Source organism: Rhinatrema bivittatum, chromosome 2, assembly GCF_901001135.1.
Source record: "Rhinatrema bivittatum chromosome 2, aRhiBiv1.1, whole genome shotgun sequence".
NCBI lineage: Eukaryota > Metazoa > Chordata > Amphibia > Gymnophiona > Rhinatrematidae > Rhinatrema > Rhinatrema bivittatum.
The window spans coordinates 466,296,312-466,368,400 of NC_042616.1; the positions used below are offsets into that span (position 1 = coordinate 466,296,312).

Genomic DNA, 72,089 nt, shown 5'->3' on the forward strand with positions numbered 1-72,089 from the left:
GGGAATTACAGACCAGTTAATCTGACCTCTGCGGTGAGAAAATTAATGGAATCATTGTTAAAACAGAGGATTCTAGAAACCAATGGATTACAAGATCCAAAGCAGCATGATTTTATCAGAAGTAGGGCTTGTCAGATGAATCTGATCAATTTATTTGGGTGAACAGAGAGCTGGATTAGGGGAGTGCGCTGGATATAGTGTACTTGGATGGATTTCAGTAAGGCATTTGGCACGGTTCTCTGTAGGTGACTCATACATACAGTAAATTGAGCACCTTTAGCATGGGACCTAAAGTGCTGACTGGGTTAGAATCTGGGTAAGTGGGAACCAACAAAGGGTAGCAGTTAATGGATTTCACTCCAAGGAAAGGGGGTGTTACTATCAGTGTGCCACAGAGCTAAGTTCTTGGATGGTTCTTTCAACATTTTCATAAGCAACTTTGCTGAAGGATTGCTGGGAGAGGTTTTTCATTTTGTGGATGATACCAACATCTACAATTGGCTAGATATCTAGAAAGTGTGGAAACCATGAGGAAGGATGTAGTAAAGCTTGAGGAATGGTCTAGAGTCTGGCAGTTAAGATTAAATGCTAAAAAATGCAGAGTCATGCATTTGAACTGCAAAAGTCCAAGGGAGTGGTACAGTATAGGAAGTGAAAGTCTTCTAGACATCTGGGGGTGATCATATCTGATATTCTTAAGGTGGCCAAACAGGTGATAAGGCAATGTAAATAGCCAGAAATATGCTTAAATACAAAGGGAAAGGAATGGTCAGTGGAAAAAATGAGTAATATTAACCCTGGTGAGATTTCATTTGGAATATACTATATACAATTCTGGAGACAACACCTTCACATTGATATAAATTGGTTGGAGTCAGTCCAGAGGGTGACTACTAAAATGGTCAATGTCTTTATTCTAAGGCATATGGGGATAGACTTTAATATCTAAACATGTATACCCTAGAGGAAAGGTGAAATAGAGGAGATATAATAGAGACATTTAAATAACTCCAGTATTGTTGTTGGGGATGTGGCAGGAGGAAGCAGGATTTGACAGGCCCCAGTGTTATTGTTGGGTACATGGCAGGAGGAAGCAGGATTTGTCAGACTCCAGTGTTGTTGTTGGGTACATGGCAGGAGGCAGCAGGATTTGTCAGGCCCCAGTGTTGTTGTTGGGGACTTGACAGGAGGAAGCAGGAGGAAGCAGGCCCCAGTGTTGTTGCTGGGAACATGGCAGAAGGAAGCAGGAGGCAGCAGGCATAGTCAGGCCCAGTGTTGTTGGAGATGTGACAGGAGGAAGCAGGAGGAATCAGACCTCCGTTGTTGGGGACATGGCAATAGGCAGCAGGAGTAATCAGGCCCCAGTGTTGTTGGGAATATGATAGGATGCCGTAGGATTGTCAAGCCTCAGTGCTGTTGTTAGGGATGTGACAGGAAGAAGCAGGCTGAGTCAGGCCCCAGTGTTGTTTTGAGAGATATGGCAAGATGCAGCAGGATTTGTCAGGCCAAAGTGTTGTTGTGCATATGACAGGAGGAAGCAGGAGGAGACATGCCCCAGTGTTGTTGTTGAGGACATGGCAGGAGAAATCAGGATTTATCAGACCCCAATTATGGTATATAGGGCAAGGCAGGCAGATGAAGTCAGTGAATGTTGGCCCCAATGGTGATATAAAGAACAAGGCAGGCAGATGATATGAGTGCATGTTGGCCACAGTGGTGGTATACAGAGCAAGGCAGGCAGATAGTGTGAGTGCTAGGTATGGGCATTGGGAGAAACAAAATAGGAAATGAGACAAAATATCCTTTTTCATTTTGGTGGTTTTCAAATTGAAATGATTTAAATTCCAACAAAATTTATTTTAAATACCATTTCATTTTGAAAATTTAAAAAACCCAAATGTCATTCATTATGCCAGGGCCTTGCCTAGTGAATAGGCTGAGACCCAAAGCAGGGGCCACGCCCTACTCCCAAGCACGATGCCGGTGCCTCAGCATAGGTCCAGGCCCGAACCTAGAGGCAGCAGATTTATGTTAGCGGTAGTGTGGCTGAACTGATGGGCTAGGCAGATAGAGGAAGTCAGAGGAGTCATTCCCCAGTAGTGGTATCAGTATTTGTGGCAAAGCAAGAAGAGGCATTTAGTGTGCCTTTCTTGCTCCAACCACAACCCATGGGGCCTGACACTTCTAGCTTCTGCATGCTATGCTCCAACTGTAATCACAGTGGCCTGATGTTTCTTGTATCAGCCTTTCTTGCTCCAACCACAACCCTTGGGGCCTGACACTTCCAGCTTTTGCATGCCATGCTGCATCCATAACCAAAGTGGCCTGACGTTTCCTGCATCAGCCTGTCTTGCCTCAACCATAACCCCTGGGGTGTGACACTTCCAGCTTTAGCCTGCCATGTCCCCAAGCATACCACTGGGGCCATATCAATGTTGTCCCCCCCCAGTTCTGAATCATCTCCCCTGCAAAAGGTTTTAAATTGGTATGTCATTCATTCCTTTCCAGGCGTGCATTTTTCATTACCTGCTATTAATTAAGTTGTCTTAGAGAATAGCCACTGCTATTACTAGCATCATTTACGTGTGCCGGCGGCCTATGTAAAATAGGCGCGCCGGCGCGCGAGGGCCCTGCTCGCATAAATCCGGAAGGGCGCGCAGGGCTTTTAAAATCCGCCCCTTAGTGTACTAATGCCACTTTGCTTCTCATGATACCAAATAAGTGTTGATATCACTATTACTAACATCCTCTTTTTGCACCTTGGGTGTTCTTTCTCCTCTGGCTGCTTCTTTGCTCCATACTCGGTGCTTTGGAGAAATCCTGCCAATGCTAGTACCTCTTTACCCCTTTGTGGACTTTTAGGCTGGTATTTCTGTTACCTTTGGTGCCACTTTGCCACAGTCTAAGTAACTTACAGTTCTTTCTCCCTTCTGAAGTTACATGTTTCATTAGAATGGATAAGAAAACCACTATCCTGGAGCCCAGAATAGACTGCAATGCTTCCCTCATGACTTTTAATGGCAAACAAATAAACCAATAAAATGAATAAACAATATATATATATATATATTTGTTTTTCAGATTGGAACTAATGAAATGAATTTGGGTCCCAATGAAATGAATGAGAAAAACAAACCAAATTGTTTTCTTCTGCATATCCCTATCCTCCAGTACATTGACACTTTATTCCATCTCATATCTGACATTGATATAATTATTTATTTAAACAATTTATAACCCACTCTGTCCATTTTTCTAGGTGAGGTAATCTGTTACAGTTACCAGTTCAGTGATCTTCCAAGTGGTTATAGTCCTGTAATCTAGTGCATGCCGTAACTTGCATACTAAGACTTCTATTGTGGCTATTTTGTTTCATTAAATCTGCCATTAAAGCAATGTTAAAGATAAAGTATTCTGTTAAAGTGGCTCAGCAACCCACTTGAAGGGGAAAAGAATACTCTTTTTATCTTGTAGCCTTGTAAGGACAATTTTCAAAGCCATTTCCTCATGTAAATTGAAATGTATGCTGATAAATGCTTTCCCTCAATATGATGTTGTCCCAAAGCAGACAGCTTGAAAAAAACCAGACAACTTCTCTCAAAGGAGGACTCACACAGTACAACTATTTCAAGTTTTATTCTCGAGCTTAACCAGTTCTTGAGCTTTGTGGCATTCAGACTAGAACAGACTTACACATTTCAGTCTAGTATTTCGTTGACTTGGGGCCTATGTATTAAAGGTTTGCTTCCATTTTGTTATCTATGGGAAACATGCAGGGAGGGTAACTTTTAAACAGGCGCACGGGCGCACATAGGCGTGCGATCGTCAGGTCGCACCCAGGGATGTGGCCATTATATTACATATGAGAATATATGTGTGCATGTTATAAAAAAAAAAAGCCTGACTGCACGCACAAGTTCATGCAATTTTAAGTGGACGTGCACTTGTGCGCACAAATCCCACTTAAGTCGTAAGTGGGGTAATTTAAAAAACTCACGTGCCAACGTCATAGCCCATTTTCTCAGTTTGTTCCCAGTTTGCCCAGTCAAGGGGTAGGACTTTCAAACGCCTCTAGTTTAATAGCCCTCCTTGCCCCCTGTTAGCCCCGCCCCTTAAAACTCTGCTGATCTGTTTAGATCTTTTTGTTTTATGACTTACATGCTATCCATAGCAGAAGTAAAGTTACACAGCGGGAGGGGGGGCCCAGTGCGCGCCTGTGTGCGTAAGTATTTATGCGCAAATTTCAAGGTGAAATCCAGGAACACCCAAGCCTCGCCCAGACCATGCTCACAGTTCCCTCCTTTTTCAGAACATTTCATTTTGTGCACATAGTGGGAAGTACGAGCATAAGCCGGCGGCTTTTAAAATCCACTCGGTGTGTGCCGACCCGACTTGTGCGTGCAACTCTTGGCTTTGGCACATGCCAGGCTTTTAAAATTCACCTTTTGGTGCATAGGGCCCAAAGTTATGTCTAGTTAAATAACAGTGAAATTCATTCTGCTACTCAGCAACACATTTTTTTTTTCTGCTAGGGAAAAACTAGTTCTGACATTTGGTGTTGAGAAGTAAAAATTAAAATAAATGGCTGGTAATTTTTTTGCCCACCAGCCTAACTCTGTTTGTGTAGGAGGAAGAGGAATATCATCTGTCAAATATTAACTTTTTTTCTCAACAAGGATTAAAAACAACAATGTAACTATAGGAAGCGTAAGTTAAAGCAAAGTTAATGCTGTCCTGTGCTAACAGGCTGAAGGAATTTAAAAAAAAAAATCATACAAACTGCAAGCAAACATCAAGACCATGGTTTATTAAGACATGAGTTGTCCCAAATGAAAAAAACACGTTGCAAGTATTCACAAACCACAGGAGCAACAATGAATACAAATGACTTAAACAACAGCTAATGTTATCACTGCCATCTGATTTTCTGCAATGGGCATGTGAAGTGTTAGCTCCCTCTTGCCCTCCATGGATATTATCATGGTCTAAACTTCTGCGTGTTTTAGCAGAGCTGGAAACACTAAACAGCAGATATGCAATGAGGAGGATGCTCACATTCTCACACTTTGGCAAGGGAAAAGTCAGCAGTAAAGCTGAGAAAACAAATTTCCAAATGTGGAAAACTTTCTGGGGTTTTTTTTTTTTTTTTTGTCATTCTGCCTCACAATCAAATAAAGGAACCCAGTGCTGACAGCACATGATAAGTCAGCATTCATTTCCCTTGTATGGTCTCAAGAAGAAGGCTGCAGAGCAGAACAGGAATTTTATTTTGTTTTGCTTTGCTTTCTCCCATTTTCCTTTCTAGATTACTTCTCTGTTACTTGATGCAGCATAAGGTAAAGGATGAGGGTCGGAGTGGGGCCACTCTTTAATAGGCTTTAGAACAACCATCCATAAATGATGTATGATTGCCAGGGGAATTATAATAAGAAGCTGGACTTGTGGGTAAAGTCTGATTGGTGGAAGAATATCTCACTGTCAAATCTCCCCCATCAATTGTAGCTTTTTTTTTTTTTTATCACATTCATTTTGAGTAAACTATTGTGCTTCACACGCATATACGACAGAAGTGAAACATGGATACTTCATAATAAAAAATAAAAGAAACCCCATCACATTCACAGCTCTTTGATACCCTTGCCATTTCATGTTGTCATTTTTAATATTTTCTTGCCCTACAGATGTTTCTAACTCTTGCTTACTCTGTTGGTGATCTGGAGGATGTCATAGCAGAAAGGGAACGAGAAATATGAAAGAGAAGAAAAAGTGAATGGCTTATTTTCTCGGAAAAGGTATTTATTCTTTTGTTGCAGGTAGTTTTACGGCTCAGGGGAGGTTTCGGTCTATAACGGTGTTGCATGAACATCAATGTGATAGGTAATTTATTTATTTATTATTAATGTATCCTCTCCTGGACGGGGGCCCACAAAATGTGAGAGGGCCTGGCCACCTGAATGAACCGAGTGGCAGTCTCTCAGGAGAGATGAAAAGAAAGAAGCCGGGTTGTGCAGATGGAATAGTAGATCTGGGCCCAGAGGCAAAGAGCGTATGCAATGTGTCCTAAGCTAGATAGGGATCTCAGCATAGGAGAATCCTCTCTGTGTCTCCCTTCTGCTGCTGTCTCCTCTTTACTCCCAAAAGCACATGGCAACCAGAAAACTGAGGACTCACTCTAAAGACATTTTTCAACCATCAAAACTTTTATTGTCTGGTATTATTGTCAGTCAGAGTAAGTAGCAGGGAATTGGGAGACACTGATAATTATATCAGGTTATATAGGCTTCTGCAACTATGCTGCGATAGTTAAAAATGTTCAGGGAAGGATAATGCACCATATCCTCAACAGCTATATATATCTTCCTCTTGGAGAGAAGAACTACTTACAAACTCTTCTCACTTTTTACTCTATTAGCTCCCAGTACCCACAGAGGAGTACATTTTCAAAGGGGTTTTGCATGTAAAAATGACAGATATGCGCATAAGTAGCATGTACCCATGTATATGCAAGTTATAAGCATTGAGGAGGGAGCGCCGTCTGAAGCTCCAACATCGGAAAACCTACCAGGAGGTTTCTGCAGTTCCCGCCCCCCAACATCATTGGAGGGCTGCCGGGACCCATAAGATGCCAGTGCCTGCGGACTCAATGGGAAGTGCTGTCTGAAGCCAAGACATCGGCACTCTGACTGGGAGGTTTCTGCTGTTTTTGGCCCCCAATGTCATCAGAAGGCTGCCGGGACCCATAAGAAGCCAGTGTCAAGAGCACAACAAAGGGGCACACCCCTTGTCACCAAACTTGGAGCTCTGTAGTTTTTTCTGGAATCCAATCAGTTGAGATGGGAAAGAAGTGAAAAGGTTCTGCTTGTCTGCTCTCGCCTGCATCATTAGTTGCTTTTTCTTCTGCCCAGGCAGTATAAGAGCTGGACTCTTTTTTGTTTCAGATAATTTAGGGTCAAGAGGAACTTGGGGGCTTCTTCCCCCACTCCCAGTGATCCTTCAATCTCACTTAGCCCTAATGTTCCCATTCCTCTAACTTCATGGGATCTGTGCCTGGGATGGAACGGTCTTCTTCTTCATCTTTTCCCTCTCCCATACTAGGTGGCGAGCTCCCATCAGTAGGATTGTTTTCTTCTACTCCTACCGGCTAGGCTATAAAGCCTACCATGGTTTATTCCACGATTATTAAGCCTGCAGTAGTCACAGTAGATTCATCGTGGATGTTTCTTCAAAAAATGAAGCTATGCTGGAAACCTAAGGGGGTCTTTCTGTGAAGGTTGAGAAGCATTCTTAGACATTAGAAGCAGTGAATGGAAGCTTAAAAGAGCTTCAAGGGAAATGTGATTCGCTACAGGAGTGCAAAGCTCTCCACTATTGTGTCACGGCATACTGCTGTGCCACAGCAAGATCCATGATGTGTTGTGGTAATCTCATAAGAACTTGCCATGCTGGGTCAGACCACGGATCCATCAAGCCCAGCATCCTATTTCTAACAGTGGTCAATCCAGGCTACAAGAACCTGGCAAGTAGCCAAACACTAAGAAGATCCTATGCTATTGATGCAATTAATAGCAGTGACTATTCCCTAAGTAAGCTTGATTAATAGCAGGTAATGGAATTCTCCTGCAAGAACTTATCCAAGCACTTTTTAAACCCAGCTACACTACCTGCACTAACCACATCCTCTGGCAACAAATTCCAGAGTTTAATTGTGCATTAAGTGAAAAATAATTTTCTTCGATTAGTCTTAAATGTGCTACTTGCTAACTTCATGGAGTGCCCCCTAGTCCTTCTGATATCTGAAAGTGTAAATAACCGATTCACATATCGTTCAAGACTTCTCATGATTTTAGACCTCTATCATATCCCCCCCTCAGCCATCTCTTCTCCAATTTGAACAGCATTAACCTCTTTAGTCTTTCCATCCCCTTTATCATTTTGGTCGCCCTTCTCTGTACCTTCTCCAGTGCAACTATATCTTTTTTCAGATACGGTGACCGGAACTGTACACAGTACTCAAGGTGCGGTCTCAACATGGAGTGATACAGAGGCATTATCACATTTTCCGTTTTATTCACCATTCCCTTCCTAATAATTCCTAACATTATGTTTGCTTTTTTGACTGATGCAGGACACTGATCCGACAATTTCAATGTATTATCCACTGTGATACCTAGATCTTTTTCCTGTTTGGTAGCTCCTAATATGGAACCTAACATCGTGTAACTAATGCATGGGTTATTTTTCCCTATAAGCAACATCTTGCACTTGTCCACATTAAATTTCATCTCCCATTGGATACCCATTTTTCCAGTCTTGCAAGATTCTCCTGCAATGTATCACAATCTGCTTGTGATTTAACTACTCTGAATAATTTTGTTTCATTTGTTTATTTCTTTAGATATATATCCTTTTGTGACTCCCTCTGATTGTGGTCTAAATTGGCAGCAATTGTTATTGCTGTGTTTTTTCATAAAATCAAGTTTGCTTGATGGTAATTGTTTTGAAAAATTTCAAAGTAAAGAATAAAAATAATAAACATTCAGAGTGCACACATTTTCCGTTTCATGTATACATTTTACCTTGAAAAAAGGGGGAGGCTAGGGCATTCTGGGACAGGATTCAGAAGTACATAATATGGTAGCTATTTTGCTAGAGATATGTGCATATGCATTACCAAACTTATTAGTATACTGGAACAGCAGCTCAGGTGGGTCCTGGGCTGTCGGAGATAATGTGGGCCGCAGGTCTGTCATGAAACACATCACCCTCCTTTCTTATTCAACCCCTCTGCTTCCAGTACTCTTGGCTGGTGGGTCTTATGGGGGGGACATGGATGAAGCTGGACAGTTGAGAAGCCCTTGTGCGTTGTTGGAGCCAACCAACCATAACAGGTTGGGGTTGGCTCGGTGGTATGGGGATGGCTTGAAAAGGATCTTTGCCTTCTGGACTGGGTTTAAACTACTAGGATGGTACTATATAGTGTCTTTGCTGCTTGGAAGTTTGTCTCTGCCCTCTCTTTACTGTTGTATATTGTTGTATTGTTGCATCAAGTTAACTTTGTTATGATATTGCAGCCCGAGCTGAGATGTGAACATTGAATAGATGAGTCAGAGAATCAGGTAGGAAATTTGCATGTCACAGCTTGTACTGAAAAACAGTCCTAGGAAGCAAACAGATTCTTACCCTGACTAACAAGTTGAGTCAGATCCTTGGGTACCCATTTCTCAGACAACAGAAGAAAAAAAGGCCAGGCAGGATGGAAGGGTGTGTACACATTCTCTTCCCATGGTCCTACCTGGGTCTCTTGGCCTTTTGGCTGAAAGAAGGTGACCCATCTAAGCTGGGTAACAGTGAATGACTGGCCTTGAGCTTAGCAGAGCTAAAATCACTAAAAGCTCGGATTGCAGAATCACTGAATGCTAAACAAGCCATGTGCCTATTGGAGCTGTAAATCCAAGCCAGGAAAATCCCTACAACCAAGAGAGAGGCACCGAAGGACAGCAGCAGATTGGGAGGTGACACTGGCTCCCCCTTGAGCAAGGGAACCACAGCAGCAGATCACACAGTCTCACAGGCAGAAGGGGACCCCAGTGGCAGAGCATGAGGTGTTCCTGGGTCCCCCTTCAGCAAGGGGACCCCAGTGGCAGATCAAGCGGCCCCCCCAGGAGGAAGGGGAACCCAGCAGCATTTTGAGCAGTCCCGCAAGAGGAAGGGGACACCAGTGACAGGTTGGGAGGTGATTCTGGGTCCCCTTGAACAAGGAGACCCCAGTGGCAGATCTATAGATCCCTCCAGGAGGTCATAGACCCAGCAGCATTCCAGGAGGTGGAGTCAGGATCCCCCAGGATAGTGTGGACCCCAGCAACAGACATGGAGATGGAGTGAGGTCCCCAGGAGGGCATGGACCCCAGCATTGGCATGGACTTTTCAGCAGAGTGGTAGTGACACCAAGGAGATGGCAGTGGTTTAGATACAACAGACCCCCCAGGCCAACACTGCACACCAGCCCAGTTGCATCTTTTCACATGGTTGAGACTTGGGAAAAAGGGGGAGGATAATAATAATAATAATACTTGATTAAGGGGGAACACAAGATGTCCCTTCTATTCCATATGTCAGTATTCTGTGGGGGCCAACAATCCCAAATTGCCAAATATTACATTTTCTTGCAATCTTGTAGAAATGTATTTAGTCGTATGGCATGAGACTATTAACTACAAGTAGTTAAGTGTGCTGCTTGACATCCTATTAGTAATATACATAGTCATGCAGAAATGTATATACTTTTATAGTCTAATAAACTAGTATATATTTGTACATCCTGCCAGCCTTGTTCACAGTCCCATTAGTTTTTCTACAGTGAAGGGAGGGAAATCCCACCCACTAACATCTTCTTCCCCAGGTGGAGGCACCAGGCACCAAGAACGTGAGGACCAACTGAATCTACCCTAAGGGAGGGTTCCCACCAGGTTGGTCCCAGACCCAAGAATGCCCCATAAGGTAAGCAGTCAAGGGGGGTATTACATGTATTTTTGGATACATTTTTGCACCAAGAAATAAAAGATACAACCTTCACTTCTTTCTTTGTCATGTATAGAGCCTCACATGGGAGCACCTGGAGACTGCCTGACAAAACTAGACATTGCTGCACCAGATAGGACATGCTATTGCATCAGTCATACTGGTGGATTGCAGCCCACTTTGACACAATAGGAAATTTGAGGCTATCAAATTTTAATGTGATGGGTCTCCCAACTTGGAATCCTTCATTATCACTAAAAGACCCCTGGAGAGGATTCTGGGTGGCCTTAGATTTGTTGATGTGGAAATTTAAGGACTGTATGGGAATGCTATAGGACAGTGGTTCCCCACCCTGTCCTGTTTTGGGGACCCCCCAGCCGGTCGGGTTTTCAGGATATCCACAATGAATGTGCATGAGAGAAAACTTGCTTGTTATGGAGGCAGTTCATGCAAATTTTCTCTCATGCATATTCATTATGGATATCCTGAAAACCTGACTGGCTGTAGGGTCCCCAGGACAGGGTTGGGAACCACTGTATAAGAGATAAGAAGCTGTCTGAACCTGCCAATACTTTGTGTGGGAAATGTAGTATCATAAGCAACCAATAGATGACAATTTTTCTGATAAAATTGCACAATGTATTTGCATGGAGTGAAATGTGAGAAGAGTGATTAATAGACCACCCTAATGGGATAGGTTCATCTTTAAGGATGAGGAGAAAAGTCCTGTAGAGAATTCTAAACCCAAAAGTCCTGGGTTTAGAAATTGGTGGGAGAATTTGAAGGTTTCCCCAGCAGATGAGTGATTTCTCCTGGGATGGCCTCTCTTCTGAGAGGGCTCTGCAGGGACTTCTTTTCCTCAAGGCAGAGAGATGTTTTTCCTCAAAAGTAAAGAGCCAGGGGATGCAACCTGAGTCCCAGAGGTGGAGGAGAGTTTGGAGATCCCATACTTGGTGGGGAAAACATGGAGTGAGGAAGCTTCAGAAGTGTGAGAGCACCTTTATAGTAAGGGTCTCACAACCTTATCAATCTCATTCTGTGTTTCCTGGGCTGGCAGCACATGTTGCATACTGCATTGTCCTCTTTTTTTTCTGCTGCAGTTCACTTAAATGGTAGCATGCTCTTTACCCCCTCTCTGTTGGGAGGGGGGTTTCATATTGTACTCATCACAGAAAAATCTAGCAAAGAAAATTATTGCTGGAACTCAAATTAAAAGTTTGTAATCTATCACTGTCTTGGCTCTAGATCCTATGGATAACTCCTGGGCAGTCTTGAGGGCTTGGATAAAGGTCTCTCTTGCCTCTAACCTTTAGTTTTAAAAAGTACCGGTCATGCCTTCCCAGATCCTGGAAATTACAGATCACAGTTCCAACTCATGCAGCACCAGAGCATTCTCAAACATGTAGAGGAAGCATTTACATGCAAGTTAGCATAACTTTTCTACTGTTGCTAAATACCCTCTCCTACTGAACTCTGTCATGCTTCTAGACCCCCAAGCACAGGCAATCTGGCCTTCTTAAACATATATCGCCTACCAGTGAGATGTCTCTCAGTCTGTTCTGGCCTCATCTGCTTGGGTCAATGCCTTCCAAGCAGTCTTTGGACCCTTTAGCTTCCCAACAGTTTCTGGGTCAGGCACCTCTGTGCTCTCTAACACGGCCATTCATCAAAATGCAATGGGCTGTTATCACATAATTATGTTAAAATGTAAATGAGGAAAAGAGGTGGAGTAATGGTGGGGTTTGGGTGGGGTTAATAAAAGTTTGATGCCGGTACGCTGCGGGTGATAATGTTTTACTCATTTTCACTGGCAGTGGCGTTGAAATTATCTACAGCCTTTCTATTGGAGCTATGGGGGCGATAGTGGGCAGCATGATCACAACTGCGGCGGGTGAAAACCTACCGCCACAGTTGTGATACTGAGCCGCCTGCTGCATGAGATGCAGCAGGCGGCTCAGTATCTCCCCCACCCCCTTTTTTTTTTTTTTTGCGACATAGCAGAATGATGAATTCCAGGGTAAGTAAGACTAATTGGTCTTACCTGGTCCTACCCGCTGACAATTTCAAGGTCAGAACCTTCTGGTACTACAATTCTCAAGAACTTCTGTCTTAAAAATCAATCTCAATTTTTTTCTCTTTCACTATACCTTCTAGTGACTAGCTGCCACAATCTCAGGGATGAGATGATTTCATCTTTCTATACTTATCAAAGCCTATTAAAATTTCTTTCTTTGTTCAAACAATTTTTATTGGTATTTACATACCATAATAATACAACACGGAGGCAGGTGGTTCCTGACCCAACCTCGGAACATCAACAGAACAAACAAGTAGCTACTAGCAGTTCAACCCCTCTCCCCCCCAACCCTCCTCTCCCTCCAAACCCTACCCATCCTCCCTCCCCTACCCTAATGTACATGGTGAGATGAGTCCAAGCGACTGAGTGTCCAAGGTGGAGATGTGGTGAAGAACTAGAGTACAGAGAGCTAGTCATTCATTGCAAGGCTGCGTGCACGATGAGGCAGATGCTGAAGATAGGAATTCCATACCGCTAGAAATGTCCTATGCCGACGTGGCACCTCTCGAGATGCCAGATCTTCCATAGTGGAAGATCTGGCATCTCGAGACAGCACAGGCATTTTATCCACAAATGCCTGTGCTGTCTCCGGGGTATCAAAGAAGTGTGGATTATCCACATGCCAAATCTGGTCTGGCTGGAAACAACAAGGAGAATTTAATTCCTCTATTGTGCAGGGTTGTGCAGAGTGCGGCGAATCCGCGCCAGGCCGCCAACACGGCAGAGAAATCCTGGAAAACCCGGATGGGATGGCCCTGATACTGGAGTGCTGATTTGGTGCGGGTAGCCCTCCAGATTTCCGTTTTGTGGGCTGACTTTAGAATCTTTGCAATTACCAGCCACGGCCTACCTGAGCCTGCGCCCTTCGCGCTTCGCCTCCCTGAGCCCGTGCCCTTCGCTCCGAGCCTATGGGCATGCTCCTCCACGAGTTTTCCCTGCAAGTGAGGGAGAGCTAGGGCATCTGGGATCCATTCAGTTAAAAGAGCACACAGGGATCTCTCCTCCACTTCTTCGGGGAAACCCATAAACCTAAGATTGTCCCGCCGAGCTCTGTTTTCAAGCTTGTCAACCTTGCTTAAAATTTCTTTCTTGTCTCCCCTCCCACCCCTTCTTCCCGCCAGTGAGTAAATTTTGAGTGTCTAGAATGGAAGTGTTATCCATAGGGATAGAAAGAGAGGCTGGGGGGAGGGGGGAAGTAGATTCAGGAGAACAGATTAGTAATTTTATTTTAGCCCATGTAAAATCTTTAGATAGGTGGAAAAAGCTGATTAAGATTTGGGACTTGATTCTGGGTGAAACTTCTATTGCAGAGAGATAAATCTGGGAGAGTGATGATCATAAAGCTGGTACTGAAAGTCATGAGAGGAATTCAGAGCCCAAATGACAGGAGTGTGGCAAGAGAAGAAAAGAAGGCCCAAACAGAGCTCGGGGGATATGATAGAGGTAGGGGATATGATAGAGATGTTTAAAATCATGAGAGGTCTAGAATGGGTAGATGTGAATCGGTTATTTACTCTTTCGGATAGTAGAAAGACTAGGGGGCACTCCATGAAGTTAGCATGAGGCACATTTGAAACTAATCGGAGAAAGTTCTTTTTTACTCAACGCACAATTAAACTCTGGAATTTGTTGCCAGAGGATGTGATCAGTGCAGTTAGTATAGCTGTGTTTAAAAAAGGATTGGATAAGTTCTTGGAGGAGAAGTCCATTACCTGCTATTAAGTTCACTTAGAGAATAGCCACTGCCATTAGCAATAGTAACATGGAATAGACTTAGTTTTTGGGTACTTGCCAGGTTCTTATGGCCTGGATTGGCCACTGTTGGAAACAGGATGCTGGCTTGATGGACCCTTGGTCTGACCCAGTATGGCATTTTCTTATGTTCTTATGAGTGAATAGACTAATAATGGAATAGCAGTGGAGGAGTATCACCAGAGAATATAATAAAAGTGTGATTGGAAAGCTAAAAGAAGACATTTAGCTTAAAATATGTGCACTAAAAGTACAATTGCACAGATTATTGGAAAATTGCCTTTTATATCATTAGATGCTCAACAATATTTTAACAATGAATAATATGTAATTTAGATTAATTTCACATTCTTAATAGACACAATGGGATATAATTAAACTTTTATGTCTGATCTTTTATCCAGCAAGACTACTGCAATTAATAATAATTATATTAATTATGTTTGTTATAATTTTTAATTTACTTAGAAGCTTGGGGGTCCTGTAAAAGGACCATAGAGATGCCTCATCTGTAGGGACTTTTGTTTTCAGTTTTTTTTTTTCAAACTTTCTTTATTAGCATTTTACACAGTATGACACAGAAAACACAAAAACACAAATATGAAAATCAACCAGCAACAAATAATATCAGTACATACTGTTCATTTCCATATCCCTCCCCCTTTAGCCCTCGCACACTCTTATACAGCACTGATGTAGACATATATTCTAAGAATCTCTGTTCTATATCTGGTGACACTGTGACCCCATATTATCCACTATTACTTACAACCCATATTAATGGTGATATAGGAGAGTACTTCAATTTAAGTTTACACTTAAAATCTCTATTTGAACCAAATTTACAGTAAAATGCTATCCCCTAAGCCAGTGGTTCCCAACCCTGTTCTGGGGACCCCCAGCCAATCGGGTTTTCAGGATATCCACAATGAATATGCATGAGAGGAACTTTGCATGTTATGGAGGCAGTGCAAGCAAATTTTCTCTCATGCATATTCATTGTGGATATTCTGAAAACCTGACTGGCTGGGGGGTCCCCAGGACAGGGTTAGGAACCACTGCCTTAAGCCAATTTAAGATACATTAATATTCTTGATACTCCATACTCCTCACCTAGCAGCGTATCAGATATATATTATAAATTATAAATTATAGCTCAGATTTCTGATATGAGAAAACATAGAAAACATATAATCTTCCCATATTTCAAGCATGCACTCCAATTTCTTTTGTGAAACTTTCTTCGTCATTAAATACTCAAAAGTTAGCAATTCGAACAAAGCTTGTTTCCACTGAGTAATTTTTGGACTCTCCTGTTTAAGTCAATATATTAATATGATGCTTTGTCCAGAAAACCTTGGCGTCTCTTTTCTAAGCTCAGTGACAGATTCACATAAATGCCAAATAACCATACTTTAGCTTCTAAAAGGGACAGGTCTAGACCACAGCTGCTATACAAACATTTGTAGCTTTACCCAAAACTTTTGTATTAAAGTGCATCCCCAAAAGCTATGGAGAAAATCCCCTATTCAGTCGAACATTTGATACATATATTGGAAGAGATCACTCCCATATGGAAGGCTCTTGCTTGAGAAATGTACACCTGCTACAAAAATTTAAACTGAATTTCGTGCAGTAATATATTTGCAGATATATTCGCGAACATTTCAAAACAATTCAACTCTGTGAAAGATACCCTTATAATCAGAGAGTGCACTCCACTTACCCCAAATAGCTTTGTATTCTCCACCCATCTTAATTGCTTGTAAAGAATTGCTATATTGAGTACAGGAATGCCTTTTACCATCATTGCTTTGAAGCAACTCCTCCAATATTTGAAAAGCATCAAACTCTTTCTCAAAGTTTCATATATATAGGGGAAGATTTTGTAACCTGCGCACATGGGGTACATTTGTGCGTGCTACCCGGTGCGTACAAATGTACACCCGATTTTATAACATGCGCGTGCTGTTGTGTGCATGTTACAAAATCCGGGGTCAGCGTGTGCAAGGGGGTGCACACTTGTGCACCTTGCATGTGCCGAACCCTAGGGGAGCCCCCGATGGCTTTCCCTGTTCCCTTCGAGGCTGTTCCCTCCGAGGCCGCTCTGAAATTGGAGCGCCTCGGAGGGAACATTCCTTCTGCTCCCCCCCAACTTCCCTCCCTTCCCCAATCTAAGCCACCCCCCAGCCCTATCTAAATCCCCCCCCCACCTAGTTTTCAATAGTTACACTTGCTTCTGGCAGGCATAACTTGTGCGCGCCGGCTGTCTGCCGGCATGCCATCTCCCAGCACAGCCGCTGTGCCGGAGGCCTCGGTCTTGCCCCCGGACCGGTGCCCCGTTCACAACCCCATCCCCTTCCCGCACCTTTTTCAAAGCCCCGGGACATATGCGCGTCCCGGGGCTTGCACGCATCGCCAAGCCTATGCAAAATAGGCTTGGCGCGCGCAGGAGCAGGTTTTCGGAGTTACACGCTTAACCCTTTGAAAATCTGCCCCATAATGCCTAATTTGTAAGGATCCATAAAAATCTCTACTTGAGATATTACAAAGCTACCTGAAATTCCTGAAAGCTATGCAACAAACTGTTGTTGGCAATGATTAATTGTGATAACCGCACTAAACCCTGAGCTTTCCATTGAGAGAAAATGGGATTATTAATGCCTGGAACAAAGTACGGATTTCCCTGTATAGACACAAGTGCTATCATTAGGTTTGCCACTTTCTGTATCCTACAGATTATATACCAAGCCTTCCTACAAGCATTTACCATGATATGCTCAGTAAACCTTCCCAGTAAATCATTTTTTTGATTTGCAACAGATTCCCTAGTGTGAAAAGTCTCGCCCAACTTTTTAGAAATGCAAGAGGTGTATAATAGGATGTTTTATATATCCAATCTCTCAAGTGTCTCAATAAATAAGCTATGTCATAATTTTGCAAATTTGGACACCTAGAGGGTCATTTTCCAAAGCGATTGCACGCGAAAAGGGACTTTTCGTGTGCGATCACTAAATGGGGGTGGCATCAAGTCCGTAACAGGAGGAGTCGGGGCGGCACCGGGGTGGATGCCATGAAGACATCGCGGACAGTGAAAAGGTAAGAACCTTTTTCGCTGTCTATTTTGCACCCAATAGCACCTTTTATGATGGCGCTATAGGGTGCGAAAGCCGGCAGCGATTGCACCGCAAAGGTGTGATCGCTGCTGGCTTTCGCAGGCCTGCGGCCCGCCCCCCCGCTTCGCCCCCTCCCCCCTGTACTGCACGATTCAAACAGCCCGGCGGTATTAGTGAATCTAGGCCTTAGTCCTCCCATAATTTGATCTTTCATTAATTCTGATAAAGGGATTCTGGATTTCTGCCCTCTCCATAAAAAAAGCATTAATGCTCCTATTGATAACCCGGACATCATTCTTATGAAGCCATAAAGATAGCATTTGTAAAAAAAAAAAATACGACCACTTTTATAACTCCATCATCTTTAATAATTGTATTCTACCTGTCAACCCCTGTCTACAGTGGCAACCCCATCCAAGACTTCAAAACTTTAATTAGGCATTTTTTTGGTGGTCCTAGATTTTCTTCCTATATTTTCTTTATTTTAGTAGGAATGCAGATACCTTGATACTTCATTTCAGTTTCCACCCACCGTAAAAGGAAATTTCCTCCGCACCTCTCTTTAAGGGCACCTGTAACATCTAAAGCTTCAGATTTATCCTGATTAATTTTTAAGCCAGCAAACGTGCCAAAATCTGTTTGGATTTGTAAACCCCTCTCCAGCGCTTCTCTAAGATTTCTCAGAAACACTAAGTCATCATCCATAAATGTCGCAGTTTTAAAGTTCTCCTTCCCCACCAAGAACTCAAAATGTATTCATTTGCAGCTATTTTTGAATAAGAGGATCTATTGAAAAGATATAAAGGATGGGTGACAAGGGGCATCCTTGTCTAACTCCTCTCTTTATAGGGGGAGGGGGGGACGGGACGGTGCCTTCTCCTCCTCCTTATTTAATGTTTATATAGAGCTGCTCTGTTGTCTTATGGACTGTCAAGGTTTATCCTATAAGATATATGCAGAATATGTAAAGCTGTACTTTCCAGTGTGAAGTAGTATGACAGAAACAGATCAGCTTATGGAGAACAGTTTGGGAGAACTTGAATAGTTGATAATAATTTGTTTCTGAACTCTGTAAAGACTGAAGTCAGTCAAGTGATCTAAGAACCTAAGAACATGCCATACTGGGTCAGACCAAGGGTCCATCAAGCCCAGCATCCTGTTTCCAACAGTGGCCAATCCAGGCCATAAGAACCTGGCAAGTACCCAAAACTAAGTATATCCCATGCTACTGATGCTAGTAATAGCAGTGGCTATTTTCTAAGTCAACTTGATTAATAGCAGGTAATGGACTTCTCCTCCAAGAACTTGTCCAAACCTTTTTTAAACACAGCTACACTAACTGCACTAACCACATCCCCTGGCAACAAATTCCAGAGTTTAATTATGCATTGAGTGAAAAAGAATTTTCTCCGATTAGTTTTAAATGTGCCACATGCTACCTTCAAGGAGTGCCCCCTAGTCCTTCTATTATCCGAAAGAGTAAATAACCAATTCACATTTACCCGTTCTAGACCTCTCATGATCTTAAAGACCTCTATCATATCCCCCCTCAGCCGTCTCTTCTCCAAGCTGAACAGCCCTAACCTCTTCAGCCTTTCCTCATAGGGGAGCTGTTCCATCCCCTTTATCATTTTGGTTGCCCTTCTCTGTACCTTCTCCATCGCAACTATATCTTTTTTGAGATGCAGCGACCAGAATTTAACACAGTACACAGACTTTGAGGGAACCCCATTGAATCCAGTTGATAGTATGAAAGAATTAGAGGTTTTTGGATTGATACCCGTCTAACTCTGAAAGGACAGATTGGGGCCACTCTTAAAGCAGGATTTTTCAGTTGAGATTATCAAGGAAGCTTAGACATTTTTTTTTACAGGAAAGGCCTTTTGGATGGCTGTTCAAGCCTTTGTATTGATTGCATTGGACTATTCTATCTTTATGTGGTCTACCTAATTGCCCTCCGAGATTTTGCAAAATGTGCAACATGTTTCATTGCAGGACCACACAAGAGCATGTGACACCTATGTGGCTGCCAGTCCTTTTATAGGATAAAGTATAGTGTTTCGTGTAATTATTGGGATTGGGCCAAGTTATTTATCTAATGTTTTGATAACATATGTACCTGCACAGAGTCTCTGATCTGAGGTAGTCCCATCAGTAAAAGATGTGCATTTTCAACAGATCAAAGATAGGGCCTGTTTATAGGGTCCATCCTTTGGAATGGCCTGCTATTGGAGCTACAGATAATATCTGACTATGCTTTCTTTTGGAAGAAGCTGAAATTATTGTTATTTTTAGAAGCTTTTTCTTAAAAGTAAGTTGAATGTTTTATTTTCGACACTTTGTGATAGGGTATGTTGGGATTGGAATGATTTAGTACATTGTGATGTATGTTACTGAGATGTTTACATATCTTATAATCCATTGAGAATATCTGGTCCGTATAAATGGAATAACAATCTTTAAATAAATAAATAAATTAAGTAAATGAAAGTATGGGAAAAGAAGTAGGAGTTAATATGACTAAAGGTCAATAGAAGTTGATTTGGACAGGTGTTAACCTTAGTTTCTATCAGAGGTGAATTTCTGACAGGTAATTCCAGGTCACCAACCCAGAACCATTTTGGATGTGCTTCCTTTTTTCCATTGGGAATAAGAGGAAGATAAAAGCTACCACTAGACCATATTTGGCATCTTTATTATTTAGAAAATTACCACTGGTTTCTGTTTTACAATCTTTCTATTTTTTAGTCCATGAAAGCCTGATTCAGAGACAGATTTACTAAGGATTTTCTCCCATTCTCTGGGTCAATAATCAATTTGTGTTAGGGCCTTAATGCATGCGATAATGCCCTAATGCTTTGCAATGCAAATGCGTATGCAAATCTACATTTGAGTATGCAAGTGGGAGGAGAGTGGGAGAGTAAATGCAAAGAGGGTCTCCTACCTCTTGCCACAGCTGATAATGCACAATAATGCGGGATTTAATGTCAGAAATAACTACACCTATTTGTTTTGGCAGAATGGGGGAAAACGTTATTATCGTGCACATTCGGTTGTTACCACAGTTCGCGGCTATTACTGCGCATGATAATTTGGGGCCTTCTTGCAAACACACCTGCCCATACCCTCTTGGGCCAATAAAAACAGCTCTTCCTTACCTGGCCTGCCTTCCTAGACTCATTGGGGGTACATTTTCAAAGGGTTACGCATGTAAGATATGCGCGTACCCCCGAAAACCTACCATTGCATGCGCCAAGCCTATTTTGCATAGGCTCATCGGCGCAAGCCCCGGGATGCACACGTATGTCCGGGGCTTTCAAAAATGGGGCGGTCCGGGTCAGGGCCGGGAGCATGGTTGTGGTCCGGGGGCAGGGCCAGGGGGGGCATGGCGGTGGTCTGGGGGCAGTCCTGGGCAGTCCCAAGTCCTCTGGCACAGTGGCCTGTTGCCGTGGGATGGCATGCCGCAGCCCCGGCCAGCACACGCAAGTTACACCTGCCTCGGGCAGGTGTATCTTCTGCATCAAAGGTAGGGGGATTTAGTTAGGGCTGGGGGGTGGGTTAGATAGGGGAGGAGGGGAAGGTGGGGGGGGAGCGGTAGAAAAATTGCCTCTGAAGACGCTCCGATTTCGGAGCAGCCTTGGGAAGGGGAATGGGGAAAACCATCATGGCTCCCTTGGGCTCGGCACAATAGCAAGGTTCACATGTGTGCACCCCCTTGTGTGCGCTGACCCTGGGATTTTATAACATGCGCGCGCGGCATCGTGCGCATGTTATAAAATCAGATGTACATTTGTGCGCGCCGGTAACACGCACAAATGTATCCCGTGCGTGTAAAATTTAAAATCGGCCCATTATGTTTGTGGCAAGTGTACTTGTGAGGGGATACTGGATGCTTGATGAGGATCACCACAGTCATGAAGAAAAAGAGAAGAAGAAGAGAACACTAACAACAACACCAGAACAGGCAAGTGAATTTCCAGGCCCTCCTTGGGAAGTCCCAGCACCTGAGGGTGAGCCACTGACCCCAGTGGAAAGACTGTAATAGCACCCACCATTTCTCCTAACCAAAGCTTCCTCTAATTGAAACCCATCGCAAAGGTGTTTGAAGCTATTTGCCTAGCCTTAGAGGTCTCCAGTTGCCATTGCTCACTAAAGAGATGTGACAGTCCTGCACGGCCCTAGGGCCTTACAGCTGAGAGCTAGTCATCTTGTGCTGCTGTATGTATGTACCTCTAATGCCAACTTGTTTGTTAGTTGCACATAGGCATAGGACTCCTGGGGTGGTTTCGGGTTAGAGGCCCTTGCTTGTCCAAATGACAGTCCTGCTTTGTGGCCCTCTCGGAAGAGTAGCTCTCCTATAGGCTGCGTTTCATGTGATGTTTGTCACTGTAACCATTTGTGCTGAGCAAGGCAGGTGTGCAGAGAGTCTCAGTGTATAGTACCCTGGCTGAAAAAGGTGTCATCTGCTGGGGCTCACAGGAGCCTACAAGTTGCCTGTTTATTAAACTAGCCACAGTGCTGAATGTATAGGCCTACTGCTCCCAGAGGTCTCATGTGGTTCCCCTGTGTTATGGTTAAGCGGTGTTTGGGTGGATTCTTGGGTACTGTGGCAGATGACCACGCCCACTGGGAGGAACCTAGTGAGGCGCCACAGTACTGGGCTAAAAGCAGGATGCACAAACACAGAGTTAGTTCTTTATTTATACAGCTTGAAGTATACCACCAGAAGTGGCACTAGTGAGGTAGTCTGGAAGTAGCAGTCTCAGGACCCTCGGCAGAGGGGACCCTTCTCACCCCGTTGGTATAGGGGGATTCCGGTGTAGGTTTCCCAGCAAGGCAGTACTGTGGATGAGATAGACTGAGAGTTAGATTACTCACTAGATGGTTGCTGTAGGTATATGAATTCCACCAGGTTGAAGAAGATGGTACAGGCACCGAGGCAGGGAGAGCAGGCCCTCGAGGAGCGAGTATCTGATCCCTGTAAGGCACCTGAAATAAAGCAGAGGGCCCTCTGAGGAGCAGGTACCCAGGTTAGCAATACCCTGAAGGGCAGAGGAGAGAGCTTCCAGCAGCAGCACGGAAGCGTCAGAGTAGCTTAGACAGGCCGAGAACAATCCTTTGCTAACTCAACGAGCTAGCAACTTAGTACAGGCTATATACCCGGATGGCGTGATGTCAGTAGAGGAGAATGCCCCCGAGGTTCACGCCAATGCTGGAATAAAGATGTAGATTGGCGTGCAACGCACGCACCCTAGTAGACCCTTGGGAGGAGTATGGCGGGGAGGCAGCACCATAGCTGTTCCGGGACGCCGGAGTTGTTCGGTTTGTAAATGCGGCGGCAGCCCATTTTCCCAAGGCAAGCGGGAGAAGCCTTGAACAAGGTGAGGCAAACGAGCGAAGCCATCTAGCACCGACGGACGCAACACCCTGATGGCTTATGCACTTTCTGTGTTGGTTTTCTTGCAGTGCGGGTACTGGTCCCTGGGGCTTGACTGCTGTTCTCTGGGGCTTGATGGCTGGGAAGGGCAGAGTCCTGGACGAGAGCTATGGAAACAAAGAAGGAGACATAAGTACCAAAGCTAAGAGGTACACACATGGAATATTTGGCATGACATGCACACTTTGCATCTCAAACAATGCGAGCACATTAAGCCAAATGATGTACACAACTGTAGCAGCCTTGCCATTAACAGCTGAGGTGAATTTACCGGCTCTGGTTCACATGGTGTCTAGCCTCTCAGCCATGCTCTTGAACATGTCCAGTCCCGGCTACTGGATGAGGCACTCCTCCATGGGTGTGAGCACAATTGAGCATGGGGCTCTTCCATTGGTCTGCCGGAAGTACTTGTTGCAGCTGCTGACCTTCATCTTTAATTGTGCCTTTATGTCCCGATACCTGTGGGCCATTTACTGAGCACTGCGCTGGACTCCACTTTGCCTGGATACTGCCTGCACAATGGTGCACCAGATCTGGCCCTTCGATGCCTTGGAGATCCTGGATGCATGGCTTCCAAAAGGAAGGGGTAATGCTCAGGACATCAATAATAATCATCTCATTGTCCTCGATGCTGAACTTGACAGCCCTCAGCCGAAGGCATCCAGCTGTCTGGCTGCCAGATGGGGTGCCCACTTCCCCTTCTGGAAAGATATCCTCTCTTTCCTCGTTCTCACTTCCCACTCCCATCTCCCCTTCCTTCCTGCCCCTTCCTGCCCCTGCACTGCAAACTCCCTTCCCTCTGCCCTCTCTCTCTATCCCTAGCCTGGCCCGTCCTCCTCCCTCTGTCCTCACCTGCCTATCCCTTTCCCCTCCTGCCTATTCTACCCTTTCCTCCTGCCTCTCTCTACTGTCCCTGTTCCCTACTCCTTCTCCTCTTTTCCCAGCACTCCTGCCCTCATCTTCACCTCCTCCTCTCCTCCCTCCTCCCCCCTCCTCTCCTCATGCCTCTCTCTTCTTTCTCCATGCCTCTCACATTTCAATTCTCTCCACTTCCTCACCACAACCACCACTAATCCACCCTCCTCCCCTCCTCCTCACCCCTTCCACTCTTCCTCTACACCACCATTCCTTCACACAAAAAGACCAATAGACAACGTGATAAACAAACAAAATATTTCACCACACACAAAATCACAAAAGAAACCAAGGGAAAAGGAAACAGATTATAACACAAAATGGGGACAACTTACTCAGTAACTGTATGAAAGCTCCAACTATCTCCAACAACTCCTTACCTCCTCTCTCCAACTCCTTTACAAGAGGCAGCTGCATGAAGTGGGTTATACATAAAACCAACAAATATGCCACCATGAGATGTGGATAATAGTGTTGCAATGTGGCTAATGATGCGCAACATGCTGATGCATCACGCAACGTGGTAATGTAGCACGTGATGCGGAAATAACCTATGTCTATTCAGGAGCAGGGAATTATGCTAACCATGCCCCTTTTTATCGTGAATGCTTATTTCTGCTATATTTAACAGCATTTTGATAAATCTAGGGGTCTGTGTCTCCGGGGAAATGGCATGGGGGTAGATTTTAAACATGCGTGTGCGCGTCCTGTTCATGCAGTCCCGGTGCGTGCACATAGGATGCGACAATTTTATAACCTGGGTGTGCTGTGCTTGCATGTTATAAAAATCGGATGGCCACATGCAGGGGGAGCGAATTTTCGATTAATAGTCAGGAAAAGCCAGAAAGGTACCGACACACAGTACTTAGGGACTTTACAGTAGATTATGTCTATGAACTCTACACCACAATAAGCATAAATATAATTCTATGTGTAATAAACTACCCGAGTAAGTACCTTGGTACATCTGGTCATGATCTACTTCGCTAAATGACTATGTATATTGATATATTGTAACCGAACCTTGACGGCACCTGTTAGAATGTACTATAGTACACTTTTATCGACATTAAATATGTGCCTACATGTAAACCGTTGTGATGGTATTTAACTTAGCAATGTTATAAAAAAGTTTTTAAATAAATAAAAATTTAAATGATGCAATCAGGCCTCCGCCAATTCCCTCCAATAAAGGAGCGGGCTGGGAAGGAACTTCCCTACCCCCTACCTAAACTCCCTCCCTCTTCCCCTCTCCTCCCCACCCCCTAAACCTTTTGTTTGAACTTACATTTGTTCTGTTTCATTACTTACTGCTCCTCTGGAGCAGAAGTAATCTGCACGCCAGCCGGCTGCTGGTGCGATCTTCCCCGAGACAGCAGCTAATGGCCGGTCTCCGTCCTGCCCCGCCCTACCCAGACTATATCCCCAGGCCTGCCCCTTTTCCAGGGCCTGGCACTTGTAAGCCTATCAGGACTTACGTGGCATGGCTGGGCCCTTTTGAAAATGCGCGCGACTCGTGCAGTGCCCAGCCACACTTATAAGTCCCAATTTTTACGCACACGGCTATTTTACAATTTGGCCTTTAATGAATTATACATAGAGTGCAAAAGGGTGCACCCACAAACTTGCAAAATTATAGTGAAAGCCTAAAAAATAAACCTAAATAAAGAACTTTAACTGCTACTGAAAAGGCATTAACCTGTACATTTGTTAACTATAATAATTATATCATTCCATTAGTAGTTATCATAACACAAAGTAGCCAAAATAATTTTGGGCACCAATAGTGTCAAAAATTTATTTTAAATATATATACATATACGTGTCTTCACCAATTACATGTAAAAATATGCCTTTCTAAATAAATAAAAAATATACTCCAATGCTTACCTCAACTGGCTGCATCAAAGTCAATGAATCTTCATCCAAGACTACTGGACAAAAAAGTAAGTGTTTTCTGAACTACTGTTCAAAAATATCCACAAATGCTGACTTCCAAATTTCAGCTTATACCTGTTTTCAGATATTCATGAAACCCAGTCCTCACTGGGAATTGTAATATCAATATTAGATATTTAGAGCATATGATTTGTTTTGTCTTGAATTTTTGGCATAACTTATGGAACAGAATTAAGGTCAGTCTTTCCTTTCATGTCGACTTGCCCTTCCAATTACCGTTTCACTCTCCCTCATTAGTGGGTAATTGCTCCATTCGTGTCTAAAATCCTTCTAGATATCCTACTTTGTTTAGCCCAGAAGGTTATGCTGAGTAATTGTAATCCAGTAATCTGACTGATCTGCAGTACTGGTGGAATTTAGCGTGCAGCATAATAGTATGAGGTGATAGTGGTGTAAATGAATAATAGAATTTACATGTTTCATGACACAAGGGAACTGGTGGAAATGCACATTCAAATTACGATTTTAGTACTGTTTCTTTCCTATTTTTCATAAACTGTACAATTTTTTTTTAAAAGAGTGAACATAAAAGGAAGCCACAGAAAAAAACTCAGTTTCTTTATATTTTGTGATTAATGACTAATCATAAAGGATTTTTTTGTCTGTTTGTGGCACATTCCTGTACTTTCCCTGGATAGTAGAATAAATTATATGTGGTGGGCTGTGATTTCACAGAAAGGCCAGAACTCTAACAGCTAAGCTTTGCTTTCTTTGCTATATATGTTTAATATTTTCTCAGTTTCTGCTTATGTTTTGAAATTGTGCCACTAATATCTCAAAGTATTTTGCTTGCCTATACTAATCTAAGTTTTTTGAAAACTTCTTGCTACTTTCCTTTAAATAAGTGTGTCAGAAAACCTTTGGCTGCATTTTCTCTGACTCTGGATAATAGCTTTTGAAAATATCTTGCTGCTTTAATCTTGAATCTGCTTAAGGAAGACTTTTTCATTTTTTTTTTTTTTTTTTACCTGGGCATTGTTGGAAAGAGAGAAGAATAAGAAAAGCCTCTTGGGATGGGGGAGAGCTCCTTTGAACAGAGCAAGCAGCTGAGAACTTTTGAGTTCTGGTTCCTCTAAGATTGTTATAAATTGACAGGGGGTGTCTCACATTCACTCACGTATACATTTTTGTTCTGTCTCTCTCTCTCAGTCATAGACACACATACAGTCCATTCTTAAGAGACACAAACATTCTTTCTCATACATACTCTGTGCACTTATTCTCACATGTTCACTCTCAGACACACACACACACACACATATACGAGTATACTCTCTCTCTCTCTCTGACATACACTTTCTCTCTCAAACACAGACACACAATCTGAATCACACATACACACACACAAACACTTTCTCTGACAAAGTCTTCCCCTTACCCCAGAAATCATGGAAGTTGTAGGGAAGGGGAGTGTCCCCTCCCTCCCTGAAATTATTGGATCATGAAAGGAGAGGTGATGGGAGTCCTTGTCCCCCCAAAAATCATCTGAGCATAGAGGGAGTATTCCCTTGCCCCTAGAAATCAGAGGGTGAGAGGCATCTGACCAGATTTCCCCCTATCCCCTGGACCTATCACAGCATTTCATTAAACATGGAACAAACTTTTATAAATAGTCATACTACAAGCTCAGCAATAATCACTGACAAAGCAGAATTTGGAGTCAAGAAATGACTGGAACCTGATCCAAAAAAGTGGGATCTGGATTCAGAGAGAAGACTGGAATCAGACCCTCCAGTGCAAGATCTGGAGTCACTGAGACTTAATCCGGAACTGGAGTTGCCAGGATTGAAGTCATTGGAACAACTGAACCCAGACTCTCCAGCATAGGGATTGGAATCACTAAGATGACAGGATTCAGACACTCCAGTGCAAGAATATAAATTGTTGAGAAAGCTGGAATCAGGTTCTCTGGAGCATGAACTAAAATTGCTGAGATGAGGGGAACATATTTTCTGTAAAAGAACTGGAGTTGCTGAGATGACCTCCAGCTTAAGAACTGGTATTGCTGAATGACCAAAGCTGGATTCTCCAGTATAAGAACTGGAGTCACTGGGATGACTGGAGCTGGATTCTCTGGTACAAGACTGGGAGTCATTGAGACTGCTGGAACAGTTATACAGTACATAAACTGGAGTCACTGAGGCCTGGATTTATCAAAATGCACTAAATATCACCTGCGATAGAAAAAGGGGTGTGTTTTATGGTAATAGGCACTTTATTGCAATAATACCTATGTGAAGAGCTAAGTTGGCAAATTGCAATAACTTTTTCACACTTTGAGATAAGTGTCAGTATGAGAGAAAGAGAGAGAGAGAGAGAAAGAGAAAGAGAGAGAGAGAGAGAAAGAGAGAGACAAACACTAACCCTAATACCTGCACACTAATAGGTATTTATATCCCTATGGGAGGCCCACCTAGTAACTCGAAGTGAGGTTTAGGTATTAGTGAAGGGATTAGGGGCCACTTTGACATTCAAAGTGAGATGTATGAACAGAACAGTGCTCTCTAGTGAAGATTTGATGACCCTCGGAGTGAGGACACTCACGCAAAGATGAGATTTGTGCAATGTTCTCTCAACCTAGCTTGATGGACTCTCTACCTGGCAATATCAAGCTAGGTTGAGAGAACATTGCACAAATCTCATTTTTGGGTGAGTTTCCTCACTCTAAAGGTCATCAAATCTTCACTAGAGAGCCACACTCTCTCTTTCCCTCTCTTTGTCTTTCTCTCTCTCTCCCTCTCCTAGTTGGGAGCAAAACCAGAATCTGTGAAAAATTGTTGTAGCTAAAATTGGTGTTAAAAGTCTTAATGCATGCAAAAACACCTTATAGCACTTTGATAAATGAGTGGGTGAGACAGCTGGATTCTTTGGTACAGAAACTAGAGGAGCTGAGATGGCCAGGTTTGCTGGTGCAGGATCAGGTTTTGCCATTACAAGGACTGGATTTGATAGAACTGAAGTAGCTAGGAATGGAGTTAGAATCTCTGGACTAGTTCTCACTGTGGGAAAAATGCATAGATATAGGTTTAATGAACATGATGGATTTGGGAGTTAATGATATCAGGCGGGAGTTTCATCGAACACAAAGCGACAATACATATTGATAACCATACAATTCTTTTTTTCTGTATAGATAAATTATTCATTGATAAAAGCTTGATTTCCAAAGTATTACAATGTAGAACAGAGAGCATTACAATGACAGATCATACCCCTAATTGGATGGACATTTCTGGATTTTCTGCAGGGAGGCCAGACATTTTGGACTCTTAATGAATCTCTTTTGAGGGATGAAGTGACTTTCCAAAAAAACGAAGATGACATCAAAGATAATTTTCTTTGAAATGATAATGATGAGGTGGATCAGGGCATCTTGTGGGATGGCTTGAAAGCTGTGATTTGGAGATGCATTAAAGAGCTTTCTCTTAAAAAGAAAATCTGGAAATCAAAGTGAAGGAGTTCAATTAGAACAAAAAAACTTACAGAATTAGAATTTCAACATAGAACAGGACCTCAGAGAATACTGGTCATCTAGAGGAGGCTCGGGGAAAGTTGAAAATTTTGCATGCAGATTAGATTAATTTCTAAATATTGCAAGTGAAGCAACAATATTATGTGTATGGGGATAAAGTAAGTAAAGTACTTGCATTGAAGTTGCATTCCCAGTTAAATGAAGTGAGTATTAACAAAATTAGTCTCTTCAGGGACCCTTATGTTTGACAGTGAAGGAATAAGACAAAGAGGTTTTACATTTTTACAAATTAATTTATACTCAAGATATTCATGTTGCTCTTGATAATATTGTAGATTATTTAGCTTCTATAAGCTTGCCTAAATTTCCAGATGAGGACAGAATAAATCTGGATAGGGAGATTTCAGATTTGGAATTGTTAAATTCAATTTCTTTTTTAAAAAGGGGAAAGCTCCAGGTAAAAATGGCTTGGGTCCCTGCTTTTGCAAAAAAAAAAAATGTAAGGGACTTTTGGTGAAAATATTTACCGTAGTATTTAATTCTATCTTGGGGAAGGGGAATCTTCCACCTCTTATATGTAGCAATTTGTGAGTCCTTTGTGTCAATCTTGTTGCAGTTCTGGCCGCGAGCACTGCTGCCAGGCCCTTACCTCCAGGCTCCTGGACCTGCTCCCGCTTCCAGAGGCCTGGGATGTGGCCTGTTTGGTGGCGTCCTCGCTGGGGTTGCGCCGCTGCGAGGTCTCCCTTGGATGCCCAGCTCCTAGTGGCGCTTGCGTGCCACTTGGGCGCTTTTCTAGGCCGTTTCCCGCCAGTGGTGACTCCGCCCAACTCCTGACGTCAGACGCTGCGGCCTTCATAAGCCGGCTGCGGCCATCCAGTCTTTGCCTTGCAACGGGTTAGCCTCCCAGTTTCCTGTTGCGCTGTACCCCGGAGTGACTCACTTTGTTTCGTCACTCCATTCCTGCTACAGTACCTGCCTGGTTCCTGCCTGCCTGCTACAGTACCTGCTTGGTTCCTGCCTGCCTGCTACAGTGCCTCTTGGTTCCAGTACCCGAGTCTTGCTACAGTTCCTGCCTGGTTCCAGAACCCGAGCCCAGTTACAGTATTGCTACTGTCCTAGTCTGGTTCCAGTTACCTGTCCTGATCCACAACCTGCCTAAGTCCCAGCGGCCGGGTCCCTACGGGCTCCTCCCGGGGGGGCCTTGCCTTCCAAGGGTGAAGCCACCTAAGTCCCAGCGGTTGGGCTCCTACGGGCTCCTCCCAGGGGAGTACCAGCTTCCAGGGTGAAGAGCATCTACGTCCTGCCTGAACATCTGCCTCCCGGCCTGCTATTCATTAGAGACATTGACCACCTTTCCCAGTCTCCAGCAGGTCGGCCCAAGGGTCCACTAAACAGAGACTCCCATAACAGATTGCAAGGCCATGGACTCGGCGGATGCACCTGTTCCCCTGGACCTGCCAGGGTTGGCCCATCAGCTGCAGTATCAACAACAGTACCTCAAGGCCCTTACCGGTTCGGTAGGGGAGTTGTCGGCCCGGTTGGATGCCAGGGCCTCGTCTGCCCCAGAACCAGCACTCGAGGTCCAAGACTCGTCAGTGACCCAGCTGCTCGCACCCTCTCGTTACGCTGGGGATTTAAGGACCTGCCGTGGCTTCTTGTACCAATGTTTTGTACGGTTCTCTTTGTTGCCTCGGCAGTTTCCCTCGGATGCGGTGAAAGTGGCATATATCCTGTCCCTGCTTGATGGGAAAGCCTTAATCTGGGCTTCTCCCCTTTGGGAAAACAATGATCCCTCGCTAATGAACCTACAACAGTTCATCTCGAACTTCCGCCAGGCCTTTGATGAGCCCACCCAAGTAGTTTGACCTGCTGCAACTTCGTCAGGGGGCTCGCTCCTTGGCAGATTATGCAATGGAGTTTCAGACTTTAGCCCAAGAAGTAGGTTGGCAAGATGGTAGTCTTAAGGCCATCTTCCTGGAAGGCCTCTCCGGACGCATAAAGGATGAAATCGCTGTTTGAGATCTGCCGGAGGACCTCAACGCCTTGATTGAGATGGTTGCCCGCATTGACCGCTGCCTACAACAATGGGCCAAGGAGCAACGCTGCTCTCGTCATAGTCCAGCTCGTGGGCCGAGACCTGTGCCCTCACCCAAGATTTCTCGTTCAGACGCTCCCACCTGCAAACCTATGCAGCTGGGACGGGCCCCGCTTTCTGCTGAAGAAAGGCAATGTCACCGTTCGTTGCAGTTGTGCTTGTATTGTGGCCAGAGGGGCCACGTCTTGGCACGCTGCCAGGAGCGTGTGGAAAACGCCAACCTAGGAGGTCGGGAGGAGCTCCTCCTAGGCTCTGCTACGGCTCCTCAATGTACTGTCCCTGTTACCTTGGAATATCCCGGAGGCTCCTTTGAGACGATGGTGTTCCTGGATTCTGGAGCCGGAGGTAATTTCATCCTGCAGGACTTAGTCACCCAGTTGCGAATCCCCACGCATAGATGGGAGGTCCCGTTACGAATTACCTCTATCCAGGGGACGCTTCTTCCAGGACCTGTCCAGATGTCCACAGCACCCATTATGGTCCGCACCGGGGTGATCCATTCGGAGGAGATAGCCTTCCTAGTGTTGGAGAAGGCTGTCCACCCTGTGGTGCTAGGGTTGCCATGGTTACAGAAACACTCGCCTACGATTCAGTGGGATACGCTACAGATTGTCAAATGGAGTCCTTTTTGCCTAGCTAATTGTATGAAAGTGCCTAAGACTCCCGCACTTCCCTTGATGCACTCTGCCTTGGGTCCTCCTGCACCTTATGAGGATTTTACGGATGTATTCTCCAAGATCAAGGCGGAGATCCTTCCGCAGCATCGTCCATATGACTGTGCTATAGACTTGCTACCTGGTACTATGCCCCCCCGAGGAAGGGTTTATCCCTTATCCATACCCGGGCCATGTCCGAGTACATTGCGGAGAATCTGGCCAAGGGCTTTATCTGCCCGTCCAAGTCGCCTGCAGGGGCAGGTTTCTTTTTTGTCAGCAAGAAAGACGGCTCACTGAGGCCTTGCATAGACTATCGAGGCCTAAATTCTATTACCAAGCAAGACCGCTACCCGCTCCCGTTAATCCCGGAGCTCCTTGATCACCTTCAAGGAGCGAAGATTTTCACAAAGTTGGACTTGCGAGGAGCATACAATTTAGTCAGAATCCGTCCCGGAGATGAGTGGAAAACCGCGTTTAATACCCGAGACGGGCATTACGAGTACCTCGTGATGCCTTTCGGCTTATGTAATGCCCCGGCGGTGTTCCAGCACCTGATGAATGAGGTGTTGCGGGACCTTCTGAACACCTGAGTAATTGTTTACCTCGACGATGTGTTAATTTACTCCCAGGATCTGTCATTACACTGTCAGCATGTCCGTCAAGTGCTCCAGATACTTAGGGAGCATGGTCTGTACGCGAAGCTGGAAAAATGTAGCTTTGAGAAGACGTCCCTGCCGTTCCTAGACTACATAGTCTCTGCAGCTGCTTTCGAATGGATCCTGAGAAAGTGGCGGCTATTAAGAATTGGCCCCGGCCAAGGGGTCTTAAAGCGTTGCAACGCTTCCTCGGCTTTTCCAGTTTCTACCGTCACTTTATTCCCAATTACTCTCGTATTGTGGCACCATTAACTGCCCCAAAAGGGGGCTAACATGGTGGATTGGCCTGCTTCTGCCTGTCAAGCTTTTGAGGCCCTCAAAGAAGCCTTCTTATTAGACACCTGCCTTCGCCATCCGGATCCCAGCCGGCCCTTCATGTGGAAGTTGATGCCTCCAATGTGGCCATGGGGGCCATACTGAGTCAGTACTCTGATTCTGGACAGTTGCTGCCCTGTTCATACTTCTCAAGGAAATTCTCCCCGGCAGAGAGCAACTACTGTATTGGTGACAAAGAGTTGCTAGCCGTGAAACTTGCCCTGGAGGAATGGAGACAGTGGTTGGAAGGAGCCAACCATCTGGTTACGATTTACACCGATCTCAAAAAAACTAGCATTCTTGAAGCAAGCCCGGTGGTCGCTGTTTTTTGACCGGTTTGACTTTACGTTACGCTACCGACCCAGCTCGAAGAACATTCGAGCTGATGCACTCTCGTGCTCCTCTGAGGTTGAAGAGACTCCTGATACACCCCAATATATCTTGGACCCTGAGAAAGTAAGTCTTGCTGCAACCTTAGTGTCCTCCCAAGGGAAGACCGTCATTGCACGTCGCTCCCGGAGAGCAGTTCTCACTTGGGCCCATGACTCCCTCACTGGGGACCATGCTGGTTGGAAAGGGACTTTAGACTTGATAAACCATTTTTACTGGTGGCCAACGGTGAGACAGGACGTCCAAGCTTTTGTGGGCTCATGCCCTACCCGTGCTGTTCAAAAGCCGCTCATCGGGAAGCCCAGGGGTCTGTTGCAACCATTGCCCATCCCGGTGGAGCCTTGGACACACATCTCCACTGATTTCGTCGTGGACCTTCCTGCCTCAGGAGGTAATTCGGTCATTTGGGTAACCATGGACCGATTTTCCAAAATGGCGCACTTTGTCCCTCTGCCTAAGCTACCTTCTGCACCTGACCTGGCCGGCCTGTTCGCCCAGCATATCTTTAGACTTCACGGTCTCCCGCAGGATATAGTCTCTGATGGAGGACCACAGTTTACAGCTCGTTATTGGAAAGCCCTATGCAAACGCTTCAATGTGCAACTTAGTCTTTCATCAGCGTTCCATCCTCAAAGTAATGGGCAAACGGAACGAACCAATCGAACCTTAAAGACTTTTCTTCGTGCCTTCATGAATGAACGACAAGATAATTGGGCTAAACTACCCCTGTGGGCGGAGTTCCCGTATAATAATCACACGCATGCTGCTACTGGAAGTTCGCCGTTCCTCGTTGTTTATGGGAAGCAACTTCGTCCGCCCTTACCTTCACCTGAACCTAGTGCACTCCCGGCAGTGCAACTCTCTGCTCGCCAGCTTCATTCCTTGTGGATCTCTACCCAGGAAAAGATCCGTAAATCCACCCTGTCCGCTAAGAAGTGGGCAGATAGGCATCGTCAGCCAGCACCTATCTTCCTCCCAGGAGACCGTGTCTGGCTTAGCACCAGAAATCTACAGCTATGTATCCCGTCTAGAAGACTAGCTCCGAAATTCTGTGGGCCTTTTCGAGTCGCCGAACGAGTGGGAGCAGTCTCATACCGTCTGCGCCTACCCTCCTCCATGCGCATATATGACGTTTTCCATGTGTCATTGCTGAAGCCTCTTGTGTTATCCAGGTACCACTCCCGGGCTCCTGAACCATCGGATCCTTCAGTACCGGACGAGGTCACGTAACAAGTGCGTGAAGTTTTGGATATCCGGTTTCATCAACACCAATGGGAATACTTGCTTGCCTGGGAGGGTTGCGGACCCGAGGATTATTCTTGGGAACCGGCCCGTAACATCTTCGACAAGAACTTATTACGGCAGTTCCATCTGGACCACCCAAGTAAACCTGGACCGCCTAAGAGGGGCTGTAAGAGGGGAGATGCTGTTGCGGTTCTGGCCACGAGCACCGCTGCCAGGCCCTTACCTCCAGGCTCCCGGACCTGCTCCCGCTTCCAGAGGCCTGGGATGCGGCCTGTTTGGTGGCGTCCTCACTGGGGCTGCGCCGCTGCGAGGTCTCCCTTGGACGCCCGGCTCCTAGGCACTTTTCTAGGCCGTTTCCCGCCAGTGGTGACTCCACCCAACTCCTGACGTCAGATGCCGCGGCCTTCATAAGCCGGCCGTGGCCATCCAGTCTTTGCCTTCCAATGGGTTAGCCTCCCGGTTTCCTGTTGCGCTGTGCCCCGGAGTGACTCACTTTGTTTCGTCGCTCCATTCCTGCTACAGTACCTGCCTGGTTCCTGCCTGCCTGCTACAGTACCTGGTTGGTTCCTGCTTGCCTGCTACAGTTCCCTGCCTGGTTCCAGTACCGAGTCTTGCTCCAGTTCCTGCCTGGTTCCAGAACCCGAGCCCAGTTACAGTATTGCTACTGTCCTAGTCTGGTTCCAGTTACCTGTCCTGATCCACAACCCGCCTAAGTCCCAGCGGCCGGGCCCCTAAGGGCTCCTCCCTGGGGGGGGGGGGCCTCGGCTTCCAAGGGTGAAGCCATCTAAGTCCCAGTGGTTGGGCTCCTATGGGCTCCTCCCGGAGGAGTACCAGCTTCCAGGGTGAAGAGCATCTACGTCCTGCATGAACATCTGCCTCCCGGCCTGCTATTCATTAGAGACATTGACCACCTTTCCCAGTCTCCAGCAGGTCACCCCAAGGGTCCACTAAACAGAGACTCCCATCTTACTTTTAAATACTGATATTAAAATTCTTGTGAAGATTTTGGCTATTAGGCTGTCAAATGTTTTGTTATTTTTTTTTTTTGTAAATCAATTTTTATTAACTTTTCACATAACATTTAGACAACCGGCTGAATGCGGGTGGGTTCTGCGCCCGCCCCCAGCAACACTGAAAACAACATGTGCGGTTACAAGATAGACATTCCACCCCCCCCCCACACCACCTCCCACCCACCCCCCCCCCACCCCTCCCACGTTCCTCTGTTCATCCGCAATGACAGCTTGCCAGAAAAAGTCCAAATAGTCCGGAAAACCAAGCCAACCACAAGATCCTTGATAGACCAAGACAGTGAAGGTCCAGGCAGGAGATCGTCCCCTCAGCACGCAGTGAGGATCCTACTTCTGGCACGATGAGGAAGGACTTGTAAGTAGGGTTCCCAGATGTCCAAAAACCGGGCCCACATCCGAGGCGTCCCATGAGAAGAATAAGATTCCATATGCATCATAGTATAGAGGAGATTTCTCCACACCCAAAAGGAGGGTGGATCCACCTCCCGCCATTGCAATAAGATAACCCTCTTCCCCACCACCCCTGCCTTTTGGATGAAAAGGCGAGTACCCTGGTCCCGAATTCGCAGCGCCGGGATAAACCCAAAAAGCAACCAAGTTGGGGCAATGGGGATAGAAATCCCCAGAAGCTCCGCTAAAAACTTGGCAATAAGAGTCCAAAACCGCAAGACCCCCGGACATGCCCAAAAAGCGTGAGTCAAAGTGCCCACACTTCCCGGACAGCGAGGATAACAGTCAGTCCTGTCAAGTCGTTGCTGAAATGCTCGCTGAGGGGAAATATAGGCCCTGCTCAGGAACTTATACTGGATCTCTCTATAGGCGCTGCTACCCGAGACCCTGGACACTCCCCTAAAGCATACACTCAACAGAGATTCAGTCACGCCAAGCTCCCCATCGTTATTCCAACGAGCAGCCAGCCGAACCAATACCTCCCGATTATTAGTCTTAATTAACTGTCTATAATAATAAGAAATGGAGGGAGCCCGAACATTGGACAACTGCAGCACCTCCTCGAGCTTCTGGAAGACACCAAGCCGCAGGAAGGCCGGAGCCATCGATTTCAGGTAATGAGCAATTTGCAAGTACGAGAATATGTCCTTCCCATCCACCCCATAGCGGTCTCGGAGCTCAGGCCAGGTAAATTGCCGCCCCTCCATATGATAAAAATGTCCCAGATATGTGAGACCTTTGGCGTGCCATTTTTGAAAAACCCTGGACTGTGTTCCAGGAGTAAATTCTGGATTCCCCCCCACCGGCAAGAGATACGCGCATATACGCGGCAAGTGCAACCACTTAGTAAGCGCCACCCATGCTCCCCTAATCGGGCTCAAATTTACTGAGTGTGCGAGTGCTGTAGACAAATGAGTGGGTTCCGCCTGCATGGCATAAGTGAGAGCCACCGGGGCGGTCAATGCCCTATCCGCCGCGAGGGCAGTGTAGGACGCCTCGTCTAAGATCCAGTCCCGAATAATGCGCATATTACAGGCTAGATTATAGAGATATAGGTTTGGTACGCCCAATCCACCCGCACCCCACGGCATTTGTAGCCATACCAATGGTAGACGTGCCCTCTGTCCCCTCCAAAGAAAGCACCGAAGGGCACGGTCCAGGGACATCCTATCTGAGCGCTTAAGCTGAAGGGGTAAGGTCTGCAAGATATAAAGCCACTTCGGGAGCACCACCATTTTATAGAGATGCACCCGGCCACTAATAGTAAGTGGTAGAGGGCCCCAACGGTGCAACAGTTCCTGCGTATTTTGAAGGAGCGAGGGGATATTTGCTGCGTATATCTGATCCGGGAGTACCGTAATATTGAGTCCCAAATAACGGATGCCATTGGGAGCCCAGTGTAAGGGAAAGTCGCCCGGCCAGGTCACCCGCAGAGTATCAGGAAACGCCATCGCCATAGACTTCCCCTTGTTCAAGCGAAACCCCGAGAAGCCCCCAAAGGCTCCCATTATGTCCAACAAAATCGGTAATGATGTCTGCGGGCTTGTTAGAAACACCAAAAGATCGTCAGCAAAGGCCACGCTTCGAAATATCGTGTCGTGAAAGCGAATCCCCCGGATACCAGGCGTGTGTCGGATAGCCAATAGGAGGGGCTCCAGCTGTAAAACAAAAAGCAAGGGAGAAAGGGGACAGCCTTGACGAGTACCCCGGGTGATGTCGAACGGGACGGAGCGTTCCCCATTGACCACGAGAGACGCCTGCGGGTCCGTATAAAGAAGCCGTATTGCCTGTAAGAAAGGGCCATCTATCCCCATTCTCCGTAAGATATAAAAGAGATAAGGCCACTCCACCCGATCAAACGCTTTTTCCGCGTCAAAGCTTATCGTAAGAGATGGAGTATTAGTCGAGTGACAAATGTCTAAAGCAGTAAGAATCTTTCGGACGTTCGTTAACCCATATCGGCGTCGCACAAAACCTACTTGATGTGGGCCCACCAGAGTGGGGAGCACACTTGCCAACCGATCGGCTAGTATTTTCGCCAGGAGCTTCTGATCATAGTTTATCAGAGAAATAGGGCGATACGATTCCACCCTCTGCGGATCCTTCCCCGGCTTAGCAATTAGGGTAATATGCGCAGTATTTATCTGTGGCGGATAACTTCCTGTCGCGACCAAATCTGAAAAAAGGGCCCCCAGCGGGGCACTGATCTGATCGATCAGGCATCGATAGAACTCAGCCGCGTACCCGTCCGGTCCAGGCGCCTTCAGCCGTTTAGAATGGAGAATTACCCCTTTAATTTCTAGCTCAGTGATCGGAGCATTTAGCCGTTGCTGTTGCGCTGGAGTGAGCTCGGGAATGGGCAAAGAATCGCAGAACTGTTTACAGTTATCTTCCGACCACACCCCCGCACTATACAATTCCTCAAAATACCGCCGAAAGAGGCGTAATATGGTCTGAGTGCTGGTTTCAATCTGGCCAGACTCATTTTTTAGGCCCGCCACATGTCGGGTTCCCCTGGCTGAGCGGATCAGGTGAGACATCATTTCCCCAGCTTTATTGCCATATCGATATAGCTGATATTGATGATATAAGACACTTTTTTTTGCACGTGAGTGCAAGACAGTATTCAAAGTGCATTGGATAGAGTGATAATGATCCCGGAAGGGCGCCATATTACTCCGCAGGAGCTGGCGCTTCGCCCGCCGCAATTGATTATTAAGTTGTATAATTTGAGCATTGATGGACTTCTTACGATGGGCCACGTAGGAAATGATGTCCCCCCGTATCACCGCCTTCGCCGCGTACCAAAATAAAGATGGATTATCCATATGTGCCCCATTCAGGGTAGCATAGTCCGACCACGTTCCCGCAGGTATTTCTGGAAAGCTGGGTCGTCTGCCAGGTAGTACGGAAATCGCCATGACCTAGCGCCAGCGCTATGAGGCGCAAGCTGCAGGTCCACCCAGACTGGGGCGTGATCTGAGATCAGAATAGTTTCTATTCCCGCCTCCGCCACCATAGAGAAGGCATGACCACTAAGCATAAGGTAATCAATACGGGCATAAGTGGCATGAGCTCTAGATAGATGAGTAAATTCTTTGACCTCCGGATTTAACTGCCGCCAAACGTCCACCAAATGGAGTGTAGATTCTAACAGCCGAGGGCCCCTCCCCATCCCATACTCTCGACGTCCCGCTTGGGAGGTATCCACCTTGGGGTCCCTAATGATATTAAAATCACCCCCGACAATGAGAATGTCCGCCAAGTATGGTAACAGACACTCATAGAGCTTCTGGAAAAATAGGGCACAATAGGTATTAGGGGCATAGAGATTACAAAATACAATCTGATGGTGAAAAAGTTCAGCCACCACGATGAGATAGCGACCCTCCGGATCTTTAATTTCCTTGTGAATGGTAATCGGCAAACTTTTATGAAACATAATCGCCACCCCGGCTGATCTGGAGGTCGCCGATGCATAGGCCACCTGTCCCACCCAGTTACGGCTTAACTTAAGATGTTCAGCATCGTTGAGGTGGGTTTCTTGAAGAAATCCAACCATCGCTTCCTTCCTCTTTAAATGTGTCAAGATCTTGGTGCGTTTGATGGGGGAATGTATCCCCCCGACATTCCATGAAATTACTCGGGTAAGAATACTAGAGATACATGTTTAAGCAAAGCATTTCTCGCAGAGGTAATACATTTGAGCATATCTGAACTCCCCCAGCATGAGTCCAGACGTGAAGCATTTTGCCACGGAACATCTTAGCAAAGGTACCAAACCAATGGCCTAAACTGGACCGATGAGACGTCCAAACAGAGGAATATCCCCTCCCTCCCAACCCCCCTACCAACCCCGACCCCTCCCTATCCCCCCCACCCTGTCCCCTATCCCAACCCGTCCCAAGTGAAAACACAACAACCATAGCGGAAATCCCACAGGGTGCCGTGTTAGGAGATCACGCAGCCACCCTACACCGGTGCGTGGATATCCTGCACCCCCCCCCCCCCCCCCGCCTTCCTCCCCCACCCCCACCAGCCGATAGTTCCACAATGTTAATTCGTGGCGTGCTATTGAGCTCTGGTATGACCCATCCTACTCATGTAATACAATGAGGACCCTAAAATTCTACACAGAGACATCCCAACCCCATCAGTCCACACTGGTAACAGAGAGAAGAAAGAAGAGAAAAAAAGAAAAGAGAAAGAAGGTATGGAGAAACCAGCACAAGCAAAATGATAACCAAGGGACCATGTAATGAAATCCCTCTAGTGTTTTACATACAAGAACACTTAACCATATGCATAAAATATGAAGTCCAGTGAGTAAACAACAGTGTCTGTCAACAAAAAAAATACTTTTCATACCCACTGTACTAATGCGCCAGACCCGGCAGCAAAAAAATGCACACCCACAACTAAGCAACAGAGCTTTAAGGGGTACCAAACAGCCAATAAACAGCAACAAAAAAAACCCCCTTCAGTACATGAAGTATCTGCCAGACGTGACAGGATCCTTGTCCGTCTGCCGGGCCGCCAATGAAGGCCAAACACCAGACAGCCAAATACTCGGCATCTAGGGGCCCATAGTCCATGTCAGCAAAAGTAGAAAACAAACATAGCAACAAAATCAACACAAAAAAAAAAAAAGAAACGAACCACCCAGCCCACCATGTTCCTGGCTGAGTCCGCTAGGTAAAAAAAAAACGGAGGGTGATGCTGACTCAAGGGTAGAAAAAATAAAAAAGAAAGAGAAAGAGAGAAAGAAAAAAAAAAAGGGAAGAGAGAAAAAAAAAATACTAAAAACCGGCGTGCAGTGAGATGGCCCTCTGTAGCTTCTGGCTCTTCGTCTCCCGACTATTTCAGCTCCACCTCGCAGACTCATGGAGGCGCAACATTGCTCGCCCTGCGTTCTTCCACGAAGGCCTGCGCTTGTGCAGGCGTTTCAAACCACCGGGGCCCCTCAGCTGTGGTCACTCGCAAGCGGGCAGGGTAGATGATAGTCGCCCGGAGGCCCATGTTGATCAGGTTTGAACAATGGGGAGCCATAGCACGCCTTTGCAGGGAAACTCCGGCCGAGAAATCCTGGAATAGTAAGACTTTCCGTCCCTCCAGTTGAAGGCTGCGACCTCCCCTGAGCGCCCGAAGAATATCAACTTTATGTGCATAATTCAAAAGCTTGACAATTACAGGCCGCGGCCGCGTTGTCTCCCTCTGCCGCTGGCCTAATCGATGAGCCCGCTCCACGCGCAGCGGACCATTCGTCAGGGGTAGGGACAGCTGTTCCATCAACCATTTTTCTACATAGGAGGGTAAGTCTACGTCCGTAATCGACTCCGGCAACCCGATCAGGCGGACATTCGAGCGGCGCGACCTATTTTCAAGGTCCTCGAGTTTTTGGGCCTGCTGCGAAAGAGAAGTCTTGAGAGCGGCGATATCGTTGCGGGCAGTCACCAGGTCGTCATGCGCCTCCGACACCCTCGACTCTAATTCAACCATACGAGGTTCAAAGCCCTGCAGAGATTGTTTAAGGTCCGCGATTTGCTCGGCAATCGCCTTAAGTTCAGGGCCAAGCGCGGCCGCCATCGCCGTCTTTATGTGCTCTAAATCGATACCTGACAACGGCTGGCCTGGCGGCATGCGATCCGGCGAAGATGGCGGGTCCGTTCCTTTAGGCCTCTCTCGCTCTTTGTCTTTTCGGATCGTTCGAGTCGCCATGATTTACCGCCTAGGAGACACCGATAGTGATATTGGAGAGCAGGGAGCAATTGTAGAGAACGCCAAGTAGTTAGAGGCTGGGGATGGGCTCGGATCAGGAGACAGGACTCGGAGCTAAGGGTTCCACATCCACCTTCCCCGCTGGCTCACGTGATCTCCTGTTTTGTTATTTTTAAATTTTTATCCCAGGTCACCAAGCATCCAACTGTGATATGTAAAATTCTTCGTGTGATTTGGGCTGCTAAGCAGGAGCATACACCTTCTATGTCATTGTCAGTAGAGGCAGAAAAGGACTTTGACAGTTTATGATCAAAATACTGAAGAAAATGAACTTGAGGGAGAATTTTCAGAAATGGGTGCAGAAACTATAATAAACCTCAAGCCGGCATCAAAGTAAATGAGGATTATTCAGGGGAACCAGACAGGGCCGCCCCTTGCCACCTTTGCTTTTTGCACTAACAATGGCACCCTTGGCTGAAGTGATAAAGGAGTAATTGAGACGTTACTGGAGTAAAGCTTGGCTAAGATCTCTATAAAATTACTTTTACTGTTACCAACCCTATAAAATCTTTATCAGTCCTTATGAAGAATTAGAAAAATGTGGCCAGGTTTCTGTCTTCAAGATAAATTTGGATAAATCCAAAGCACTAAATTAACATGCCTGAAAAAAATAGTGAATGGCCTGAATATGAATTTCCCATTCCATTGAGCTAAGGAAAGAATTAGAATCTTGGGAGTACAAATTTAAGATGAAACAAGTTATTTGATCGTAATAATCTTCTTTTGTTTAAGGCTATTCTGAAGGATCTTTGAGATGGTCTCTTGAGGTATAAACCAGGTCTTTTATACATTCTATCTCACAGTCTGTTTTTTACCTAATTACAACGTTAATTTTTAGCCTCTATTTATTAGCTTCTTATTGAACTATTGTAATTTATTTTGGAATATGTTATTATTTACTTTTATTTCCTTTACTATTTTGGATTATTTTAGATGTATATTGTAAACCATAGAGATAGAACTTGTTTCTGTGCAATGGTATATAAAAATCATATAAATAAATAAATAAAGATGGAGTGGTTTTAACTTCTTTTGTTTTTGGTGTGTAGCAGCTGTGAAGTAGAATATTTTGCCCAAATTATGTTATCTTTTTCAGGCCTTGCCACTGAAATCTCAAAAGAAAAAGTGAAGTGTTTCCAGGGAAGATATTTTTTTATTATATCTGGAAATATTGACCATTTCATGTTGCAAAAGCTAGCTTAAAAGTGAGAGGTGGATAGGGGGTACCTAATTAGCCATGAAACAGGACAGTGATGGAATGGAGATTATTCTATAAATTTTCTGTAAGAGTTTCAAATAAGATTTATAATTTGGGTACCTAAGAAAGACAGGGGAGTACTGAATATTTGCAATCTTTTCACAAAATTTACTTTACAAACTTGGACTAATGTATAATTTAGCTTGAAGCTTACAAAAGCTGCATTTCTTAACTCTCCAATTAAAATTAACAAAGCTTTTCCACTGAAGTTACAATGGTTAGTCTTTAATAGATGGGAAGACGTAGTCTTATGGAGATGGGGCCAAATTTTTCTCAAAGGGGAAGTTAATTAGTTTTTCTGATTTGGGAGATAAATATGTTTTTGGTCGACAAGCATGGCTGAATTAGCCATGGCACATGAGTGATGTAATCAAACAGTACTGAATGGACTCATCTTTCTAGTTCAGTAAAGTTTTACTACTGAGCATGCATAAGCGCTTCTGCTTGCACACTGCCTCCTGAACCCCTCAATCAATTGTAGGACTTGGCTTTAGCTAGTAGTCCATTCTCCATGGAAGCAGGTAGGTATTAAGTATGGCTTATCCATCCTGCTGTTTACAGAAAATGCTGTTCTTTCTCCATCAACAAAATTGTTTTCTCCATCAACAATAGGACCATATTAACCATGACATGTGATAAGTTCCAAACTGAGAGTTGCATATTGGAGGACTTATTGAATAAGCAATCCAGATCCCCTGTGGAAAGTGGACTACTGAGTGAATAGGCTGCGTAAAACTGCTTGCCCAAAGTTACTGGTGCTTCTGGAGAGATTGCCCAGACAGATCAAGTTGCAACTTTGCAAATGTCTTTGAGACAATTCTTAGGTGAGTCAGAGGGGTAGCAATAGGTCTTACTAGATGAGCCTTGAGAGAATCTGTAAACTAAAGACCAACCAGAACATAATAATGTATGATATAATCTGCTAGCCAGCTGGATAACATGTGCTTGGCAGCAGCTAAGCCCAATCTGTTAGGATCGTAGGAGATAAGAAGTTGAGAAACCTGATGATATGGTTGAATTCTCTTCAGATAATAGGCTAAGGCATTTTTACAGTCCAGTGTAAGGAGAACTTTCTCCCCTTTATGTGCATGAGATCTTGGAAAGAACATGGGCAAAACAATATCTTGATTCAAATGAAATGCAGAAACCAGTATAGGCAGAAACTTAAGATGATTGTGGAGTTTCTCACCAAGTTTTCTCATATCCCTATACTGATGTTTCCAAGGGGGACACAACACCCATGGCACCTCCTGCTCATCCTCTCCTGATAAATCACAGCCCAGTGCCCTTCTATCTCTCGTGTTGATGCTGTTGTTCAACATTCTTCTCCTCTTCCTCCACAGTGAGGCTGCCAAACCCTGCCCTTTGCTTTCTGATCTTCCTGTTGATCCCAACTGCCCTCTCAATGTTTGCTGATGCTGCCCATCCATGCACCTCTATCCTACCCCTGTCACCATAGAAAGGAAAGGTACTCAGTAGCATCACTAGAGCTTTGGAAGGGAAAGAAAGGGTTGGGCTGCATTATAAGAATGGGAAGGAGGGACTCTGCATCGTCTGTGAGGGGTGAGAGGCAGAGGATGGGGCTAGGGGGCACCAGTGAAGGCGAAGAGGCTGGGGCTCAGTAGCATCAATAAGGGCTGGGAGGGAAAAGGCAAGGCTCTGCAGCCTCAGGAACTGGGAAAATATCGAACGAGATTTGGTGCATTAACCGTAAAGTGAAAGCAAACACAAGGGATACAGATCTGCTTCAGGTTTTCACAGTTTTTCTGGGAAATATTTGAACGAAATTTCCCAGTAGATCTGAGGAAAATCTATAAATTACATAAAACTTGAACAAGGCTGGTTCAAGTTTTGAGTCCCACCTCAAATTATTTGCACATCTCTATTCATCTTTCCTAAGTGTTCAAAAGAATATATCGGCTAAACTAGCTTGATTTCATAGCTCACATTAATAAAAATGAAATTTATTTGGCTCTTATTTAAAAATAATTTTGAGAGCAATGTTGCTTTTTTTCTATTAAAGCATTGTTTCCTCTTTCCAGTTTCCAACAGTGAAAATAAAACATCTGCATCATTCATAAGGAAATAAATGCAAGAGCGGAAAGGAAGAAATTCAGCTCATAGGAACCTACAACTCAAAGCTTTGAGGAAATATTTACATGATTCTGAGAAGAATACATTAAAATTAAACATTTATGAACCAAATTACAGTCTTTACTTACTACTGTACAGCATGAGGAACCTACTACTGTTTTCCTATATGAAGTGCATCACAGGCTAATGGGCATGGTGATTCTGTTTTTATTTCTCAGAATTCTTGGCTTTTCTTTTCCTGGTTATTCTGTAAAAATCAGTTTAGAGAAAAAAAGTTATTTGCAATACATAGACTAAAATTTGATACTGCATTTAATTAATATTCTTCCAATCCACCCTTTCTTTCTTTTTTCCTTTCATCCTTTCTTTAATTCCAACTAAAACTGAAAAATACTGTAGCCATGATTCAATCTGTCCAACGGTCTATCTGTGAAGGGGGCATGATAACTTCTGTGCAAGTTCACTAATTGGGTCTAAACTTAGAGGGAAGGAAGAGCATGGACCTGGCACCTACCCTGTTGAAAATTATCCGGATCCAATAAGGCCATTTTCATAGAACCATACTAACACAGTAGATGAGGCACTAAAAGGCCCACCAGCACATCTAGTCTGCCCATTTCTTCTGTCCACATTGCTACGGCTACATCCCAGCTGCCAGTCACAGAGTGTTACTGCCTACAAGATCCAGTCTTTTAGGTCTTCGGCCTTGGTACTCCACCATCTTATAAAAGACACTGTCTTAGTTGCCTCCCGTACCCCGTCTTTCTCATGTCTAAATTCAAATCTCTGTAATAATCTACATATTCCAGCAAAACTAGCAGGGTTGTTGCTCAAACATCCAACTTCCTAGGTCCCCTGCATAGCCTGCCCAACAGGCCCAGCTGCATGAGTGCCTGAGTTTCTGCTAGGACTTTCTAGTTTTTCCAGTAATTGCGACCTGCCAGACAGACCCAGCGGCTTGTTGATTCTACCATCACAGCCTGGCAGACCAACTGCTCTGTTTCCACTGTGACCTCTAATATCACATATTACCCACTCTGCCATTCATTCTGGCAGCTACAACACTCATTGCTGAATCAGTCTAGTAATGCACTATAAACATTTAAACATGTGCCTCCAAGTCACACATTTTCCTCTCTTCATTTTTAGCTACCTTGTATCCTCTGTGCTTATTGTATGTCCTCTCAAACTCTGTTATAGTTTTAGCCTCTGCCCTCTACCACAGGAAGGTGTTCCATGCAGCCATCACCCTTTCTGCAAAAAAAAAAAAAAGAATGAAATTGCTGATCTTTCTTCTCAATCTTCCATCTTGGGGTCTCATGGTATATCTCCTTGTTCTAGAACTTTCCATTGAAACAAATTTGCTTCTTTCAATAGGGTCAAAGTTGAAAGATGATAGAAAATCTACATTATAACAATGATGGAGGAGTAGCCGAGTGGTTACAGCAGTAGACTACAAAACAGGGTTCCAAACCCACTGCTACTCCTTGTGACCTTGGGCAAGTCACTTCACCCTCCATTGCCTCAGGTACAAACTTAGGCCTGGATTCATCATTTATCGCAGAATGATAAATGATAAATCTTCCTGATGTTCCCAATTGCCCTTTCAACATTTGCTGATGCTGCCCATCCATGCACCTCTATCCTATCCCTGTCACCATAGAAAGGAAAGTAGCATCACTAGCATCATTAGCATCATTTATCGCAGAATGATGAATCCAGCGAAAACGGGGGGTGGGGGACGTGCCTGTGAAAGCCCGCAGCCTCACAGCACCGTGGTGTGCCGGCTGCCGGCTTTTGCACTGAATCTGCCAACAATAACGGTAATGTTATCACCGGCAGCGAAGACACTGCCGACTCCGCCCCCTCCCTGCCCTGACTCCTCCCCTCCCCCGCCCCGACTCCTCCCTCCCCCAATTTGCATGCTATCGCACACGATACAGCCGTATCGCGTGCGATAAGCCTTTGATAAATGACCCCCTTAGAGCCTCATTTACTAAGCATATTTCCCATAGACCCAGAATGGAAGAAAAACCTTAGTAAATCAGGGCCTTATATTGTAAGCCCTCTGAGGATAGAGAAATATGAAAAGTATCTCAATGTTATCTGTTTTAAAGTGCCAAAAAGCAGAATATAAAGCAGAATATAAAATAAATCACGTTCTCCCTTTTTTGTAATCTAAATTAGTAATAATTTAAGGCTTGATTCACTTAAGGATGGGATGTAGAAAAATACATGACCAATGTTATCCATCAACTTCAGTAAATAAAAACTAACATTGCTCAGAGGCCCTACATATAACAACAACAAAAAAAAAAATCATAGAAAGAAGCCTTTTTAAACTATCCCTGCTTTGAATCATGTAACACTTAATTAGATTCATTATAATATGCATGAGCAAAGAATTGTGTTTGCTATGTTAGTCCTCTTGGATATGTAGAATTAAAGGTCAATAAAAAGGTTGTAGGTGTTACTTTTTTTTTTATTGGACTAATACTTATGTGGCTAGCTTTCCAGAGTTGTCTTCACTTCATCAGGTCAGTGAAAGAACAGTGTGGATATACTGGGTTTAATTGGAACAGGCACATGTTAGTGAGTGCAGATGGCTTGCTGTATGGTTTTCTTGCTTGTCGGTGTGCTTTTGGATGCCTGCATGTCTTAGTTGGTTATTATACGGTATCTGCATTCTGTTGTGGAGAAAGTGAAGGTTGTTGAGTTATTCATTTGTTGTGCTTAATCTCATGCTTTTTGATCTGTTATTAACTTCCCTTTCCTTTTTCATTATGGGCTTAATTTTCAAAAGCATTTAAAGCTTAAAAATAGATTTTACATGGGTAAAGGCCCTGTCCTGGGGAAGAGTGTGCTGGCAGCCGGCCGGCGCACAGAACTTACTTCATCTAGTCAGATGAAGTGAATTCCAAAATAAAATAAAAGGTAGGAAGTGGAGGTTTAGGGGTTAGGGAGGAGAGGGAAAAAGGGAGGCAGAGTAGGAAGGGGGATAGGGACGTTCCTTCCCAGTCTGCTCCTCAATTGGCTGATCACGTCGTCACACATTATTTTTTAAAAATCCCCCGCTTGTGCGTATGAGATGCCACCCGCCCACATATGCATGCGCCAACATAAAAATCAGCCAGGCATGTGCGCATCAGTATTGTATTTTATAACATGCATGCGGCGAGGCGCGCATGTTATAACATCGGCGCGTCTATTAAAATCTACCCCTAAATGCGGATAAATGGCTTTTGAAAATTGCTACAATAGTATTCTACATTTAAATGCGTAACTCCTTTGAAAATTCACTTCAGTAGGGTTAATTAATTACAGTGGTGCAAACTTCTGTTGCACTGCATTTTCTGCTACCCTCTGATTCTGCGAGATTGCTGTTTACTATTTCCCTTTGCCTACTTTCTCGTCTTAGCTGAAGAAATGCATTTGGGAGCTGTAGGTGGTTAGCTGGGGGTTAAGGAACAGTTTAAGTATTTGCTTCCTTGTATGCTCTCTCTCTTCTTTTACAATAACACCTTGAGATGCTGCTGCCCCGCCTGCTGGGGTATGAGCAGTAGCATGAAGAGGTGCAGAGAAGACATGCCAACATCCCAGGAAGGGGGAGGAATTCAGGCAAACCCCTCTGTCCTCAAGAAAGAAAGCGAGAGTATAGCTTCATTTGCTTTGTTTTTATTTTCTATATACTTTTTAAAAGTTATTCTTTATTTAGCATGTAGTGTCAATCCATCCATGACCTGCTTTGCATACCTGAGAACTTTTGAGTTCTGGGCATCCTGAGATTGGTGTGTGTGTGTGTGCGAGTGCGTGCGCGTGTGTGTGAAGGGGAGGGGGCTGCACAGACTTTGCTCTTTTCCTACCCCCTTCTCCTTTCTCAATCCCTCCCCCCCCCCAATGAGCAACTTTATTCTTAATTTATATTCTCTATCAGATAATAAAATAGTTGTCAACCTTTGGTGGCTCTGATGTGATTTTCTTTATGATTGAACTTTTTTTTTTCTTATTCTCTGTCCTTATCTCTATTCTTTTTTTTATTTTCTATCTCTCTGGTGGCCTTCCTTTTTCTTTTCTGTTTTCACTTTTATCTCTTTCTTCAGCAGCAGATACTTTAATACTTTTACTTCCTTCTTTTATTTTTCCCTTCTGCTCTTTTCCTTCTTTTTTCTCCTCCTATTTATCCTGTCTGCTCTGCTTTTATAGTCCTTCCTATACTTTCTGCTGCACTATCTCCTTCATTCCTCATCACCTTCCTTCTATATTATCACCCTGGATTCCTCTCCCAACCCTTTCTCTCTTACACACACAAACACACACACACTTGCTCTCTCTCTCTCTGTTGCGTCCGTTGGTCTCAGACGGCTTTGACCTCTGTGCCTCACCTTTCTCTCTGCTCTCCCCGCTAGCCTTGGGAAGATGGCTACTGCCGTGTCTGCTTGCCGTTCTCTCCGGCATCCCCGGAATGGCTATGGCAAGGCTATCCGCCATGTTTCTCCTGAGGGCCTCCTAGGGTGCGTGCGCACACGCCACCCATGTCTTTATCCACGTCATGGCGGGAACTTCGGGAGCGTTCCCCTCGAGTGATGTCACGCTATCCGGGTATTTAGCCTGCCCTTTGCTTGCTAACAATTCGAGTTAGCAAGGATTGGATATGCCTCCGGTCTAAGCTACTCTGCCGCTTCCGTGATGCTGCTGGAAGCTCTCTCTGCCCTTCGGGGTTATTCATCTAACCTGGGTACCCGCTCCTTGGGGGCCCTTTGCTTTCTTTCAGGTGCCTATCTGGGATACCAAGTACTCGCTCCTCAAATGCCTGCTCTCCCTGCCTTGGTGCCTGCAATCCAACTACTTCTGCTTGCTGGTATTTACAAAATTACAGCTACCAACTTAGGCCTGGATTTATCAAATGCGGTAAATATCGCATGTGATGGGAAAAGGGGCATGTTTTATGGTAATAGGGAGTTTATCGCAATTTGCACTAATACCTATGTGAAGGTTTAAGTTACTGCAAATTGCGATAACTTTTTTGCACTTTGAGATAAGTGCCAGAATGTGGTATTTCCTACATACAACCACTGGGGGGACTATGTTTACGAGTGAGAGTGAGAGTGAGAGTGAGAGTGAGAGTGAGAGAGAGAGAGAGAGAGACTAGCCATAATGCCCTCACACTAATAGGTATTTATATCCCTATGGGAGGCCCACCTAGTAACTCGAAGTGAGGTTTAGGTATTAATATAGGGGTTAGGGGCCACTTTGACGTTCAAAGTGAGATGTACGAACAGAACAGTGCTCTCTAGTGAAGATTTGTTGACCCTCAGAGTGAGGACACTCATGCAAAGATGAGATTTGGGCAATGTTCTCTCAACCTAGCTTGATGGACTCTCTACCTGGTAACATCAAGCTAGGTTGAGAGAACATTGCACAAATCTCATCTTTGGGTGAGTTTCCTCACTCCAAAGGTCATCAAATCTTCACTAGGGCACTATTCTCTCTCTTTCTCTCTCTCTCTCTCTCTCTCTCTCTCTCTCTCACACACACAGCTAGGTGGATGCTCTGGGAGCTACCAGAAAGTTGTAGTTAAAGCCATGCAGTAGGGCTTCGGTAAACCTAAATCCTCCTCTTTTTCGAACTTGCATCGCACCATACGATATGGTGCTATCGCATGCATTAACGGGGCATTTTGCATGTGAAAACGCACTTTGATAAATGAGGGGGTTAGTGAGTAATCTAACCTTGTCAGTCTGTCTCATCTACAGCTCAGCCCTGGGAACCTGCATCCGGAATTCTCTATACTATCGTGTTCTGCTAATATCTACCATTGTGAGACGGGTCTCATCTGCCAAGGATCCCTGGACTGCTACCTCTGGATCACCTCACTACTGCCACCTCTGGTGGTATACCTCAGCTGTATAATAAAAGACAAATCTCTGTGTTTGCGTGTCTCGAGTCTAGCCTAGTACTGCGGTTCCTCACGGGGCTCATCCCCATGGAAGTGGCCATCACCGCAGTACCCAAGAATCCACTCCAACCATAACACTCTCTTACAAATACACACACATTCTCTCTCTCTCTCGCTCTTACACACAGACACGCACACACACACACATACACACTCTCCTTCTCTCTCTCTATTTCTTGCTCTCTTCACCCACTGCCCTTTCCAGCACTCACTCTGCTTTCTCCTCTCACTGCCTCTTCACACCCTGGCCTCTCACTGACAACCCTTCTACATACACACTCACAGATACTCCCTTTCCCTGCTCCTTTGATCTCTTAGACACACATGCCTACTTTCTCTTGCCTTCTAAATTTCCCTCTCCTTTACCATGCAGGACTAGAAAGAAAGACAGTGCTTAATTAATGATGAACCAATCAGAGCTGGGAGGTGGAGAATTAACAGCAGACTTTCCTCTCAGTTCCTGCTTTGGACTCGGTCTTAGAGGCTGTCAGCTTGACAGCATAGATGGAGGAAAAAGGAAACGGCTTAGAAGGTGATTTCTGGCACTGGGAGATCTTGGGTGTTCTCCTGGAAACTCAGAGAAAGGGATCCAAACTCAGAGTCTCTGAGCCAAATCCAGAATGTTCCCCAGTATGCTGGTTTATGCATTGCTGTGTGTGAATCTAAAGATACAAGTGGTTATATGTAGGGTTCTGCATCCGTTTCGAAAGAGCCTGAAAAATGCAACAGAACAGCCTGTTCTGTTACATGTCACTTCAAAACACAGTGAAACAAGACCCTCAATCAAATTCATTGGGTTTGTTTCATTTCATAAATAGCCTGCTTGGTACTGCAAAAAAAAAAAACAAAAAACCAAAACAAACAAAACAAAACATGCGAAACACTGGAAAAAAACCAACAAAACCTCAGTGCTGCCAAAATTTAAAATATTGAACCCCTCTCCACCCTGGACCTTCCCCTATGACTCTCCCACTCCCTTTTGGATGTCGCTTGCCCCTTCTGTGGGATTTCTGAAGTCCAAATAAGGAAGGAGCTCTCCCCATTTGAAAGTGGCACTGACTGCATTTTGTTGTATAGTTGTGTGTGCCGCACGGCAGCAAAACAAAATGTAACCAACCTTAGTGCTAGCTGGTGCCAGTTTCAAACTGGGACCCAGCAGAGCAGGGATAACATCCTCATTTGGACTTCAGAGACCACACAAAAGGGGTTAAGAGGTACCAGGGAGGTGAAGAGCATAGGTGAAGGCCCGGGAAGGTGCTATTTTAATTTTTCGTTGGCTCTGAGTTTTGTTTCAGTAGGAGAAGGGGAAGAACCTGGCCCCTTAGCTTCGAGTTGTTTTCTTTTTCTTTTCTTTTTTTTTTACTGATTTTTAAATTTCATTTTAAATCAATGAAACAGAATTTAACATAAAAAGAAATGATAAACCCAGCCAAAAATATATATATAATAAAATAATTAAACAATGTTGTTTTTTTAGTGCATGCCCCTAATTATATGTAAGTTATAAAGGAAAACTTAGAGTAATATAGGTGTACATTAGCTTGTGTGCAGTGCGGTGCTATAGCTATTCAGAATGATTCCTGTTTGCTAATATTTCAGTGCTGAATGACAGACAATATTATTATATATAGAAACGTGAAGACAGAAACAGATCAGATAGGCCATATGGTCTTCTTCTGCCATCACATTTCTCTGTTTCCATGTGTGACAATATTGTCTGCATAATCTGGTCCTACGACACTCCTAGTGAGGCATAGTGCTATGGAATGTGAACTGTGTTAGAGAAAGAGATGTGGATGCAGAAAATTGTTTGAAAGCATATATTAAGTGAGTGATATTCAAAGAGATTTGTCCTGATAACTTCTGAATTAGCCAGGCAAACCCTGAGATTTGAATATCAGGTCCCTTTAAGTGGATACATTTTATTCAGCTAAGTCATTAAATGGATACAATTTATTTGGATAAATTGGAGAGGTTCTGGGACATTCCAGGGTGGAGTTAAGTTAGATGGATAACATGTCTGGCTAACTGATGTTCCTCTTAGCAGGTGTAAAGCTATAGAGCCAGTTAAGTTATGATAAAGACATTTTATAAAAAAAAAAAATGTTAACAGGCCTGCAGGCTTTATCCCCCACCCCTCCAAAATGACTGAAACTAATGTACCATCCCCTCCCCTCCCTTCCCCTCTCCCCAATTCCGCCCCTCCCCCCCCCAAAAAAAAAATAGTCACAAGGTTGAAGTCTATCAGCCCAAGGAGCCCCAAATCCCCCTTTTGTGTTTTCATGCTCTGGGCCCCTCTCCCACCCAAACAACCTCAGCCTGAACCTTTTTGCTCCGTCTGACACCCCCGCAAAGTCCCAGGGTTCCGGGATCCTGCTTTGGCAGAAACGCTGGAAGCATAAGAAACCAACATGGCTTACAGAATTTCTTGCTACATTTACACCCAGCTGGCTATATTCAAACATCGCTGGTTAGATCTGAAAGCTATCCATGAAATGTTACCTGGATAACTTTATTCATGAATATTCAGCGGGACGCTTATCCTGCTGAATGTCCCCCCTGATAACGCATTCGGCTAACTTTACTGAATATTGGTCTCTAAAAGGTGAATTTTAAAATGCCAAAACCGGGAGATGTGCGCACATCAAGCACATGCATGTGTCCACCTGATTTTGTAAGCCGTCCACATGCATGCACACGTACCAATGCGTGAATAATCCTGCATTGGGAAGAGAAAGGATGAAACGTGGCATTGTGGGGCAGGGACAAGAGATGTGATCGCAATTAGGTACGAGCCTGGGCATGTGTCCGGGGATATTTGAGCGCAAATTTACTTCTGCTATGGAGGAGGTGTCACTCTTTACAAAAAATATTTTCAGACATCCATGAATTGTTTGAAAGGTCTGGGTTAACTTGTGGTGGGGGGGGGGGGGGGGGGGGGGGGTGGGAGTGTCAGCTAAAATCCCAAGGGGGTTTGGAGGACCTAGATCTAGACTGGGCAAATTGTTGGATGAACTGGTGAAACTGGTTATGTTCTGGATGCGCATCTGCTATTAAATTCCTTCACTTGGGTGTCCCAAAGCTGACTTACACATCTGTGCATGCACAAGCTTAAAATTAGGAGTGCCAGGGTATTTTATAACAGGTGCGTATATGTGCACGCAAGATATAAAATTGCCATGTATCTGCCACATGCCCATATACACATGTATATGCCTGCGTGCCCATTTGAAAGTTGCCATCTAAGGGGTAGATTTTCAAAAAGTATGTGCGCGTGCACGTTATAAAATTCCAGCTCAGTGCACACAAGGCTGTGTGTGTGTGTGTGTCTAATTTTGCAAAATCACGCAGCGACGCATCGGGACTGGGAGGGAACTTCCCAACCCCCTATCCTAACCTCTCTTCCCCTTCCCCATCCTACCCTCCCCCTATCCCTATCCTAACTATTTTACCTTTTGCTCCTGCCAAGGAGCAGGAGCAAGTTGTGAATGCCGGCACCCTGCCATTGCGCAATCCCCCGTCGCAGGGCAAATGGCCGCTGTACCGGGTGCCTCTAGTACGGCCCTGCCCCCGGACCACCCCGCGCCACCCCCCGGACTGCCCCATTTTAAAGCCCCGGCACTTACACGCGTCCTAGGGTTTACGCGCGTGGCCGGGCTCATTTGAAAAACTGGCCTGGTGCGTGTAAGGCCCGGCCATGCGCATAAACCCCAGGATGTATGTGCGCCGGGGTTTTAAAATCTACCTCTAAGTGTATAGCATACAAGTGTGAGTCTGTGATAGAATGAATTTGAGACTTAGATGCATAAAGTTGTAAATAAATGTAAAAAGAGCCATATAGAAGGAAAAGTGAAATGGTGTGAATGTTGTCTAAATCAATATAGGGGTTAGGATAGGACAAAACAGCTGGTGAAAGATGAGTGGTGTGATCCTTGGGGGGGGGGAAAGAGCAATACTGAACCTTTAAACGTAACTTTTGCATGGAAACCTTAAAACTAGGAGAATGCTTACACTTCTTGTGATCTTGGGAAAGTCACTTCACCTTCCATTGTCTCAAGTTCAAACTTAGGGGACAATATTCAAAGCCAGTTATCTGGCTGAATGGCAACTTTTTGGATATTGGAGCACTTATTCAGTTAGATTTGGCTTGATAAGTCATTAGCCTGCTAAAATGTAGATGGATAAAAAAGAGGCATACTGGGGTCATTTTTGGAGGGGTTGGGAGTGGGGGACCTTAGGTATCCAGTTATCAGAGCTAATTTTCATTTGTATCAGCTACGTTTGCTGGACAACTTTAGGCTTGTCTCCGAGCAGGCCAAACGTTATCTGGTCGCACGTGGCTGGACAACTTGCCAGTTAAGTGACAGCAAACAGGGAAAAGGAAAAACAAACTTCAGGGCCTTCAGGGTTGATCCTTCAGATCCCCCTCCACCCAGACCTAACGGCATAGCCCCAAATTGCAACCCACTAAATAATAATTAGAGGAGAAGCTACTGCTCCTCCTTTCTCCATTTTTTAATTTCAAAATTGTGATCCCTCCTGCTCCCTTCCTCTCCCCCCTCTACAAACCCACAACCTCTTCCGCACTCCCCCTCCCCCCCCCCATCTCATAAACCCCAGCAGAGAATGAGTTATGACTTACCTGCTTCTGATGCTTTGACAGCAACTCTTGAAATGTAAGCTACATTGGGGAAAGGGGGAGAGCCAGCTTGGGGACTGCTCTAATTTTCTTTTTTTGGTGGGTCTTGAAATGTGTGTGTATGGAGAGGAGGGGGGGGGGGTTGATGGTGGGTAGGTATAAGGGTGTGGGGTGCAGAATTAAGCACTAGACCATAAGCTCACACTTATCTTTCAATGTTTCTAGGTTGGGAGAAAGGCTGAAGTATCAACCTTGAATGCCCAGGAGTTTTATTTTCCTGTTTGCTACCACTTATCCAGATATGCTTTGAATACATCCAATTAAGTGGATAGTTATCTAGCTACATACAGCCGAATAACTTTAAAACCTGACCAGTTATATTCAGACATCACCACTTAGGTTCTATAGTTATCCAGCTATATTTAGCTAGATAACTTTAGGCAAGTATATTCAGCGGGATGTTTATGTTGCTAAATATCCGGGACAAGCTATCCAGTTAACTGTAGCCGGATAATTTCTCTGCTCACCGGTTAATGATTATTGGCCTTTTCGATTTTAAGTCCTCCTGGAAAGGGAAAATATCTGCTGTACCTGATTGTAATCTGCTTTGAAGAGGCTGACCAGCCAAAAATTAAATTCAGAATTAAACTAAAAAGACACTTTGACACTTTGAGTGTTAAAGCATAATTAAATAGTTATTGAGGATGAAAGTAGGACAAAGGGCCAACAAATCCAACCTTCTTCTGTTATGTGTTATGTAATTGTACAATTTTTCTCCTAGCATAAATAAGGTTTTAAAAGTGTCAAAATCAGATGTACAGGAATTAATGATAGCTACACAGCACATGCATCACTCTGGTTTGGATTTATACCAGGTTGGAGTAAATATATTCATGCCTGAGCACTCCAGAAGGTAAATGAAATGCATGCATTTGGATGAACTGGTATTTGAGCTGTGTCTATCGTGGAACGCAGGTTGTTAAAAGATGTGTAGGCTGACTCCTCTTGCACATTCCAAATATCTTCTTTCAAGGCATGACAGATGTTATAATTGTTTGCTGCATGTCCATCTATCTGTTTTCATAACAGCTCCTACTCAAGAAATTTCAATTATTTCCTGCTATTCCAGAACCCCCAAAATTGACTGAATTGAGCCCAAACAATTGAAACAAATCAATAGTTCTTTTTTTTCAAGGAGTCAGGGGGGGTGGGGGGGTGGTTCTTTTATGAATTGCTGACAGATCCTTAACTGACAACATTTTTTATGACCAGAGGCAAAGTAAGCATTTATCTGTTGTAAAGCTTTAGTCTACGTGCAGAGTTAATGGTGAAAGGTGCACTACTGGCAGGCTTTCAAAGACATTTGGTGATCAGGAATTCTTTTCTAAGAGTCACCCCATAAGCAGAGTTGTTAACCACCTGCCAGTTGCCTGAAATGGCCCCATCCCACTGTGATGTTAATGAGATGAACATGAGCACTGCTGGGAACTGCAATTATTAAAGAGCAAAGACCTTGTCTCTTCCTGGACCTCCTCTCTGAATTCCTTGTTCCTTTAAAGAGGATCTTTTGTAATACTAATTGCAAATGTAAAACACTTCTTTGGAATGTTGCCCTTAGTGAACAAGTCAGATACACTGCAGACGCTGATGACATGCCCATTCTCTCCTTTATGAAAAACAAAGCAAACTCATTTTTTGACTCCCTATAAACTGTGCTTGTTGCTTTCATCTGCATGAAAGTCATTGCACCTTATGCTTGATGTCATTATGATGTATTTGCTCTTGTTTTAACTATTTCAATGCAAGGCATCACTATGCACTGCTACCACAGTATATTACAGCTGAGGATTCCCCATACCTTTAAACATTTTTGGAAGGGAGGAGCCTATTTTGATGGAAGGAGGTCCACTTTAATCAAAAGGAACCTGTCTGGTGGTGGTGCTAATAATTACAAAGGAAGCAGAGTAACTTTTTATGTGGGTCCCAGCAAAGGGGCCACGGCAAAGGGCTCTGCACCTTTGCTGGCCCTTTTCCTGAGATCTTCACTGTGATCGTCATTGACTTTCTGGTTGGGCATCACTATTACCTTTGTCACTTTTATGATCATGGCTGGTGCTTTGATTTCAGTGGTTTCATTGAGAGGCAAGTAAGTATTCTGCTTTGTTTAAAAGTATTTTAATATGGGGAGAGAGTTGCAAGCGAAAGGAGGAGCGCTGTGAAGCTACCCGAAGATGAAAAGGATCCTGGGATGCTTGCCGGTCTGAGTCGGCATTCTGCTCCCGGTCCCCTTCCCCCAACCATCATGATGTCATCTCTCTATGCCAGCCTAGGTATTTAGGAGTGGCTGCAGCAGCATAAAGCCAATGGGGAAGAAGAGGAAAAGTAAGAACATGAAATCCTCTCCTGCTCCTGTGACTATCCATGGACCGATGAATGTCCATATCCAGTGCCTGAATGATTTGCCAGATTTGCACTAAGGTATTGATACCTCTTGTTTAAAGGTGTCTTCAAGTTCAGGAATGATTTAGCCTCCTTCCCAGCCAATTGTAACATTTTTGGCTTTAGACTTAGCACAATCTTCTAACATCTCATCTGAACCTGTTCATTCGAATTCTAACCCCTTGCAAGTTGTTTCTTCTAATTTGGGACTTTCTCCAAATGTTGAATGTACAAGTTGGTATTTCTTCTGGTGTACCTCTGCTACTTCCTTTACCAACTATTATATCCCCTCCTGAGAAGAATCTTAGGGGAGCGGAGGAGCTCAGTACTGAAACTTTGAAGGATGTCTGGAACATTGTTGCTAAGTTAGATCAAACTATGACCCAAACTGTTTCTCAACTTGCTAATTTTTCCACTGAAATGAGAGCAAACTTTGAATAACATGATAATCGTTTAAGTTCCCTGAAAAATACTATTGTGGCTCTCAAAGCTCTACCTAAGCTGCCCGGGCTAGTCCCGCCCCCACCTCCAAGGTCATCAGGAGGCATCGGCTCGAGCAGTGACACTGGAATCAGCTTTACCTGCTTTGTCTCTGCTGCCACCACCTCCTTAGATCCCAGCTTCAGCATGGGAGTTTCCTTTGATCTTCGCTGCTGACTTAATTTGAGCTGTTACATCTTGCTGTACCTAAGCCCCATGGGCTAGTCCCATCCCTCCTCCAAATCATCAATATATAGTCCGCCTGGTATACTTTCAAGCAACCTATCATCATTTCTTGAAACCATAACCTACTGATCTCTCCAATACTGTAATTGCTGGTGATTTTAATCTAAATTTTAATAGTCAACAATTACAGCCAACAGTAACTAACTTAATAGATGCTCTAGCTCAGGGGTCGGGAACCCATGGCTTGCGAGCCAGATATGGCTCTTTTGAGGGCTGCATCTGGCTCGCAGACAAAGACAAGTGTCGCCATACTTCGCGGTTCCCCGCTGACCCAGCTGCTCCCCGGTCCTCCGCCGCCAGGGCTTAAAATGCTGTCAGCCCGGGCGGAACGCGGCAGGACAGCTGGAGTCAGCGGCACCGGCGTGCTCTCTTCTCCCCCCCCCCCCCGCGGCCCGGAAGAGGAAGTGGAGAGCATCGGGTGCCTGCGCGGGAAGAAGAGACCACACTAGCGTGGTCTCTTCTTCCGCGCAGGCACCCGATGCTCACCACTTCCTCTTCCGGGCCGCGGGGGGGAGGAGAAGAGAGCACGCCGACTGGAGTCATCCGGGTGCCTGCACGGGAGTCATCGGGTGTCAGCCGGGTGCCAGCGCTGGAGTCATCGGGTGCCTGCGCGGGTCTTCCCGCGCAGGCACCCGATGCTCTCCACTTCCTCTTCCGGGCCGCGGGAAGAAGAGAGCACGCCGGTGCTCTCTTCTTCCCGCGGCCCGGAAGAGGAAGTGGAGAGCATCGGGTGCCTGCGCGGGAAGACCCGCGCAGGCACGCTAGTGTCCGACGGGAAGAAGACTGCAGCGCGGCTCGGAGGAAAATGAAAATCTTCAACCGCGGCCGATGGGACTCCGCCTTCGCCTCCGCGAGGGCTGAAAATGAAGGAGGTTAGCGTTGGGAGGTGGCTGCTGCTGCCGCGAGTTCCCGGGGGGGGGGGGGAAGGGGGAGAGAGAGAGTGAATGAATGAGCGAGCAAGCATGTGTGTTTGAGATCCTGTGTGTGTGAGTGAGAGATTGCATGTATGTGAATGATTGAGAGCCTGTATATGTGAAAGAGAGTATGTCTGTGATTGAGATCCTGCCTGTGAGAGAGAGAGCATGAATGTAAGTTTACCATTGGGAACCTGTATGTGTAAGTTTGTAATTGAAAACCTGTTTGTTTGAAAGAGTATGTGTGAATGATTGAGATCCTTTGTGTGTGAGAGAGATCATGTGTATGTATGATTAAGAGCCTGTGTGTATAAGTAAGAGAGAGATCATGTGTGTCTGTGTCTGATTGACAGCTGGTTTAGGTGATGGAGCATGTGAGTATGTGATTGAGAGCCTGTGTTTAAATCAGAGAGAGAGACCATGTGTGTCTGTGTGATTGAGAGCTGATTTAGGTGAGGGAGCATGTGAGTATGTGATTGAGAGCCTGTGTTTAAATGAGAGAGAGAGACCATGTGTGTATGTGTGTGATTGAGAGCTGATTTAGGTGAGGGAGCATGTGAGTATGTGATTGAGAGCCTGTGTGTAAATGAGAGAAAGAGAGGACATGTTTGTAAGCATGTGAATGAGAGTCTGTGTGTGAGAGAAAAAGACAGCATGTATTTATGTGATTGAAAGCCTGTGTGTGTGTAAGCGTGAAAAGATAGACAGCATGTGTGTAAATGTGTAATTAAGAGCCTATATAAGTGAGAGAGAAAAAACATTTGTATATGTGAGTGACTGAGAGCATGTGTGTATAGGTGTGTCATTGAGAGCCAGTGTGAGAGAGAGCGCTGGTATGTGACTGAGAGAGGAGAAAGTTCCAAGCAAACCACCCCACCTCCTGCTAATTCAGAACAATCTCAGGACACCTGGATATCAAACGTTCCCAGGTATGCAGAGCAAAAAAATTTTTGTATCCTTATTATTTTTCATTACTGGATCTTTGTGTCTGCTATTTTGAAATATTTTGTTGGTATCTGGAAATGTTTTATATGAGTTTTTAATTATTGGATATTCCACTCATCAGCTGTTTCGAAATATGTTCTTTTTGTTAGTACAGTTTTACTGCTGATGATTTTATATTTCTTGATTTGTTTTATAAGGATGTGTGATGTTTCTTTTTTCCTTTGTTACACTGCATACAGAGACTCTGGCTTGTTGCAGTTTCCAATTCAGTTTTTGTCTGCATGCTTCTTGTTATGCGTTTTGGTCTCTTTATTCTATGTTAGGTGAGGGACAGCACGTGATTCAGGTGAGGTTTTCTGCTGGCGTGTAGTTTCTGTGTATAGCAGCCTGACTTGGTCCGTTTTCCTAATAGGAGATGTATTGGTGTCTTAAGGCCTGGTGTAATATTTTCAGAGACTTATTGTACTTTAAAAGTGTGATCTTACATAAAATGCACACATTTACTTGTATTTAGTTTTAAACATATTGTATGGCTCTCATGGAATTACATTTTAAAATTTGTGGCGTTTATGGCTCTCTCAGCCAAAAAGGTTCCTGACCCCTGCTCTAGCTGGTCTGAACCTTTCAACACTAATAAATCTGCCCACCCACAAACACGGAAGTAGATCAAGTTCATTACAACCAATCAATCTTTGAATTTGCTGCTGATATCACTTCAGTTCCTAATCAAACTGACAGGAAATAAAAAACTGCTAAACCATAACCTAACCAACTTAAACGATAACAATCAAACTTTTACAAAATGCAAAAGAATCAACCCTCACATCTTCCTCGAATCCATTTTACCTGACATTAATTTAAACCCCTATACTGATGCTACCTCCATGTTAACGTACTGGGACACAATCATAGAAAACAATGGGCCGGATTTTAAAAAGGTTACATGCGCTCGCCGCTGGGCCTATTTTAAAAGGCCCGGCGATGGGCGTAAATTCCCCGTGACATGTGTAAGTCCCGGGGCTTTACTAAAGGGGTGGTCTGGGGCAGGGTGGGGGTGGAGCAGGGGCGGAGACAGAGGTCTCTGACGCAGCAGCCATTGCCGCTTTGTCGAAGGATCGCATACCAGCAGGCTGCCAGCATGTGCAACTTGCGCCTGCCCAGAGGCAGGCGCAAAAGGTAAACTAAACATTTTGGGGGGGTTAGAGTAGGGCTAGGGAGAGTAAAGGTTAGGGGAAGGGGTGGGAAGGTCAGGTTAGGGGGAAGGCAGTGCGACTCGGCGCATGCAAGTTATAAAATCGGGTGTACATGTGCACGCACTGGGTAGCGCATGCAACTGTATGGCCGCGCACACCTTTTTAAAATCTACCCCAATATGAATTCTCTAGCCCCTTTGTCTACTAAAAAAAACCTCCTAAAAAGACTTCGTTATGGTACTCTGAACCTATACGACTCTCCAAACGTAAACTTCGCAATCTCGAATGTCATTGGCGCAAGAACCTGCTACCTGTACATAAACAGGCTTATTATACATACCTCCATCAATACAAGAAAGAAATTACATTAGCTAAGAAAAATTATTATGCATTAAAAATCCAGAATGCCAATGGAAACCCTCATGTCCTTTTCAACATTGTGAAAGGTTTAATAACAATGCCTCAAACATCGATTCCTCCAGCAACAAATTAATTTTGTAATAAAATAGCAACATATTTCAAACAAAAAATTGTGAATATTTCAACTGAATTTTCATCACTTCCTCTTCCTAAATCTACTTGTCCTCAAGTCAGAAGCTCGTTTTCAGAGTTCAGCGCAACTAACTCAAATAACATACAGTCCGATACAGTACAGAGTACTCCGGCCGAGCACACTGTTAACCCGTGATTGGATGCATGTTTTTGACGCACTAGCATTATCCCTTATTAAGTAAGGGGTCGAAAACGTGCGTCCAACCCCCCCCAAACCTAATAGCGCCCGCAACATACAAATGCATGTTGATGGCCCTATTAGGTATTCCTGTGCGATTCAGAAAGGAAAATGTGCAGCAAAGCCGCACATTTTACTTCAGAAAAGTTGAGCCTACCCAAAGGTAGGAGCTAATTTCTCCGGGCATCGGGAAAGTGCACAGAAAAGCAGTAAAGGCTGCTTTTCTGTGCACCCTCCAACTTATTATCATGGCGATATTAAGTTGGAGGTCCCGAAAGTTACAAAAAGTTAAAAAAAAAAATTTGAAGTTGGCCCGCAGATCGCGGGTTGAAAACCAGATGCTCAATTTTGCTGGCGTCCAGTTTCCGAACCCGTGGCTGTCAGCGGGCTCGAGAACTGACACCGGCAAAATTGAGCGTCGGCTGTGAAACCCGCTGACAGCCGCCGCTCCTGTCCAAAAAGAGGCACTAGGGATGCGCTAGTTTCCCTAGCGCCTTTTTTTACCTCTTTTTACCGCTGACCCTAATTTGAATACTGAATCGCGCGCACAGGAGAGTGGCCTGTGCACGCGCTGGGAGAGCGGGCGTTCACCCGCTCTCCCGTGGACTTTATCGGCCCAGTATTTAATATTATAGCAAAATCCAAAACATCCAACAGCCCTTTCAACCCTTGTCCCGGATACTTATTAAGAAATATCAAAGAACACATTTCATATTCCATCTCTGATTTAGTGAATTCATCCTTATCCCAAGGAACCTTTCCAGCATTACTGAAAAAAACAACTCTCCTACCAATCCCAAAGATTAAAAATAAAGACCCCCATGATATCTCAAACTATCGTCCTATTGCCACCCTTTCATCAATGGCTAAAATTATAGAATCTGTAGTACTTCAACAACTTTCTGATTACATACAAGATCACAACATTCTGCACAACAATCAACATGGTTTTAGGAAAGGACACAGTACAGAATCCTTGCTTATTTCCTCATTTGACACAATCCTTAGAGGATTTGATTCCAATACAGATTATATCATGGTTTTACTAGACATCTCAGTAGCTTTTGATACACTAAATCATGAAATTCTCTTACTAAACCTCAAACAGATCGGTATTTCTAGTTTGGCTCTTCAATGGTTTAACTTTTTTATATCAGACTAGCGGAATACCCCTGCTTCGCTACGGTGAAGTAGAAACATGTGAGTTTATTTTACTCAAGTTGCAAAGTAATTGTTTTGAGTGAGTGAGGGCTTTGGAGTTTATATATTTAAAATAAACATGTCATTATAATAGAGTGAGGTTAGTGGTGTATAAAAAATGTGAAATGAATATGTGGAATGAATGTACTGTGAGTTGCCTATCATGACGTAATGATTTCTTTGTATACAACATTTGCTGTGCGACCCTCTGGCTGCAGTGTGATGAGGCTATCAGGTGAGCTGACTCTAGAGCAGGTCATGTACAGCTGGCCGTGTGAGAAGCAGTGGTGCCTCAAGTCAACACCAACGACCTTGAGAGTCTGGCTCTGAGATTTGTTAATAGTCATCGCGAAGCAGACTCTGACTGGGAACTGCAGGCGTTTAAATTGAAAGGGGAAGTCTGATGGTATAAGGGGGATGCGAGGGATGAAAACTGTTTCCCCTTGTCCACAACCTATGAAAATGATTGCTTCAATGACATTGCTGTGGAGGGACTTCAAGTCAAGTCTGGTGCCATTGCAGAGTTTTGGTGGCTGTAGATTTCTTAGTAACATAATTGGTGCGCCAACCTTCAAAATGAGATTGTGCTGAGGAATACCTGGAGGGTTGAGACTGTGCAGGAACTCGACAGGGTAATGTACCAATTTGTCGACTTTGACGACCGAGTCCACAGACTTATAAGTTTTTGTTTCTGAAGTGAATGCCTGCAGGAGTGTGTCATTGATAGTTTGTCATGTCATTTGTAGAAGTTAAAATTACCCTCTCCCTAAACCACGATGTGTCCTTCATGTGGATGTTTTGAAGATCCGGGTATACCTTTTGTGTAAGACTTTTCAAATCTGTGACCAGGTGACATAGATTTGCCGGAAGTTTCACTTTGCCATCTTGTTCATGGAGTGTACCATCTCCTATAGCCAAAAGAAGGCGTGAAAACTCTCCTGCCTTGACGTCGCCTGTCAGGAGCACCCTCATGTTCACTGTCAAGGACAGGACTTTGACTGTGGGCCACAGGTAAGAGGACTTGAAAGAGGCTTTAACTTCATCGGCACAGGTCCCTTGCAGAACAACTGATAGAGTCTGAAGTCCCCGGTGAGCAGTACTGACAACCCTCCCATGAGGCTGTTGTTGTTTCGGATGTCTTAGAGCGTCCTATGGAGAGCCTTGATGCCGCCTCTGTGGGCCATGGTGCACTCATCCCACACTATGAGTTTGCACTGTCGGAGTACCTGTGCCATGTTGCTCTGCTTGGAGATGTTGCACAGAGGTGTTTCAGTGTTGTTGAGATTGAGAGGAAGCTTGAAGGCAGAGTGTGCCGTCTTTCTACCTTCCAGAAGCGTCACTGCGATGCCAGAAGAAGCAACAGCACTGGCAATGTTTGAGTCTCTTCGTACGCTGGCAAGCAACAGGTTGATGAGGAATGTTTTACCAGTACCTCCTGGAGAGTCTAGGAAAAATATTCGGTCACTATGACAGTGAACGCTGGTCATGACTTCGTGATAGACAATTCCTCTGCTCGGTATTCAGCCTTGGCTCATTGTTGTTGACTGTCTTGGTCAGATTGCAGATATTGTAAGCCAGCTCTCTGAAATAGTTGGGGTTAGCTGCAGTGTGTTCATGTTCATGTGATGGCGTGGCAAGTCGTACTTGTGAAGAGGGTGACCTATAGCCAGTACACAATTCTGAAGGAAGGTGAGGCATTTGTTATAGATTATGGACGACCATTCTTGGACATCGTCTTGGAGAGATTCCCTCTGCATCTGCCTATGAATATCCTCTGAAAGACTATCTTTATGTTTTTCCTATAATGGTAAGGGGTTTGGCATTTGACAGAACACCAACATAATAGCGAAGAACTGATGGATCCTAGGTGGCGAATGTGAGAGTGCAGCTTCCTGGAGAATATTGTCTCAGTGCGTATCATCTTCTAACAGACCGAGTGCTCGACAGGCAGACTGGAATGTGGGTTGTAGCACACCAGCGACAGTTTTAAGATATTGAAAGGACGTGGGACCTCTGACCTCATGAAGCAAGAGTCTGAGATGATAGCACTCAGAATTGTTTGGGTGGACTGTGTACACTCTGCCGAGTACTTGGTCCTTTTTCACTCCTGGGTAGCTCCTCCTGTTTCCTCCTAACAAATTGGTTATTTTTCCAAACATAGTAGGCTGGAACTTCAGAGTATAGGAACTCTTTGGCAAAATCATCCTGTTTGCAAAGATCAAAGAACCCCAAGAGGGTTGTTTGGGGAGGATTGTGTACTTTTTCTACAATGTTGTCAGCTGTGAAGTAAATCCTCTGGCAGTTCTCCAGATGAACAGCGAGATGACGATTGGTGGAAAATGTTCATGAATAGGGAAACAGAAAATGCGCCAGGCTGCTTCGGATCTGCTGATGTAACGCCCTATCTCATACCATGATGCCTCATCATGTTGTTTCTCCAGGGCAAATACATCCTGGTCACTACCCTTGTTGATGTATTTACAGATGTACTTGATTGATTTTACAGAATTGCAAAACTCGACGTTAATACGAGCATGGAAGGTTTGGTAGAGTACACGGTTGTAAGGGACCACCCATCTGTTGTCTAGTTTGACTCCATTGATGGTGACGGTGTGGCCACCATCGGAAGGAGCACGCCATCGGTACTGGGGGTATCCGTCATCTCCTGTCTGAGTTTCTTTGATGAGCGGACGGGGGTAGTTCTTACTGCAGGATCCACTTACCATGGGAGTTTCTGTTTTGGAGTCCACACAGTCTATGAAGCATCGTTGACTTAACAATTTGGTGGAGTAGCGGGTCAAATTCAGGGTCAGGAATCTCTGCAGTGATCACCTGATCAATGAGGTCCAGTTTGATCTGATCTCACAGCCATAGGAGACTGTGGACGTGGGGAAGACCTCGCTTTTGCCACTCTATCATATACATGTAGCAAGCAGTGGAGCCAAAAAGGTGACCCTTGGTAAGCAAGTGAATCAATTTCACATCTCCACCGATCAAATTTTTTTCTCCCTCCAGCTGAACCCGATCGTTAAGACGATCGGGCAAACGATTCACATTCCGATCCCCCCAAAACATTTTAAAATTACCTGGTGGTCCAGTGGTGGTCCCAGGAGCGATCTCCTGTTCTCTCTGCTCACTCGTCGGCTGCCACTCATAAAGATGGCGCCGATAGCCCTTTGCCCTTACCATGTGACAGGATATCCATGCCATTGGCCGGCCCCTGTCACATGGTAGGAGCACTGGCTGGCCAGCATGTACTTTTGTTCGCGTACCAGGCATGAACAAGAGTACGCCGGATTTTAATAGATACGTGCATAGCCATGCGTATCCTTTAAAATCCGGGATCGGCGCGCGCAAGGCTGTGCAAAATCGGCAGCCTGTGCATGCTGAGCCGCGCAGCCTGCCTCTGTTCCCTCTGAGGCCACTTGGAGAAAACTTTCCTTCCACCCCCGCACCTTCCCCTCCCTTCCCCTACCTAACCCACTCCCCCTACCTTTGTTTGAAGAGTTACGCCTGCCCAAGGCAGGCGTAACTCGCGCGCACCGGCTGCACAATTCCCTGGCCCGGGAGCAGTTTTGGAGGCCTCGGCCATGCCCCCGAGATGCCCCTGGGCCGGAACCACGCCCCCTGACACGCCCTGGGACTTACGCACATCCCGGGGCTTGCGCGCGCAGTCGAGTCTATTCAACATAGGCTCGGCGTGCGCAGGGGGAACTTGGGGCAGGTTTTCGGGGGGGGGGGGGGGGGGTACGCTCATATCTTATGCACGTACCCCTTTGAAAATCTGCCCCATGTGGGTATCATTGTGAACGGCCTGGATGGATTGTATCCTCTGTAAAAGATACTTTAATCATACATAGCCATGCATGTGAAGAATTTAAGATTTTTAAATTTTCCAATTATAGGGTTATCATAACTTTTTGAAATGTTTAAAAAATATCTTGTAGATTTCTTAGGCTTTCCAGAAAATCAAATTCCTATTATTTCTAAAATATATTATTTGCCTAGGCAAAAAAGGTTAAATGTTGATGTTGATGTAAAAACATCTTCTGGGCAAGGAAGTCCTGATATAGCATCTATTTTAGAAGCTTCTATTGATATAATGCCCATCAGTGCTACTTTAATTGTTTCTTTCAGTCTAGGAAAGATAGAGATGTTGTGTTCCATAAGTATTGTTTGAATAAGGATTTTTTTTTTGTGGAAATAGGATACAAGTATTTCCTGTTGTTTCTCAAGAGATATAAGTAAGAAGGAAGTACTTTCTTGCTTTGAAAGAGAAAATGATTGCCATATGCACCATTTTTTTTTACTTAAATTCCCTTGCAAATGTTTAATTTTCTTTCAGAATAATAAATTTATATTCTATGACCCTCTTCATTTGGAAGCATTCATCAGGAAGCATTCAACTCTGACAAGTGCTAGATACAGATTGGAAAAGTTTGGTAAAGGTAAGTAGCTGTTACGTCCGTCGGTCACAGATGGCTGCAACCTCTGTTGCTCACCTCTTTTTTTGCAGCTTTGACTCAGTGGGGAAGACTTGCGGCCTCTGCGAGCTATCTCTGGTCTGCCCACTGTTCCCGGGCCTCCCTGGATGCCGCGAACGCTGCCGACCACCATCTTGCCCTTGGAATCCCCTAGGCACGCGCGCGCGCAGGCCAGTATTAAGCACCTCATTGCGGGAACCTCAGGGGCATCGCCTCCGGATGACGTCAGTCTTCCAGGATATTTAAACCAGCTGGCCCTGCCTACTGACGACTTGGCAACGAGTTCTCTCATTGCTGAATCCGCCTCACTTGCTACGGACCTGCTGCTTTGGCATGAGACACTCTGGGTACCCGCTCCTAAGGGGTCCTTCCTCGTCTCTGGCTATCCGCTCCTCGGAGGGCCTTTTGCCTTGGACTATCTTTTACTTCGTTTCCCAGGACTTCCCCTGGAACCTCTACTACTGTGAGTGCCTCTGCTCTATAGACCTCTACCGTACCATCCTAGTGAGGAACCCTCACCAGTGTACCCCACGCTGTGGACCACAACTGTGACATCTCACAGAGGAGCCTCTTCGGTGTACCCCGCGCTGTGGACCATTGCTGTATCTTCTACAGAGGTATTCCCCTTGGGTATACCCCACCACACAGACTCTGTGACTTTCTCCTACACTCCCCGCTTCATGGGCAGTGCCTCTCTATTCTCTTAATAAAGACTCTATTCCACAGCTGTGTCTGACGTCTGCTGAGACCGCGCCTCCTGATGGTGAGGCTCACAGGGCTCTTCCCTGTGGGTGGTACCATCTCTCACCTCAGCCCAGGGCCCACATACCTACTAATCCCAACAGTAGCTGGAGGTTAAATTGTTACCCAGTCTCTTCTATATCTGTTTCTGCATATTTTTTCCTTTATGTAATATTCTCTCCTTATGTGAATGTGGATTTGTTATTGATTGGTAGTTTTGAATTGGAAGATGTTTGATTTTGTGTAGTACCAATGTATATTTCTATATTTTCCTGAAAAATGTATGTTGATTTATAGAAATTTAATAATAATAATAATAATAATAATAATATTAAAGGTGTTTCAACAAATATTTTAAGACCCTATTGTCTTGTGTATCCTGAATATTCTCCTAATCTTACTTTGCAAATGCAAAAATTGTATTTATTGTCATTGTCTTTAGCATACATGAATGTCTTTTTGCATAGAAAGAAGCTTGATGTCAACTCAATCTACTTATCTGATGGCTCAAGAGACATTATTTCTTACAGAAACCTGTCTGTCTGTTACTGATTTACAATTGCTACAGCTGAACTGTCTCTGGGTTATTGGTATATTCAGCAGATGAGATCTGGTCGATGGGGAGGTGGTGTACTTTTATTTTATAAAGCTACATTGCCAATTATTCAAATCTCACACTCTTTCGGGCATTCCTGCGAGAGTATTGTAGCTAAATGGAAAGGATGAATAATTGGCTTACTATATTGTCCATTGGGAGTTCTTTCTTCTTTCCAATGACCTTGTTTTTATTTCTGAATTTCTAACAAATATATTGGTTTTAGGTGATTTTAATCTACATTCAGTAAACCCAAAACAGTTTTTCCCAATTTTCAAGAAATTTTAACTAAGCTACAATTCACTGATTATTGTTGCCACTCATAAATGTAGACATATACTAGACCAAGTTATGTTCACTGATCATGTAATTGTGAGCTCTCTATTCAACCAGTTTTATGTTTAGATCATTTTTTCATATGTTTCACCCTATTATTTTCTGTTGCTTGTTCTCTCAGCAATTAGATTATTACCATCAAAAAATACATAGATTTATTCAAAAGGAGTGGGTTCATATTGATTCTATTGATTGTATCTTTTTAGATAATTCAACTTCCTCATTTTTTGACATGCTAAAAAATATTAAAGAGAATGTCTCCTGAAATCAGAAAAATCTGCCAACATAGGCAGTTTAAGGTTCCCTGGTTTAATGTTTCCCTTAGTGATGAAAAAAGGAAAATGCAAGGAGCAGAAAATAGGAGGAGAAACAATTCCTCTCAAAGTTCACAACTGGCTTATAAAAATGCCAGATCTCAATATAGGGCCCTTTTTGAATCTACCCGAAAGGGTCATTATAGATTGCGATTGCAGAGCTCTTCAAATTGCCTCCATGATTTATTTAACACTCTGCAATCTATAATATACAATCAAGGACAAAATAACCTCCAATCCCAACATGATCCTCAAGCTTTTGCCAATCACTTAATCAAAAAAGCTGACCAAATATCGCACAGAATAAAACTCTTGTTCAATTCTACTACTACTACATCTGTCCCTGGTCTTGCCTCAGATACACTAAATTGGTGTTTTAGAACAAATTTGAAAATGTAAGGATTTCTGAAATTGAAACTTTTATGGGTTGTCTAAAAAATTCTTACTGTGTCCTGGACCCCTGTCCTTTTTCCATGATATATTTCCATAAAGCAGAATTTTTAAGTATCTAAGCTCCGTAAAAGAAGGAAAAGTCCCCTCTTTATTAAAAAAAAAAGTGGCAATTCGACCAGTTCTTAAAAAAGGAAAACTTTCCCAGGATGGGCTTACAAGCTTTCAACCAATTTCTAATCTGAAAACAATAGGCAAATTATTCTGTTCTGGGACCACCACTTTTTAATAAATTTAAAATCAACCTGGAAATGGGAACAAGTGAGGTGATCAAATTTGCAGATGACACAAAATTATTCAAAGTTGTTAAATCACAAGAGGATTGTGAGAAATTGCAAGAGGACATAGCAAAACTGGGAGACTGGGCATGCAAATGGAAAATGAGATTTAATGTGGACAAGTGCAAAATGATGCCTGTAGGCAAAAGCAACCAAAATTATAGCTACATAATGCAAGGTTCTACATTAGGAGTCACCACTCAGGAAAAGGATCTAGGTGTCATCGTGAAAATACATTGAAATTTTCTGCTCAGTGTGCAGCAGCAGCCAAGAAAGCAAATAGAATGCTAGGAATTATTAGGAAAGGAATGGAGAATAAAACAGAGAATATCATAATGCTTCTGTTTCGCTCCATGGACCTCATCTTAAGTATTATGTGCAGTTCTGTTGACCATATCTCAAAAAAGATATAGCAGATTTAAAAAAAGGTGCAGAGAAGGGCGACTAAAATGCTAAAGGGTATAAAACAATTCCCCTATGAAGAAAGGCTAAAGAGATTAGGACTCTTCAACTTGGAGAAGAGATGGCTGAAGGGAGATGTTATGGTTTGTGGGTATGTGGACCCTTGGCCCAAGATGGGAGTTGTTACTAGGGATGTGAATCGTTTTTTGACGATTTAAAATATCGTCCGATATATTTTAAATCGTCAAAAATCGTTAGGGCCACGATACAATACCAATTCCCCCGATTTATCATTAAAAAATCGTAAATCGGGGGAAGGGGGAGGACAGGAAAACCGGCACACTAAAACCCCCTAAAACCCACCCCCGACCCTTTAAATTAAATCCCCCACCCTCCCGAAACCCCCCCAAATGCTTTAAATTACCTGGGGATCCAGCGGTGGTCCAGAACGGCGGCGGTCCGGAACGGCCCCCTCAATTGAATCCTTTTGTCTTCAGCCGGCGCCATTTTGCAAAATGGCCGCCGCAAAATGG

The 72,089-nt window shown here is 44.6% G+C and overlaps 1 long non-coding RNA gene and 2 pseudogenes across 1 annotated transcript; 1 reads left to right on the forward strand and 2 right to left on the reverse strand.

Moving 5' to 3' along the window:
- Positions 1-5,312: 5,312 nt before the first annotated feature.
- LOC115086174 lies at positions 5,313-45,400 on the forward strand. Its single transcript, XR_003855123.1, has 4 exons — positions 5,313-5,336; positions 5,682-5,792; positions 10,400-10,497; positions 45,163-45,400. It is a non-coding gene; the product is annotated as an uncharacterized LOC115086174 (long non-coding RNA).
- An 18,717-nt stretch (positions 45,401-64,117) lies between these two features.
- Positions 64,118-65,443, reverse strand: LOC115083335 (annotated as a pseudogene).
- Positions 65,444-66,220: 777 nt separating this feature from the next.
- Positions 66,221-66,881, reverse strand: LOC115083336 (annotated as a pseudogene).
- Positions 66,882-72,089: the final 5,208 nt, after the last annotated feature.